This window comes from Vigna angularis, chromosome 11, assembly GCF_016808095.1.
Source record: "Vigna angularis cultivar LongXiaoDou No.4 chromosome 11, ASM1680809v1, whole genome shotgun sequence".
NCBI lineage: Eukaryota > Viridiplantae > Streptophyta > Magnoliopsida > Fabales > Fabaceae > Vigna > Vigna angularis.
Window position 1 is genome coordinate 22,424,948 of NC_068980.1, and position 72,089 is coordinate 22,497,036.

General features: G+C 29.7%; 3 protein-coding genes across 3 annotated transcripts; 1 reads left to right on the top strand and 2 right to left on the bottom strand.

Moving 5' to 3' along the window:
* Positions 1-8,931: 8,931 nt before the first annotated feature.
* LOC108333366 (uncharacterized) lies at positions 8,932-11,166 on the bottom strand. Its single transcript, XM_017568788.2, has 7 exons — positions 11,032-11,166; positions 10,768-10,854; positions 10,389-10,631; positions 10,015-10,179; positions 9,834-9,887; positions 9,591-9,737; positions 8,932-9,330 (listed from the first exon to the last, which is right to left on the bottom strand). The coding sequence occupies exons 1-7, from the start codon at positions 11,164-11,166 to the stop codon at positions 8,953-8,955; spliced, it is 1,209 nt and encodes a 402-aa protein (XP_017424277.1). The 3' UTR covers positions 8,932-8,952.
* A 19,811-nt stretch (positions 11,167-30,977) lies between these two features.
* On the bottom strand, positions 30,978-33,708 carry LOC108333621 (beta-hexosaminidase 2). The gene is made up of 2 exons (XM_017569091.2): positions 32,761-33,708; positions 30,978-32,112 (listed from the first exon to the last, which is right to left on the bottom strand). Exons 1-2 carry the CDS (start codon positions 33,554-33,556, stop codon positions 31,178-31,180), a joined length of 1,731 nt encoding a protein of 576 aa, XP_017424580.1. The 5' UTR covers positions 33,557-33,708; the 3' UTR covers positions 30,978-31,177.
* A 17,442-nt stretch (positions 33,709-51,150) lies between these two features.
* LOC108332486 (aspartic proteinase NANA, chloroplast) lies at positions 51,151-54,689 on the top strand. The gene is made up of 2 exons (XM_017567773.2): positions 51,151-52,212; positions 53,578-54,689. The coding sequence occupies exons 1-2, from the start codon at positions 51,476-51,478 to the stop codon at positions 54,395-54,397; spliced, it is 1,557 nt and encodes a 518-aa protein (XP_017423262.1). The 5' UTR covers positions 51,151-51,475; the 3' UTR covers positions 54,398-54,689.
* The last annotated feature ends 17,400 nt before the right edge of the window (positions 54,690-72,089 follow it).

Consider the following 72,089-nt stretch of genomic DNA (forward strand, 5'->3'; position numbering starts at 1 on the left):
TAATGCGGATGGCAAGTGGACCAGGTTAGTCCATCTCGCATAAATATAGTTTTGTTGGTTCGTTTTGTATAATGATTGATTTATAAATTTATAAATTAATTTGTATAGATAAAATCTTAAAATATATTATACAAATATTTTAATAATAATTTTATTTTAATGTTTTCATCTTTCTTGTACTTTGAGTTTCCTATTAACAATTAAATTAAAATAAACTAAAATAACATAAGATTAAGATCCACGTCAATATAAACTTTCCATTGATCTTACGTTACAAAGTTAAAGTATTTGATCATTATATTCATTGATAGTAAAGTATTTCAAGATTTGTTTCATGATAAATTTTTGACTTAGTTGTATTTCACTCGGTTGTTGATAATTTATAAGGTTTAGAAGGAAGGATATTATATTTTTTTCTTGTTCTACTTTTACTTGCAATATTTATGAGTAACACATGTATAAATTATTTATGGTATTAGGCATTTAGCTTGAAAAATATTTTTTTCCTTCTAGGTATCATTAAAATATTTTTCAATATGGTTTTAGTATGTACTTATTCATCAATAAATTAATAAATCAGTTTTCATAAGTGTTAATTCATATTTATTATCACCATAATAAGTGCAAAAAGGAGAAGATAAGGACTAAATGTTTCTAGTTGCATCAATTGTCACGTGAAAATTTATGATAGAATTAAGGTTGGAGGTATTAACTCTTAAGTAAAAATATTATAGTTTTTTTACCTTATAGTAAGTACTCAATTCAACCATTGTTATTCGAGTAAAAGTCACACACGTTTGATTTTTGTTGGGACAATTGTTAAGCGAAAATTGTTGTGGATTGAATTTGTTGTTCAAGTAGAAAAACTCTAGTGTTTTAGTTGTTACACTAACTAGAAAGAGTTTCATCTTAATTATTAGTTATAACTTTTAGCCAAGTGGTAAGCTTTTAATCCATCATTAGAAAAACGATCTTATTGTTAATGATGATTACATTTTTACTTACGTTTAGAACATTTAATGTTAACTTTTTTGGAGTATATTTGATAATAAAGTCATTATTTTAAATTGGAATTTACCTAATTGGTATTGTCTAAGTTTCAACAGTTGTAAAAAATTTTAAGCCTTGATAGACACTAGACAACCTAACTAGACAAGTTTTAATAAAGAGTTTGATATGTTGAATTTCATTAGACTAATGGTTGTCTATGTGCTAAATTTTTTATTATACATGACTCTTTGTGTCAATGCACACATACTCTTTGAATGTTCTAACATGTGTTTTGCGCCACTATGAAATAGGTGAAGTCTCATTAGAGTGTTTAGGTTGTTGAGGTGCAATAGTCGTCTAGTGGGCCTATAAGCACACCAACAAAGATTTGATTTGTCAATTTGAATTGAACGATTTTATTTAGGAAGTGCATGCAATCCAAACACAAAAGTAATAGATTATTCTATAATTGTGATATGAGATATTGTTTGATGTATTCCCTTATGTTTAAAAGAAGCAATAACGTTATGAAGATATTCTCAAAATTTTCCTTATATAGTGTCTTATGCTAGAAGGATGTAGATACATAATTGATATTGCAGTATCTCACCCTTCTCTACTTGAGATTAAATGATTATTAGAGTGTTAGGATAACCTCCAACATTTGGACTCCCACATCAATGCTTATACTACTGAAACACCACCATAGAATCTCTCCACAAGATTCATGGAATTATGCCAAACATATATACCATGCACATGACCAATAACCAACTCATCATCATTAAAGTATCATACATGAATAAGGGATATAGATGTTTACCATCATATTATTAGTCAATGAAGTATCAAAATCAAATATATATTCTCATAGAAAACATTATAAAACCAATTCAAGAAAAACTGAGAATTAAAGATCACATAAACACACACTGGCGCTTAGTGGTAAAAATTGGCACTAAGCGCTATACCAGAAACTTGCACATTTTCAAATTGTGATCTGATTGAATTGATGACCTATTTAGATGACCAAATTGGTAACCCTGACTCAGTACTTAGTCCTAAAACACATTTCAATGTCAAAGTGAATGCCAATTTTCCCCACTAACTAGAGACTCTCTGCTAACTAAAGACTCAGTTCATCAACTCAATTCCAACTTTCCATCAATTTCAAACAGCACATCAACATACTTAATAACCAAATTTAAGCTTCAAATTTAACTAAGTAACACTTTGATTTCATTCATTACAAATAATCAATCAACAAGAATACTTTCAACAATAATACTTTTAACAAGTAGTCACAATAAAACGTCCCTATAATAGACTAATTGTAGACCAAATCAAGTGTGTCAAACAACACACCATCGTCAGACTAAAAAAAGGTTTTAACAATGATTCAATCAACTAATTCAGTAATTCCACTCAATCATACACCATCCAATATACATACACAATTCAAATCATATTAAAACTTGAAGATAATGGTATTTATCTTCCTTTATCTGACAAATGACCAAAACACTCTAGAAAGCTTAAAATAGATCCAAACACACAAAAAACTTTATCTGTTCCTATGAACAACAGAAACACGATCATGGTACACCATTAGAACCACTGATTAGTAAGGACTCAAAGGACACATGCAAGTTGAGTGAGGCCTGCATGTAACAAATATAAGACAAGATCAAAGAAAAGGGGTTGAAACTTAACTTACTTAAGCGAAGAAATTGATCGATCCAAATTGAAGACCTCGCCGCAGTGATCAATCATACGGTCTCAATTGTTCAATCATATGAATAGAGGACAAGAACTTCTAGTGAGACAGTGTGTTTTAAAATTATGAAACTCGTTCATAACAAAACTATTTACATTAAAACCTTTTAATATAAAAATAATCAAGTCTCATCAATTTTAAATCGCTACCACTTCTAAAATGTCAATTTCTAGGTCTTTACAAATGAAGTTTGTGCCTTATAAATAAGTTATAAAATTAAGGACTAAAGAAAAGTTAATATAAGTTTGTTAGATTATATAAAAAACTAAAATATTTTAGTAATTTAAAATGGTGACATGTATGAACACTTATACACAGGAGATTTCTTTACATATGTTGTTTTAGAAATTTTTTTCTTTTGTAAAGGTCATACGTAATTGTGATGTCAACTCATGTCTCCTTATTTTCTTGATGTAAATTTACATTAGACCGTCGATAACCCTGACGTATATTTACATTGAAGGTTCACTTTTATGTAAATTTGCATCAATTGAAACACACAAATATTTATGTCTAACTTGTGTGCGATTAGACATAAATTTACGTTTAACAGAGCATTAATAGACATATTTTTGTGTTTTTTTAAAATTGAAATTAGTTTTGGTACGAAATCATAACCTATACATAAATTATCTAGAATAGAAAATACATTTCAAATAAAACATTTTCAGTACATAATAAGCATTTCCAAAGTAAAAAAAATACTAAGAAAGGTAATCCCACTTAAAACCAAAAACTAATCAAAATCTAAGCCACATGCTGAATTAGATAACTTGACCATTGTGTTATATTTAGTCATTCTTTGATATTAGAGCCGTCAAAATGGGTTGAAACCCGTGAGCCAACCCGGCTCACCACGGGTTTGAGCCGGGTTGGGTTGAAAAAAATGTCAAATTTTTTATGCGAGCCAATTTTAACCCGGCTCACTAAGAACCCGGCTCACATGGGTTGAACCCGTGGTGGGTCGGGTTGGCTCACCAACCCACCTATTTTTCTTTTAATTAAATCAAATTAATTAAATTAATTATTTAAATTCTATTTTTTTATTAAAATTAAATTAATTAAATTAATTATTCAAAATGTATAACTTTTACTTAGTAATATATAGTCTTTTCACAAGTTCTCCTCTGCAAATAAAACCCTAAGTTCCCTTACCCTTACGCTCCCTTCACTCGACGCAACCTTTCCCCTTAGTGCAGCAAAAAATTCGTCGTAGCAGAGCTGTGCAGCAGACTCTCTCCTTCCCCTTCGTGAAACCCTTGCTGTCCTCTCAAATATCTCAGGTAAGAAAAGGTTTATATTTTTATAGCTTTCAAATTTCGTTTGCTCATGTTTTTGTCATAATAAAGTGTAATGTGAGGGGTGCTTTATTTTGAGAGTGAACCGTGCATTGATTCCAGGAGCTTAGTGCTTGAGATATTTTGATTTTGGAGCAATGATAACCCTACGGTCATAGCAGTCTAGTCCTAAGTCTAGAAGGTCACGATTTCATTTTTTATTTGGTTTCATTCTTTGAATGAAATATCCTCCCTGCCATTTGTTACGTAAGACCCCTCCATCATGCATAAAAATGAAACAATAAAACCCTTTTTCCCCCACACATCCAATCAACTACCAAAGAATTGGTCCCACATGAATATTTCTTTTCCTTTTCTCATTCCAAACCCGCAGACCCCTAAACTAAGGGTTTTTAAACCCTTTTGTTTCTTTACCTATTTGATCATTGAATTTAATGTGGAATAAATTGTTGTTTAAAAATATTGTGTGTATCTTTTGTTGTGATCATTATATTAATAATATTGTATAATTATTACAGAACAAAATGAAATCTGAAACAATAAATGATGAAAGTGTTCATGATCATTTGAAAGATGGTTCGCCACCTAACATAGAAGACATTGAGAATGAGGATAAAGATTTTGATAGAGAAAGTAAGAGACCTAGGTTAAGTACTTCAAAAGTTTGGGATCATTTTACGAAAATTGGTATTGAAGATGGTAAAGAAAAGGCAAAATGCAATGCATGTGGAACAGAGTATGTTGCTGGTGGTATGAAAATAGGGACCTCAACACTATTGCGTCATTTGTCAAAGTGTTCGGTCCTAAAGAAATTAAAAGACAATGACATAGGGAAAATGATAATTAATCATGCTGGGAAATTAAGATATAGAGAAATTGACCAAAAAGTTGTAGATGACCTTATTTCAATGGCTATTATTCAACATGGACTTCCATATAATTTTGTTGAATATAAATGGATTAAAGAATTACTTCTATATCTAAATCTAGAAGTAAGAGTTCCAAGTAGGAATACAGCTGTGTCTAATATTTCAAAGAAATTTCATGAACACAAAGAGAGGGTTAAACTTGCGATGTGTAAATCTCTTAGTAGAATTTTTTTGACATCTGATTGTTGGACTTCTATAAATCAAGAAGGGTTTATTTGTTTGACTGCTCATTTTGTTGATGCTAGTAGGAGGTTGAATAGTAAGATTATTGCCTTTTGTAAAATGGAACCTCCACATACAGGTCATGATTTGGCACAAAAAATATTTGCTCTCTTGCTTGATTGGGAAATAGATAGGAAGATTTTTTCTATTACACTCGACAATGCTAGTGCCAATGAGGTGTTGCAAAAAAATTTGAGTGAGCAATTGAAATTGCAAAATAGTTTCATATGTAATGGTGATTACTTTCATATAAGGTGTAGTGCACATGTCTTGAATATTATTGTGCAAGAGGGATTAAAGGTGGCTTCTGATGCTTTGGAAAAGATTAGAGAGAGCATAAAATATGTGAGAGGATCAGAGGCAAGAAAAATTGCATTTAAAGAATGTGTTATTCAAGTGAGGGGTATTGATACCAAAGTAGGTTTGAAAATGGATGTTCCTACTAGATGGAATTCTACCTATCTTATGCTTGAGAGTGCAATTCGATATCGACGCGCCTTTGGAAGTTTGGCTATCCGTGATAGAAATTATTTTCATTGTCCGTCAAATGATGAGTGGAAAAAGGCTGAAAAAATGTGTGAGTTCTTGAAGCCATTTTATGTAATGACTAATTTGATTTCAGGTTCTTCTTATCCAACTTCTAATCGTTACTTCATGCAAGTTTGGAAAATTGAATGTTTGTTACAAGAAAATGTAAAAAGTGATGATATGACGATTAAAGATATGTCATTGAGTATGATGAACAAGTTTAGTAAGTATTGGGATCAATATTGTGACATTCTTGCTATTGGGGCTATTCTTGATCCACGGATGAAGTTTGAAGCCATTCGATTTTGTTATAGAAAGATTAATCCTTCTACTTGTGAAGAAAAAATTAATGTTTTAAAGGATAACATGCATAAGTTGTTTGAAGAATATGTCAAATTAAATTCAAATGAGTCAAATACTTCAAGTTCTCAAGTTGCTCCTCCAACACAACAACCTTCTTTTACTAATGATGAGCCAGTGATGGATGCATTTGATGTAAGTCTTTAATTCTTATATTTGCTTTATTTTAGTATGTATATTTTATTTATTACTTGTGACTAATGACATATTAACTTTGTTTCATGATGTCTTAGGAATATGTTGATTATTTGAGCCAACATGTTAATGACACTGGAAGGTCTGAATTAGATCTTTATTTAGATGAAGGGAATCTTGATCCAAAGTTTTTTGATAAGTTGGATGTATTAAGTTATTGGAGGGATCGTCAAGATCGTTATCCAAACTTGTCTAAGATGGCTTGTGGTGTTCTTAGCATTCCAATCACTACAGTTGCTAGTGAGTCTGCCTTTAGTCTTGGTTCTCGTGTGCTAACCATCGTTCATCCATTCTTCCAGAGAATGTTGAGGCACTTATTTTAACTCAAAACTGGTTGCATGGTTTTGAACTAACAGGTAACATTATTGTTATTCTCATATGTCTTTAATGTAGATGGAGATAAAGAAGAAGATGCTTCAAGAGAGCATAATCCTATGGATTTATTCATTCAGGACTCCAATTTAATAGATGGATAATATTACAGATTGGATAATTCAGGAATATATCATTTGTTTTATCTTGTTTTTAGACCTATCTACAAGCATGACAGTTTTATCTTGTGCTATATATTTTTGTTAACGGCTATATGTAATTACGTATGTCTCATTAAACTAAATTGGCAAAATTTTATGCTTGATAGCTTAAAATATATATAACAATATATTTCTTTTGTTTCATTTTCTTTTATATTAATTGATCCAATTATTACTGTTTCAATTTGATCATTCAAAGTAACATGTTATAAGAATCTCGGAAGAAGAGAGTGAAAAAGAAGTTAATTAAGTGAGCCAATGAGCCAACCCGTTTAACCCACCAACTCGTGGTGGGTCGGGTCGGATTCGAATTTTTTCGGCTCGCTAATAAATGAGCCGGGTTGGGTTGGCTCACTAAGTGACCAACCCGTGGTGGGTCGGGTTGGGTCGGGCCGGGTTACCCGTTTTGACAGCTCTATTTGATATAGGTGATGGATCATTGAATATTTAAAACAATGTTATTATGTAATAATGTTAAAAGTAGGATACAATTCATGCATAAATTATAAGTGTTACCTTTGTCCAATTTTCATGAATATCTGCCATGATGCTTTCATCCAATACATGATGTAGTAGCCAAATTAATCTTCTTATGACATTAAAATAGGTGAAAGAAAAATTAATATCATACAACTTTTATAGTCTCCATATACCATAAGAGAATATTATATTCACATTCACACCTTAGCCTTCACATTTTCAGAGAGAGGAACAAACAAGAATATATATATATATATATATATATATATATATATATATATATATATATATATATATATATATATATATATATATATATATATATAAAGAGGGAAACCAATGAAGAAATTTGTTTCTTGTAAATCTAAGAAACTTTCATTGCCTTTTTCTCCAAGAATTTTTTTGGTACTTTTAAGGATCAAGAGCTTAAATATACACCAACACTCTAAGTGGTACACAAGTTACTAAAACAACTAAACTATGTGAGAAAAATCATGAAGCATAGAAGTTTTGATGATGCCCAAATGAAGTCTTAAGTGCTTTCTTGGCAAGAAAACCTTAATGAAGACTTGTTTTATATGTTAAAGCATTTGTAATTAGTAGTTTATGTATAGAACTTAATATTTTGTTGATTCCTTGTAATTTATGCTTTAAAATTTTCTTTGGAATCAAAAGGCTCTGCAATAATCGATTAACTACTTAAGATAATCGATTATCACAAAGAGGTTTTCCAAAATGCTAAAAACTCTAGTTTGACCTCTAGAATAATCAATTACCAGAGAATGATAATCGATTATCCATAATCGATTATGACTTGCAATAATCGATTATCACGACTAGCGGTTGGAGTTTTTGAGTATGTTTTTTTACCATTGTGCATTCATTAAATGCATAATCGATTACCTTAATAGGATAATCAATTATCATGCGAGAAAAGGCTAACAACGAATTTTTGGATGTGTCCTTGAGTGAGGTCTTTATAAAGATGTTTTAGACTCTCATTCTAACACACAATTGTACGTTTTAAACTAAGTAAAGTGTGACCTAGGGTTTTTGTAACTCTTGTGCTTTGACTTTGATAACTTGGTGTTGGCAAAAGCGAGAACTTTTAATATGAGTGTGATTGACTTTTGTTGTTTTTGTTGAGTGAAGTCTTTCATCCTTTGTGAAGATTCAAAGGAAGTGTTCAATTCTTCATGAAGCATTCAGAGGAGGTGTTCATCCCTTGTGGTCTTCAGGGGAAGTGAGTATCATATCTTAGGGTAATAAGAGAGGTGTTTCTAAACTCTTAAACTTATTTTTCTGTGTGATTGTAACATTTTATTGGTTTTGTGATAGTGGAACATTAATCTCTATTTGCGATTAGCAATTGGATGTAAGGTCCTAGTTATCTGAACCACGAGTATAAAATCATATGTGCAATTTTCTCTTTCCTTACTCTATTTTAATTGTTTAATTTATCCACTAAGTAAGATAAAATTGAGAGAAAAATATAAAAGACACACATTTGTGAAAGAAAACCAATTTATCTCCTCTTTGTTTACGCTAACCATTATGCTTCATCACTGTGACAAACTAAACAAAAGAACACCTACACATCTTTTTTTTTTTTTTCAATTTTCTTTGTTTAACATGAATTATCAAGGGCAATTGGGGTTTCTACCAGGACCACCATAATAGAAGTAGTTACCCCAATCTCTAGCACTTCTCGTATGAACATTGTAGCAGCTATCTTTGTCACTGTGAGTGCCAAGGTCTTGTGGATCTATAAGCTTGTTGTTACCATCAACAATCTGAATGTTCTTGAAGTAACTAGCCTTGCCAAAACCTTCCTCAGGGAAATGGCCACTTCCCATTTGAGTTGTGGTGTGTTGGCCATCAGATTCAGAGTTCACAACCTCTCCCCCCCACTCAATCATTGAGGCACTGTCAGAAAGGTGCGAGAATAGAGAAGCTGGCCAGTATCCCATAACATGATCACTTCCATACTTCATCCACCAGTTACCATCTTTGGGGTCCTACATACACATTGGTTTTCCATAATAGACAACATCAGATGACTTTCTTCCATGTTACTAAATTCATGGACCCCTAAAACAATGTAACATTCAGATATAATGAAATGTGTGTCAGAGATTCACTCAATTTATAATTAACAAGTGTGGTCTGCACAAAACAATGGTAGAATGTCCAATTTATACCTAAGTGCTGGCCATATTTTTACGACAGAATGTCCAATATCAAGAGATAATATATAAAAAAGGACATAAAAATGTACCTTCCAGACCAGGATGCTGATATAATATTGGGAAGAGTTATACTTGGAAAGAGGGGAGATGCTTGCTCCTAGAGCTATATCTCTGTTAATTTGAATAAAGCCAGAGCAACGGAGATTATAACAACCAGTAGCTTTATATGCATCTCTCTGTCATGGTAGTCGAACAATTGAAACAGGTGAATAAGAAACACAAAAGTAATTAGAGGAAAGGACAAAATTTGAGTGCTTGAATAGATAACTCACTGTCCAATAAGTGAAGAGTCTAGTGTTGTTGTCTCCATACAATTCACGGCTGACCTGATTACCAGAACAGAAAAAGAAAATTGGAAATTAGAAGGAAGGTGATAAATCTAATCTTTATGAGGATGCGGAATTTGAAATTTGCAGACAGAAGATGACAATGGAGAAAAAAATTTAATAATACCTGCCAACCTGCTTCAATGCTGTTGAGATCTTTATCAAAAGAGCCAGCCAGAATCCACATTTGAGACAGGCTAAATTCATGGGATTGTTGCACTTTTGGTTTCCAAACGTTTATGGTTGCCTTGGCTCCATAATACTTATCCCCCTCCACATAAGCTATGGCATGCTAAATGCTCCAAAAAATCAAAGGAATAAAGAAAAATACACAAAATTAGGAGAAATCAATAAATAAGTAATCAGCTTTTATCCTTGGCTCCCATACTATTTTGTTTTTCCTTTTGCATGAAAAGAAGACCTAATATGGTACGTAGTTTACAACTTCTTCTATCTTCTTTTACTGCATTACAAGTATCATGCATGGTAGAGCAGCAGTACCTCGTGGCCACTGTCTGGAAGAGGTTTTGCTGGTTTTGGCTGAGGGAAGCTCCTTTCCTTCTTCTTTCCAAATTGTTGAATAGAGCTTGCCCGTAGTATGTCATTCTTTGATGTCCTTCTCACAGGAATTGTTCCTTGAGGGCACCTTCCATTTTGATGCCACAGCTGAGTAATAGGCTTCGAATTTGAAGAGACTTTGCTCTCCCCAAAAGGGTGTCCTTCAGGATGGAAATTTGGTTTCATCTGCATCAACAACCCGTTATTGTTTGAAATTCAAGTTTGAACCAAAAGAAAGAGAAAGAAAAATGGAGCTAACCAGGGAAAGAATTTTGAATTATAGAATGAAAAGGCACTAGATAAGAAAAGTAAAATTCTTCACCTGAATCTTGTGATTTTTGAGGTTAGGGTGATCCAAAGCTAGCTGGTGAGAGACATGGACGCAGTCAATAATATCTCCATCAGGACTCTGCTTTCACAACAACAGAAATGCAAATTAAAAAGAACTATGCTCATGGATGAGCACAAAAAGCAAATGAACGAAACCAAAGCAATGAGTGAAAAGTGCAAGAGGTAGAAGAGAAATAAAAGTCATAGCAGAATTAAGAAAGAAAAGAAAACTAGCTCTTTCTTTCTCTCTCTATACCTTGATGGACCTTACGGGAGGCCTATTCAATTTCTTCAATTGCTTCTGAACCTCAAGCTTCTGATTTGAATCAGCAAAAGCCGAAGGCACCACTACCACCAACATGTAAAGAAACAACAACACAACCTTCTCCATTGCAGCAACCTTCCTAACCAAATATTCAACTCAATGAGAAATATTATATATTTACAATCAATATCTATATATCTATATATATAGAATTCTTTTTTTTTATTTTGTTTTTCGAATTTATCATTTAAATTAAAGTATTCTAAATTAAAATAATTATTTTATCAATTTACTGTTTATTTAAGTTTAACCATCTTTTAAACTTAATAATATTTTAATTATAAAACTATTTATAAAATAAATAAAAATTATTTATAATAAAATTATAAAAAACTATTTGTATTTAATTTTATAATTATAATTGTAACATAATTTTATTATTTTTTATTATCATATAAAAATAAATACATTGAACATGTTTTTACTTGTTAAACTGAACTAAAGATATTAGTGTTTATTACAAAGAAATTTTTTGTTAATTAACTAATTTGTTTAAATTTTATTAATCAAAATAATTTTAATTATAAGAAAACATTTATTTTAAATCTTATTTCTATGTATGAGATTTCTTTCGTCATTAATTAGTGATAATGTATTACTCTTTTTAATTTTAGTGCTAATTAATTCATTCATTCTTTTATTTTATATTTGATTGATAAAAATAATTTTAATTAAAGGAAAACATTTATCTCAAATTTTATTTCTATTATTATAGTATAAGACTTTTTTCACCATAAATAATTAATATTTTGTTACTCTCTTTATTTGTTTTGCTAATTAATTGTAATTACTGAATTTCGGTAGTTATTATAGAAAAACATTTAACCCAAATTTTTGGTTTTATTGTATAATATTTTCTCACCATTAATTTATTGATAATTTATTATTATTTTTAATTTTTATGTTAACTAATTTATTAATTTATTTAAATTTTATTTTAGTTATGAGAAAAAAGTTATTTCAAATTTTATTTCTATTATAATATAAGATTTTTTTTCATCATTAACTAGTGATAATTTATACTCTTTTAATTTTTGTGCTAATTAATTAATTCCTTCTTTTAGATTTTATTGATAAAAATAATTTTAATTATAGGAAAAAATTTATCATAAATTTTATTTCAAAAGATATTTTTCATCATTAATTATTGATATTTATTATTCTTTTTATTTTTATGTTAATTAATTAATTCATTTATATTTATTGGCAAAAATAATTTTAATTATAGAAAAATAATTATCTCATATTTTATTTTTATTATAGTATAACATTTTTTTTTCAATATTAATTATTGATATTTTTTTACTCTTTTAATTGTTGTGTAAATTAATTGGACTTACCGAATTTTTGTGTTAGTTATAGGAAAACATTTATTTCAAATTTCTTGTTTTATAGTATAATATTTTCTCATCATTAATTATTGATATTTAATTACTTTTTAAATTTTTGTGTTAATTAACTAATTAATTTTTTATTGATAAAAATATTTTTAATTATAAGAAAACATTTATTCCAATATTTTTTTAACAACATAACATTTTTATCATCAATAAATGATTTATTATTGAATTATTTAAAAATTAATAAATTTCATAAAAAAAATTAGACCTCATATGCTAGCCAAATTAAAACTCTAGTGATTTCTTTTTCACCTAACCTTAGATTGTTTCCACTTTCACTTGTGTGCCGCCCTCATATTACAAAATGCAGCTTTTCTTCACAGAACGCAGCTTCTCCTTCTTCATGGACTTCGCTTCCTCCAACGCAACATCTCACTTCTACCATTGGTCACGCCGGTGCCTTACATCTACCGTCTTTCTCTTGCCCTAATTGATTATCTCGTCGTGGATGTTGATTATAGTGGGCTATGAAATAAGAGCACCAATTATACCCTTACATACATGGTTACCTGATACCCATGGAGAGGCGCATTACAGCACTTGTATGCTTTTAGCCGGAATATTATTAAAAATGGGAGCATATGGGTTGGTTCGAATTAATATGGAATTATTATCTCGCGCTGATTCTATATTTTGTCCATGGTTAATGCTATTAGGTTCCATTCAAATAATCTATGCAGCTTCAACATCTCTTGGTCAACGCAATATAAAAAAAAGAATAGCTTATTTCTCGGTATCTCATATGGGTTTCTTAATTTTAGGAATTGGTTCTATAAGCGAGACAGGGCTGAATGGGGCTATTTTACCGTAGGGATGGAGCCTTCTATGATGACGATAAGATTCACTGTGTTGTATTGGGTGAAATTGGTATTGTTGTTTTTATGCCTGAGGTTATTGGTTGTTGTTGCTCTCGTCTAGATTGGACTCTATTAAGGTTTGTTCTTTTTTCTCCTACTCACTGATATCGGATTTAGGATTGTTATTCTCTTGGTTTGATTTTGATAATGAAATAGTTGCATTTTTTTATATTGTCTATGACGTGAAACATAGAGTAAAATGTTATCATTCTAATGTGTTTCAGTATGGATGTGAAACCGAGATACGAACCTAACAAATCTCAACTGCTCCTTCCTGTGATGCTGTTATTGTGGTGTCTCTCTTCCTGTGTTATGCTCTCTGAGGGGAAAATGGGCTGGGTACCTGCAAAGGCACTCCGACGCTCAAGTCAGAAAATGGATTTTCTCAATCTTTTCAGTTCAAAAGTGATCAAGAAGAAGAAGAATAATTTCTCTCTCTTAATTTCTCTTAAGGGAAAAACGTACCTTTTTTCTGGTGTGCTTTGTGTATTTAAAACAGTAAAATAAACCGTTTACCTGGAAGTCCGGATGGTTACCGAAGTTTACTATCTGGAAGTTATAACTGCTACATCGTGTCTGATACTGGGTCAGTTATTCCCGTGATTTATGGCATTGACCGATATTCGTAATTGGTAACTTCTAACCGCTACACATTATATGTCGAGCGCCTTATGTACTGATGTAACTATGCGAGCTGTCGTGCGAGCATTTTGTCACGACATCATTGTTTAGTTGTCGACCACCAAGTGGTCGACGTCAAACTCTAAATGATACGAACATAAGGAAACCCAGAAAATGGTCGATTGGATTGCGTGTCGATCGTAGCAGACTATATTACTGTTTAATTGTCGATCACCAAGTAGTCGACATCAAACTGTAAGTGATACGAACATACGAAGGCTTAGTGGACGGTCGGTTGGGTTACGTGTCGACCGTTTAGTGGACTCAGGTATCCTACGGTACATAATGGATGATAGAATGATTTAATTTGTTGTTGGCAAGGGTTATTGGATTTGGTGTTTGCCTTGGTGAAACATATATTAATTAGAAAAATAGTTAAGCAATGAGTGAAAAGTGGAAGAGGCAAAAGAGAAATAAAAGTCATAGCAAAATTAAGAAAGAAAAGAAAACTAGCTTTCTCTCTCTCTCTCTCTCTATACCTTGATTGACCTTACGGGAAAAGAGAAGGGTATTTAGGGAACTCACCACCAAAGCAAAAAGTCCTTTGTGTGGAAATGCATGGTCGTGTAAAGAGTGAGGGAGATGGAGTTTAGAGCGTTTGGTGTCTCATTCTCTATGTGGTGTTGGACGATGAGGGTGAAAACGAAAAGGGAGAGTGGCCTGGTGATGAGGTGAAGATGGTGGCAATGGAGTTGGAGATACGAAGAATGGTAGGAAATTGGAGGGTTAAAGGTTGTAGGGTTCTGTCTATGTGTTGTTGTTAGTATTTTGAGGTTGTGAAAGGAATAGTTGATGGGATAGAGAATATGTAGAGATAGTTGAATGTAGAAGTAGTAGTTGGAAGAAGTGTTGTAGTTGTCTTTAGTTGTAGTAGATGTTGGTTCATACAAATGGTAGATATTGGCTACATCTTGCATCAAATGGTAGAGTTCATGGGTATTTCTAGATCCATAGATTATTCTAGAACATACTAGCCACAACTTATGTGGAATGTTATAGATTTTTACCTATGTAGAATATTCTTGATTTTTCTTCCTATCTTAGGCTTTTCTACAATATTCTAGAACTTGTATTACATTTCAATTCTTCTATCTAAGGAGCTTCTACATTCTTCTAGAATTTGCATTACACTTTAATACTCCTCCTTAATGCAAATTCGATAACTCCAAGCATTATGCGCAATAGTTCAAATCTTGGCTTTGGTAACATATCTTCAATTTGATCTTCTTCCTCCATTGCCTTGACCATAGTTGTTTCTTTAAGGCTTCTTCATAACAGTTAGGCTCAATCATGGCCATATTGCAAGTTTCATATATCTCTACCAAAGATCTTACTCTTCTTGGACTAGATTCAGGTGAAGAATCTTGTTGTGGAGGTGGAGAAAGCGTACCTGGATTTTCTGCCTCTTCTTGAGTTTTTTCTTGAGATTGTTGCACTGGAAGTAGAATGTTGCTTTTAACAACTTTTTCTTCTTCCCAATTCCAAGAAGCATTTTCATCAACTTCAACATCTCGACTGATGATGAGCTTTTTTGTTTGTAGGTTGTAAACTCGATAGCCTTTTTACTATGTGCTATATCCCAAAAATATTCCTCGTATAGTCTTGTCTTCAAGCTTGTGCCTCTTTTGATTAGGAACATGTATGTAGCAGATAGATCCAAATACTCGTAGGTGTTTAGCTGATGGCTTTCTTCCACTCCAAGTTTCAATAGGAGTCTTGTCTTGGACTGTCTTAGTTGGACATCTGTTTAGAATGTAAACTGCAGTGTAGACTGCTTCAACCCAAAAAGTGTTAGGCATACTTTTCTCTTTCATCATTGATCTTGCCATCTCCATAACTGTGCAATTATTTCTCTCTGACACGCCATTTTGTTGTGGAGTATATGCAATTGTAAGTTGTCGCTCTATGCCTTTATCTTCACAGAATTTGTCAAACTCGCGAGATGTGTACTCCTTGCCATGATCACTTCGAAGTACTTTTATCTGTTTTCCACTTTGCTTCTCAACAAGGGCCTTGAATTTCTTGAATACTCCAAAAACTTCTAACTTTGCCTTTAAGAAATAGACCCATGTCATTCTAAAGAAGTCATCAATGAAGAGGATGAAATACCTGTTGTTATGATGTGAAGGTGTTCTCATCGGTCCGCAAACATTGGTATGAATCAAATCTAATAAGTCTTTTGCTCTCCATGCTTTGTCTGTCGAGAATGGTAATCGGTGTTGTTTTCCGAGGAGACATCCTTCACATGATTCATTATTCTCCTTCAAACATGGAAGATCTCATCATGTTTTTCTTATATAGAAGCTTTAAGGCATGTGTGTTGAAGTAGCCAAATCTCCTATGCCAAAGCCATGAGTCATCAACTTCTACCTTCATGGCAATATTAGTTCCAGGTTTGAAGCTTATAGGAAAGCTTCTATTTCTCTTCTCCATTTTTACTTGGCCAATTTCTATCATTTTACTATCATAAATCCTGTATGTATCTTTCTCAAAATGAAGAGAATATCCATTCTCCATCATTTGGCCAATACTTAAAAGATTCTCTTTAAGATTTGGAACTAGTAAAACATCCTTGATGAATTTCGTACCTTTTTTTCTCTCCACCATGACAGTTCCTTTGCCTCGAGAGTCCACTGTGGTGCCATTTCCTAGCCGAACTTTGACATTGACAGATTTATCAATGTCTTTGAAGATGCTTTGATCTTTCGCCATGTGATTGCTGCATCCACTATCAAAGTACCAACTTCCTTCTCTACTAGGAGATTCTTGATTGGCATAGAATACGAGTTTCTCCTGATTATCTTTTTCCACAAAGTTTGCTTGATGTCTATTTTTATTACGACAATACTTCTCTATGTGACCAAACTTCTTACAATACTTGCATTGAGGTTTTCCATGATGCCAACAATCTTTTTCCAAGTGACTTGTCTTTTTACATATGTCACATGGAGGATATTTTTCTTGACGAGTCATAAAGAAGCTTCTAATAAATCTTGAGAGCGGAAGAATGTATTCATTTTAACACTCCAAAAATCATAATTTTCTCCTTTGAAAATAGGTACTGGAATTGATAATGTTTGATTAGTAGTAGTCATTGTTGAGAATATATTTGGGAGTAGTAGAATGAGTTATAGTTTTGTTTGAGGTAGTTGAAAATTTTATCTATGCCCAGTAGATGACCGAAATTAGCTCTGATACCATTGTTAGTATTTTGAGGTTGTGAAAGGAATAGTTGATGGGATATAGAAAATGTAGAGATAGTTGAATGTAGAAGTAGTAGTTGGAAGAAGTGTTGTAGTTGGAAGAAGTGTTGTAGTTGTCTTTAGTTGTAGTAGATGTTGGTTCATACAAATGGTAGATATTGGCTACATCTTGCATCAAATGGTAGAGTTCATGGGTATTTATAGACCCATAGATTATTCTAGAACATACTATCTACAACTTATGTGGAATGTTCTAGATTTTTACCTAAGTAGAATATTCTTGATTTTTCTTCCTATCTTAGGCTTTTCTACAATATTCTAGAACTTGTATTACATTTCAATTCTTCTATCTAAGGAGCTTCTACATTCTTCTAGAATTTGCATTACACTTTAATAGTTGTTGTGACAGTGTGTGTGTGCTCTTATTCAGTTGTGTTAGTGATGGAGAGCATGAAAATGTACCTTCGTGCCCTTCATAATCGTTTTTTTGCAATGGATTCAGATATATTGACACTTTAATAACATTTTGACAACTAACATATGTCAAAATATAACTGGTTCATTTTAAATATTATTTTATTTGAAAAGGTTGACATGTAAGAATTAATGAATTTAGTATATGAAGATACCCCTTCCATTTTCGTTTTCATTCTTTTTTTCATTTTGTATTTTTGTTTTCAATTTCTGTGTGTGTTTTCTCTCCTTTCTCTCTCATGAAACGAGCATAAAGGATTATTTTCTCTGGCGAGGTAATTTGTAAGACTCTGGTAAAGCAATGGAAAGCTTCGGTGACAAGGTATTTCCTTTCTCTTTTGCATTTTTTGTTTCCCATTTCCTCTTTCTCCTTTCTCTTTTTCCCTTACTCCATTTTCATTTACCCTTTAGTGTTTTGGATGTACCCATTTCCATTTTGAATTCGATCGTTGGTTATTTATTTTTCATGCAGTTAATTGGTTGGTGGGTTGAATGCAAGATTGACCCCGGAACAGAGTACCGTTATTGGAAATACACCATTCATATTGGTCGGTCGTGAAGAAAAGCTCATTAGTTGGTGGTGAGGATGGGGTAGGTTGTCGCGACGACGACGTGTCGCTATGGAAGAGGAAGCCCTTTGCTTTTTCTTAGCGCGTTTTGCCATTGGGGATTTGTTAGGGTTTAAGATTTTGGAAGAGAAAATAAATTTTGAAGGGTTTAGATATGTGAGGAGAAGTGGGAGAGAGAAATAACTGTGATGACACAGAGTGTTGGAGAACAAAACAGGGTTTCATTCTATAATCGCTTACATAGCATTCGTAATCGATTACGACTACTTTTTTTTAATCCCCGAATTTGAAACATTGCCCTGTGTAAATTGTGCACATAATTCCAATAATAGTTATGATATACTTTTGAATGAAATAAAGACATCGAGACATTTGGACAAACAAACAAACAATATATTATCTTGAATTACATCTATTTTGGACAACTCGAACACAACAAAATAAACATAATCTGAAAATCATATACATAGAAGATGAAAATGATATAATCAAAATTGTGTTATGACTAATTGAATGGGCAAACATGGTAATTGGTGTAGGGAACACAACCTTTCAAATTGAAGTCAATCATCCATTGCAATAAATGGAAAATTTGACCCAAAACAAAACCAAAAACTTCTTGGGGATTGATGTTCTTATAGTTGGAGAACGCAGTTGAACTTTGTGTATAATGGTCATGAAGGCCCTAGTAATCGATTACATGTTCTTTGTAATCGATTATTAGGACATAAAAAAGGCAAGAATGGTCTTCCAGCTCACCTGACGTGTTCATTGATGCACTAAACACCTCCCATGACCATTAAACTCACTCACCCATCTAAAATAAGAAACATGAAACAATAACTTGAAAGTAAACTCATTTAGGAAGCTTAGAAAAACATTATTTTTGGAAAATTAACTGCATCTAGTACAGTGGTCTAAAAATTATGAGTTAGTAGTCATTTGAAAGCTCTTTGAGTCTAGATTCCAACAAAAAAAGAATCAACTCATTTGGAGTTCGATGGAGAAATTTAAAAGCAAAACAACCAGCAAAGGTAAAAAAAAGAGTTGGGGAGTGTTGTTCATCCAGTTGGGGAGTATAGTTGAAGTTTTTGTACAAATGGTCCTCAAGCCTCTGGTAATCAATTACAAGATCCCTGTAATGGATTACCTAGGCAGAAAATGGCCAGCAATGCTTATGGAGCTCATCTAACTTACATGAAAGCACCTAAATGACCCATTTTCTCAACAATTCAATGGCCTAATGTGTTCATTGGTACACTAAACACCACCCATAACCATTAAACTCACTCACCCATCTAAAATAAGAAACATGAAATAATAACTTGAAATTAAACTCATTTAGGTAGCTTAGAAAAACATTTCTTTTGCACCCATGACCATTAAACTCACTCACCCATCTAAAATAAGAAATATGAAACAATAACTTGAAAGGAAACTCATTTAGGAAGCTTAGAAAAATGTTGCTTTTGGGAAAATAATTGCATCTAGTACAGTGGTCTAAAAATTATGAGTTAGTATTGAACTAAAAATTATGAGTTAGTATTGGTGGTTTGTACAAAAAGGATAATGTGGTTCCTGATAAGTGCAAAAAAGTAGTTAATTTTCATATGGAATTTTAGCACTTATGTTTTGAATTGAGTACATTTGTGTCAATTTTCCTCAATCTAAGAAAGATGAAATGTAATCACATGTTTCTGAGTTGTTGAGTAAAAGGAAATCATTTGATCCCTAGTTTGTTTACATTTCAGGTGAACTAAGAGAGAAGAGCAAATCCTGCAACATTTCGCCCAAGCTAGAATGATTTCGCTTAAGCTAGACTTGTCCAGGAAGCCATTACCTTAAAAGTCATCCTCGCTTAAGCGAGAATATTTTAGCTTAAGCGAGAATGATTATCTTCTCCAAGAAGTTTCTTCTCGCTTAAGCGAGAATAATTTAGCTTAAGCGAGAATTCGGGCAGTTTATATACTTACGAAGCATAAAGAAAGAAAGGGGACGAAGAGCTACGGAGAAAGAAGTACCCAAAGAGTTTTTCTTCCACTTTAGTTGTAGGATCTTCTTCTTCATCTCTTAGAATGCTAATGGCTACTATGAGTGGTTGATCTCTTCTCTTGGGATTGAATGTAATCGATTCGAACTCGGATGTAATCTGGTGATATTTATATATAGCATTTCTGTTTTTATTCAACATTGGTATTTTTGTTCTGCTCTTAATGCTTGATTCTACCTGATCAATAGTTTCATGAATGTGGATTTTAGACTTGACTGGAAAGTATTTCTAAAACCCTGATCTGAGCAAGAATATTTGATATTCTGTGATGCTAGGGATAGATTTCAGTTTATCAATTGCTTATAACACTTGAATATAATGCTGGACAGTTTGTTGGATATGTGAGGAATCAATATTCAAGGAACTGATCTTATGAATTTTATATGCGAGGAATCGATATAAATGACTTTTGTGTGTTGCATCAATGTTGGTAATTTCAGTTGCTATATGTTTGTATTCATCCAGATTGCAGACGAGTGAGATAGATGAATTCAATCCCAACTTCTCATATTAATCTTCGTTAAGTTATTTGTTACTTTCACGCAACGTAGTTTTATTTATCAACATCAATCATGAATCAAATTGAACATCCTTGTATATATACTGTTTGAGATAAAAATTTATCTGTTTAATCGAAACTGTTCCTCGTGGGTTCGACACTCTTACTCAAAAATCATTATACTACAGTTGACTATTGTTACGCTTGCCAAAAGTCTAACAGTTCCCCAGTTGGGAGAACTGAGCTCCCTAGGGTTGTATGAACTATGTTTTTTAGTGATTTGTTCAGTTCTTTATTTTGGATGAGTGAGTGAAAACCATCGACCTCAATTATAATTAAGACGATGGATCAAAGAAACTTTTTTTCATGATGGATTTCAAAATCAAATTATGGTTGAAGTTGAATTAACACATTAAGTTATAATTCATTCAATCATAATCAAAGAAAATAACATAGAAAATAACATAATAGATAAGAAATCAAAAAATGTAATTCATTCATTAATAAGAAAACATTACAATATTGAAAAAGCATTACAATAATAAAAAAGTATTTCATTTGAAAACAAAGAAAGACTATACTATCAAATCTAAGAAGGTCCTTGTTGATCTAAGAAACTTCGTATATAATCCATTTGTTCCTTTAGGTGTCCAACTCGAGTGTCGATGTTGTTAAATTTGTTCCCTATGTTATCAAGTCGGTTCCCACAAACGTTCGAAGATCTCGGATGTCGTTGATAACTTGAGTCAGCATTGTAGAAGAACTCTCTTACGGAGGGGGAAACGCTCGATGAACATCACGCATTCCATGGGCATCCTCTCTTTTGTGAATCCAATTTTCATCATCATTTTTGACAACCAAATGATTGTATAACTTCAGCTTCAATCCTAAATAACCACTTAATTTAGGGTAAAAGGAGTGTTACCAATGCCAATAAAATCGCCTAAAACAACATATACAAAAAAAAAATCATCACCAATAGCCTTTACAAAGCAACATAAAACATAGTAAAACAACAAACACCTCAATACTGCAGTTCTACAACAACCCAATTTTCAACATAAAAAATAGTCAAACAACAACTCAATCATCAACAATACCAATAACACAAAGAGAAAACATAGCACATGACTTTATGGTTCTAGGCACCTTAACACTAACGAATACCCCTTCTTTCACCCAAAAACGCCAACACGTTCGGAAAAGGAAAGGAATCACCTTTACTCCTTGGTCAAGAACGCGAGAGGGGAGAATGTGAATGCGTTGATCAAGAAACGGTGTAGGTGACGGTGGAGGTGACCTTTGATGTCACAGGGGTGAGAAGTGAAGGATAAATGACGATAAGTAGAGAGGGCAAAAATCAAAAGTTGTCAATAGGAGAAGAAGAAAGAGCAAGATAGAGAAGAGAGAAAATCGATGGAAGTTGACGGTGAAGGTTGTCGCCGGTGAGAAAGAAGGACAAAGGGATAGAGAGAGCAACCAAAGATGGTGAGAGGAAAGAGAAATGTACCCAAAGAGAAAACGAAGAGTCTGAAAAATGATTTTGGAGAAAACTACAAAAAGTTCTTTCCTTCCCAAATTGCCCTTCACGTCACCATTTCAACTTTTTAAAATTTATTTGAAGAGCACCAATCAAACGCTCATATATGGCGTTGTTAAAAAGTTGTGTCATTTAGTTGTTAAAGAAACATTTTCCTTTTACAATTGACGTATAAAACCAAAATGAAAATTTAAGTGCCACGTGGCATCCTATTAATGGTTAGGATATTAGCAAGGGTGTCTATAGCAATGTAGATGTGTAAGGATCAATAAACATTGAGCTTTAGTCTACGATAGAGAAGAAGTATAAATCCTAATTTACGAAAAAAGTCCTAATTTGTTTTCCTCCCATCCATCTCCTTGCACCCCATCTCTCGCGTCCTTCTAAACCATTTCCACCATCTTCTCCATCATCACGCATCCTCGATTCCCTCTGCATCTTCATAGCAAATGGGTTTCGAATTGTAAAAGACTTCCAGATTACAAAATAGTCATAACAATGTTTTGGATTCACTAATATGAAAAAGTATATTTTTTAAACTCATTCTGGATTAACAATTCGGAATATATGCTTGGATCCAAAAATATATTCTGCGTTGACCAATCCAAAAATTACACATGAGTTTTAGATTGATTAATCTCAAATGTATTCTCAAATCGCATGAATTTTTAATTGATGAGTTTGAAATGCACTCTTAAATTTAAGAGTATATTTTTGGATTGATCAATCCCAAAATATTTTGAATTCTAGATCGAACAATATAAGATGTATTACCGGATTCAAAAATATATTCTGGATTGTACAATCAGAAAATCACATCGAATTAGACAATCCAAAATACACTCTCAAATCTAGTATTGCATTCTAGATTAAACATTCTTGAGCGAACATTTTTGTTCTTTTTCTTTTTTACTTTTGATTTTTTTTTACGTTCGTTTTTTCTATCATACAAATTTCATCTTCATCCATTCATCACCCAAAATTTTCCTCTGCAAACTTTTCCTAATTCCATAAAACACAACATTAATTGGACTATTTCTTTAACTCTCTTTTATTTAATTAATTAATAATTAACCTTTTTAATTAATCATAACTTTTTATTGTTTTGAAGAAACTTCAAATTCACCCCTTTTATTTATTACCTTTTTTTAAATCTTTTAGAAACAAAATCTATTTACCAGAAGAAATTGGATGCTAATAATAATATTAGACATCTGGTTTGAAAAAAATAATATTTTTGGTTATCATAAAATACTTCCCAACATGGTCCTAGTATGTATCTATCCATTAATTAATCAGTTTTCATTGGTGTTAATTCATATATATTATAAGTACACTACAAAGAGAGGTGGAGGACTTGATGTCTTGATGCATTAATGTCATGTTGAAAGTTACGCTCTCAAATAAAAATATTATAGTTTTTAATCTTATAGTAGGTATTCAATCTAACAATTAACATTAAAGAAAATTCATACATTGAAATTGTTGAATTGCATTTATTATTCAAGTAGAAAGAGTGTAGTGTTTTGGTTGTTACACTAATGAAAAAGTTTCATCTTGACTATTAGTTACAATCTTCAAACCAAGTGGTTAACATTTAATCCAAAATTAGAAAAACATCTTTATTTTCCATGATGATTACATTTAGTTAAAACTAATAATTTTATTAGTTTTATTTATCACAAAAAAAAAAAAGTGTGGATATACATATGTTTTCACGAGCTATTACATAAAGAGGATTCATCATTTACCAATATACATTTGTTTTTTAATTTTATCATTTAATAACAATCATCATTTTTTAAATTAAAATAATTATCTTATCAATTTTACTTTTAAGTGACATTTTTTTAATTTTAATTATTTGTTAAAATTTAATTATTCTCTTAAACTAAAATAATTATTTATAAAAAAATTACATAAAAGAAATAATAATTATTTACAATAAAATTATAAAAATTATCTATATTTTTTAAAATTTGTAATTTTATTATTTTCTTTTATCATAAATATGTATTTTTCACTTAGTGTATATGATAAATGCATATTTATACCCTCATTTAATCTTTAATTTTGGTTCTTAATTTGTTTTTCGGGTTTAAGATATTGTTTTAATTAGGATTTTTTATAATTTGCAGCTGAAGCTAAGATGATATCATGGACATGTAAAAATAAATTAATTATAATTTCATGACACCTTAAAAATAAATTCAAAAATAAAAAATAATCAAAACTATACAAATTCAAATCAAATATTGCATGAAGAAGACAAGAAAAACATGAAAAAGTGAAGAAATTTGATTAAGCCAAAAAGAGATAAAAAAAATAATAAAAATTGAACATTGCAGTTCTCTATTATTTATACAAAAAGGGCTTTGATAAATCTTTATGATAAAAGGCAATTTAGGATAAATATATCTTTAGATATTTTATTTGATATTTTTTGTATGGTATGTAGGATAGACCAAACGGTCAACACATGCAACTGTTTGATCTACTACTTTTGTCAATGGTCAAAACAGATCAAATGTTGGGCTAGTGATTCAGTTATCAATCTTAGACCACCACTTAAGTTATTATTATTGGACCAATGGTTTGGGCAAATAAACAGTTAATAAATTAATAACACACAGTTAAAGATATTGATTAAAGATACTGATTGAAGATAGTGTTAACTGATTCAAGTTGTTTATGAGTAATAGACCAGATTTAAAGGTAAGTTTGTTTTATTGGACCAGGTTAAAGGTTCATGAAATAACTTATAAATACAAGACTAAGCGGCAAAGGTAAGTATGTTTTGGCTAAAGTCATAATACTCAATTGTGAGAGAAAGTTTCTAAAACAAATGCCTGAGAGTTGGAGTGCCTTTTGCAGATATCAATGAAAGATTAATTTTATTTTGAAAAAGTTGTGGAATCAATCTATTTTCATTATTATTATTTTTTTTTATCTTTTTTTATATTTTCAATTATATTTTTGTTTTTTCATCATTATTTTATTATTTAATCTTGGGTTAAATATGTTTTTGGTCTCTTAATTTTTAGTAAAAATTGGAATTGGTCCGTCTTCGAAATTTCAAATCAATTTAATCTTCCATCTTTAGAAATGTGCAGATGGAGTCCTTTTAACCAAACTTTGTTAAACTTATGAGACGTTTCAAACGCATTTTTTATCTAACATTGAAGCGAAAATAATTCAAATAATATAAATAACTCAAATTTTATCGTGAAATGCTTTGAAACATCAAATAAACTTAACAAAATTTGATTAAAAATACTAAATCTACGCATTTCTAAAATTTGGAGATTAAATTAGATTGATTCTATATTCCATTAATAGACCAAAAATATATTTAATCATTTAATCTTTTATTTATTTTATTTTTCTTTATTTTTTTTATCTTTATTTTGTGTGATTAAACCTTCTCTTTAATTTTTATAACAACTAATTAGTTAAAAATCAATTTTATGTTAGTTAATAGACATGTTGGTCAAATGTGTTAAATAAAATTTAATTAATTCTATAATAAACAAAATATGATTTTTTATGTGTATTTTTAATGCAGCAAATATATAAATTTATATTTTATTCTAATTTAGTTTGTCTTATAAAATAAAACTATTAATTTTTAATCTTATTTTAACTAATTTTTAATGGTAAAATTAGTTGCTTTAATAGACAAATTTTATCTAGATTGAATTCCTAAACTTTAAAGTGAGGTGCTTCAATGACACGAAACATGGGAAAAAAGTATGTATATATAAATAAATAAAAAATAAAAAAATAAGTAAGGTGTTCAGTAAGAAAATCGATAAACAAATGAAAATAAAATCCTAAACAATGGGAAGGCATCCAAATAAGGCATTCTTGAGCGATCCCCGTCGCCTCATCGGCCGGACCAGTTCCCAGCAGCTCTCTCCGCCGTCGTCCTTCGCCGTGAACCTCGGCTGCGGAGGTCGCGACTCAATCCGGTCCTGCCTCATCTTAATGTCACTTAACTCCATTTGCAAGGGAAACTTCATCCCCACCCCAAACACCTTGTTATACCGCCGCCGGCAACTCTCGCTCCTCCGGCAGCGGCTCTCCCTCCCGGACGGCGACCGAAGCCACGCCACGAAGCCATTGGTCCGACCCGAAGACTCGGACCTCAACAGAACCCGGGTCTCGCTTTCGGATCGGCGTGTTATGACTTTGCCGCAGAAAACGATGTCGTCGGGGACGTCACTGGAAACGAAAGCTGTCGCGGGGAACTCGAATTCAGAGCGTTCCATAACGGAAACAGTTATTAGTTAAACACCGATTTTCTAAGAGAATGAATCTTTTGGTTTGAAGAGTTGAGAATAACTGAAGTGTAACACAGAAACATATAAATATATAGTTGAATAAAAAAAAGAGAAAAAACAAACACACCAGTGTTTCTTCTAACGTTAGAGTTACGAGATCTGTTTCTAGAATGCGTAGATAGAGAGACCTAAAGTAATTGACGGAGTCATGGGAGTGAAAACTTTTTTTGCATATTATATATTTCTTTCACCACCTGACTTTGAGAAATTCTAGAGAACTAATTATATATATATATATATATATATATATATATATATATATATATATATATATTTAAAAAAAAAACTTGACGTTACACCTCATTTGATAACTTTGTTCCCTTTCCCCAAGGTACGTTTCTTATTAAATAGTCAACATTCAATAGAACATGTTTAAAGTAAATCAGGGTTTAATTTGTACAACTAAGATCTTAAATTTAAATTTTATATAAAATAGTAATTAACGGAAAGAGAACACTCATTTCATCTCTCTAGATAATTCCATTCAAGCATTTGTTTTTACAGATAATCTATTTTTATTAATGATTGTAAAACATCTCTCGTCATTTTAATTTTAGCATGTTTGGTTGGGATTATTTTTATACGAATAATAGTCAATTTAAAAAAAATTAGGTTAATTTGATTGTTTTCTAGAAATTAAATATGCCTCTTTAGTTTTAAGAAAATTAAAAGAAAAAGGGGAACCCAGCAAGCTAATGTTTAAACTCTTAAGAGTAGAGATAATGTTATAATAATATGATGGATTTGTACTTAATTAAGAGCACAGATAAAATTGTAATTTAATGTATATCCTTGAGGACCTTGGCATTCTTAAATGATCCATTGATAAATGTTGTTTTTTCTTAATATTTTTTGGGTTTAGGGTTACTAGAAGTTTTGACTAAAAGCTTTTTGTTAATGTTTTTGTTTCCATTTAGTATTGAGTGGGTAGAGATTTGGTGGATATCATCATTTGGTGTGAAAGGTTATTGTATTGTATTGTTCTTGACAGAGCAATGAGGGAAATTAAGTGGGCATTGTGTGGATGTTTGATTGACTTGAACCTCAAGATCTTGTGTTTGTGTTTGTGTGTGTGAAGAATGAGAAGCTGTAATATGATCCGTGATATGATCTGCTTCATGATGGATTTTGTAGATTTCTAGTGTCATAGGTGACGAAAACGCGGGTTTGGTTCAGCTATTCTAGAATATTTCCTTTTAATTTTCTCAGACTTATAAAACATTAAAATTTGTAACATGAAAGGTCAACGTGATGATAGTAGAGCTTGATAGGGTAATATATTATAATCATTCATTAAATAAAGACATTACATTCATTTATTCATATTTACATAACAATTATTAGACAAAAAAATAAATAAATGTGAGAAGAGACGTGTTATATTTAGATAATTTACTTTATTGCTTACTTTTTTTATAAAACTAGTACAGTAATTTCTTAAAATAAAAAAAAACCTTTAACTTGTGCATTCATAATATTATTTTTTAGTATTGTTAATTATTGTAATTAATGTAATTGTCAATTATAAATATTATTATTATTAACTTATTTATTTGCAAGGTTTTAATGTTAGTTATAATAAAAGGATCACTAATTGTTATATATACACTATTATTATCATATTAATATATTATTTTTTACTTTCAATATATTTTTTTACTTTCAATACATTTCTATTTGGCATTAGAACACTTAAGTCTTAAAATATTAATGCAGAGAAAAGTTTTAGCACAAGTTATTTTGATACTGTATTTTATTTTAAACATTTCACTAGCTCTCAAAAATGTTGAGAGATACATGAATTGCAAAGAACACCCTTAGTAGGTGGAAGAATACATATGGAACTCATTGTTGATACAAAGGAATTTATCAGACTATCAAACAAATGTGCTACTGTCTAAAGAAATAGGACTTTAAAAAAGGTGGTGTACTGCACACTGGTGGATCAATCACCACACATTAGCATGTCATTCGTATAGTACAAATCTTCATTCATTTCTTAACAATTAGGATATAACATTATGTACTTTGAAATTGATATATATATTATATAATTTTACAGACAGTAGAGCTTGGACGGACTGTCCACATTGATGAGGTGTTTACACAAACTCATCTTCGAAAGGACATTAGCGCATATGTTGATGAGAGGCCTCGCAAGACTATTATAAGTTAACCTTTTAACAATATTCAATCTTGTATTATTTATTTTCTTTCACAGTTTTAACTTTATGTTATTGACGTTTTATATATTATTTAACAAGAAGATTTATCCTTACACTCTCATAGGCTAGATCTGAGGTGGAATATACTCGTGATGTTGCATCAAGAGTAGATGGTGATGATGATGACATCATTGGGACTTGGTGTTCGGTTGATTTCGTCGGTGGAAAGAAGAAAGGACGACTATATGGGGTAGGAAAACTTGCTGTCAATTATAGTATTGGAAGAGACATACTGAAACACCAACCATCTGCACCCAACACTTATGACAAAACCAATGTCATCCTTAGACAGAAACTAGAAGCTCATGACCAGGCTTATGATGCACTTTTACACAAATTTGAAAATCTTGAAAATATGATCATGACATTGTTGCCTCAGCAAGGATAGAATCAGTCCACTCCATCATCCTCCCAACAATAATGCCCACCAATACAGCCCACCCTAGTGTAGCCATTTGTCCAGCAACAACCGCCTCTGCAAGAAGAAGAACAAGATGATTCCAATGATTATAATGACTATTAGGAGATGATAAACGTTTTAAAACTTAGTTGTTTATTTTAAAAACATTTCTGTATGATTTTTTATTTTAAAAATTAATTGTTTTATCTAAGGCTTGAATGGTACAATCAAACAATAATTATTTCTATCAATATTTATTTCATGTTTCATGATTTGATTTCATTGTCTGAACTAAGAATTCTAAATGCATTGAGTGCTTTATTGGTAGGTCTATTATGATGAACTTGTTTATTGTTTTTTTTGTTGAACTTGTTTGTTGTTGTTTGGTTGAACTTGTTTGTTATTGTTGTTGTTTTGTTAAATTTATTTGTTGTTGGTTATTGTTGTTTGTTGTTGACGTTCATAGTTTTTGCTTTATAAAATACCAAAAACTGAAATTTGTTGTTTTTCTGGTCTCGTAGAGTTGTAAAAAGAATCACAATTAATTAAAAAAACAAAAAAAATTAATTAACGTCGTATATTAACAAAATTCGACGTCGTATATTGTTAAAATTCGACCTTAATTTAATATTGAATTTTTTAAATTCGACGTTAATTTAACGTCTCCTAATATGACGTCATTTGTGAATTGGCCGTTAAAAATTCAAAATATTCGACGTTGTACGTGATTTTTGTAATAATGATTATTTACCATTATCAACAGATTTCATCTATCGGTAATTATAGTTTTTTTTAGTTGTATGAAAAGGTTCTTTTATGAGTCCAATTGAGTGAAATGATCAATTTATGGATTGTATGAGAGCACCCGTATGATCTTCCTTGTTATACTGAAATTGAAAATTACAAATATTATTCCCAGCTTGTGGTTGACATGATCATGCTTTGTGATTAAAGGAAGAAGATTTGGAAACTCCTAGAAATGTCTCAAGAAGGATAGGGGAAGGATCATATACTGTAAAAGTGACTCTAGAGATGTAAGAGGTGAAGAAAATAATCGACCCCGGTAGGTTAACTGTTGGCTACTATTTTTTAGTTACATATTGATTTTTTCTATGACTATTTCTAATTAGCAGTGATCAAGGTAAAATCTTGAAAAGTGCTGGATGGGACGTTAGTATTGGTGGATCACAAGGTACTGGAACCCTTCGTAATGTTTCTCGACCACCTCAGTTTAGAGAGAAGAAAGCTGAAGCTTCACATAATCAGGTAACCCAAAGAATCCAGAGAGTGGTTATCAAAGGGATCTGCTAATAAAAGGGCACAGTGAGTCACTTGAAAGTTCCTCACCATGATGAGCATCTGGACAATCACACTGAAGATGTAAATGACTCTTTCTTTTCATATTGATGTTTCAGTGCTATAAATTGTGATCAAGGTTAGTGTACTATATTTTTATGGTTCAGTTTGTGTTAAAGTGTTGGTGCTTCTAAGAAAACTGGTGCATGAAATCAATAAAGAATATTTTGTTTAATAAATAAGTTATTAAATAATTAATAGTTAAATAAATTATTACGAAACATATTCGAATCAAGAAACCAGCTCTAGGCAGATCAATTGAAATCAAGAACTGAATAAATATATGTAAAAATTTAATATTCCTTCACAACTACAATCACTCATCATACAACAATAAGTTTTTCAAAGAGTCATACACAGCTATATGACATATTTTGACATAGTATCGTTTTTGCTAGAAGAAAAAGAAAAGGTTTGCTTGAATATCTTCTTTTTATTGTTTTCCTTCCATTTCATGACACAGAAAGAATGCAACTGGGCTTAATGAACTGTGTTGCACATACCAGGGTTCCTAACACACCAAAGGGGCTGAATTGGTTCAGCCCCTATTCCTCTACTTACCATTCTGCTTCTCCATTCATTCAGTCTATCTGTGGCCTCTGCATATCTTTTCACACCCTTTTCATCCTTATTTCCTGACCACAATGACTCAGCAAATGCACAAGTTCTTGGCCAAATTCTTGCATCCAAAACAGTAGAATCAGATTGTTCAGACCACAGTGCTACTTCTCCACCCAAAACCAATTTTGCTTCTTCCTCATTCAACCCATATGCTATATCATAATTGTATATGGTTTGCCATGTCTTAAAAGGTCCACACCAAGAGCCACCGTTGTCTTTGTCGTCCCCATTTTGATTATCATAGGCACTGTTGTTTCCTACAAAGTCACCATGGCCACAATCCAGGTAATAGAAGTCTGATGATGACACAATGGTGCGGTATCCCAAAGAAACTATCCTCTTAGTGTTGTTGTGTCCATTGCTCCATGTCTGCAAAATCACATGCTCCTTGGGAAGAATTGTGGATGAAACATGGACTGTTTCATCCAGTAAAACATCTTCCCAATAGACAACGGTGCGGTTGAGGGACAAAATGAAAGGGAGAGTGTTGTTGATAAACTTCTCAAGAACTTGGTTGAGAGTTCCACCGTCTGATAGATATTTCTGAATTGTGGGATCAGTTTTCCAGCAACCTGGTATAATCTCATCAGCACCTGAGTGGTAAAATGTTTCTGGGAACAATGTGGTCGTGTCACGTATTACATTCTTTAGCACTTGGTAAGTCTTGGGGTTTAGAGGGTTCAAATGACCTGTTCCTGGTTCTGCAGCAAGGACACCGCCGCTAGCTGGCGACCAGAACATGTTGGCACAAGTTACAATCTCAGGGTAGGCTAAAGCCCAAGATCCTGTGTGCCCTGCAAAGCAGTTCATTCATACCAATCAGTGACCATAATTCTCATATCTCGTGAAAGAGGAAAACAGAAAGTATAGTATCACTACAAATTCTCAAAAAGCTTCTCTTCTAATCTACCTACAGATTTTGGATACTAAAGTAGTTTACTGATATAAGTTATAAATTAAAATTACCGATCCAAATCCGTAAAAAATATATATAGAAAATCATAAATTACGTACGTATGTAATTATAAGTAGGTACAAATTTTAATGTTTTAAAACATACAAAAGCCTAATTGATTTATAAATTTGCCACATGATTACAAGACTTCTTTCTGTCAAAATTATTATAACCCTTTAAGTATGTGGTGTAACAAGGTTCTCATGAATAAAAAATCTATTAAATTTTAATGTATTGAAATTGAACACGTAGTAGACTATCTTAGAATATATGTTATACAACTTTACCAGGAGATTTTGATTAATTAATTGATCGTAATTCCGTGAGTGTCAAAACATACAGAAAGAAACAGACACAAGAATCAAAGACATGTAATCATTAATTTATTGTTCTTGAGCTGAAATTTTTCAATGCAAGGTAGGCTCCAAATAAAAAGACAAAATAAGCAACCAAAATACAGTTCAAAAGTAAAAGAAATTGAACTAACCAGGTGCATCAATCTCAGGCAGAACACGAACCCCATGATCGAGACCAAACTCCACGATCGTTTTAACATCCTCTGGTGTGTACACCATGTGAGAAGCATAAGCACCCTTTTCAGCCAAAGAAGACTCAGAAGGAAGCACAAGTGGAAAAGATTGTGAGTCCGTGAGATGCCAGTGGAAGACGTTGAGCTTGTTCATGCTCATGGCTTCCACTGTCCTCAACAAGTCCTTCACGGGGTAGTAGTTCCTCGACGTGTCCAACGTAATCCCACGGTGGGCATAGAGTGGGGAATCCCACACACGCACTCCCACTGCAACACACGAGGGACGACCCCATGCAAGCTGGGAGAAAGTTTCAAGTCCTCGTATGGCGCCCCACGTAGTCTTGGCAGTGAGGATGGCTGAAGAAGGGAAAATGGAGAGGGTGTAGGACTCGTCGACACCATGGACGAGTCCTGCATCAGGGTCATGAACGACGAGGGTGAGAAACTCTAATGGTGGAATGTTTTTGGAGATGTTGACCTCCGGGGGGACAAGTGGGTGGTGATGTTCGGATATTACGAGGTTTCGGTAGCGGGTGATGGCGGCGGACAGGTGTTTGTTGTGGTGAGGAGTGGGGGTGGTGATGGTGAAGTTGGAAGCAATGAGGGTGGCTTGATGTGGTGGGGCCCACGTGAGGTTTCTGGGCTTGGGCCACAAGTTGAGGATTGTGGTTGAGTGTGCATTGTTCAGTGTGAAACAGGAGCATGAGAAGAGGAAGAGAAGTGATAAAAGGAGTGTTGTTTCTGATTTTTTCATGGTGATACGATTGTGTGTTGGAATGTTTGGTAATGATTATATATATACGAGGAATTTGTGTTTTGAAAATGGATGGAAGTGGTTTAAGAGTCAGCAGTTTGATTCATTGGAAACTTAGTTCTTTGTTTGTCTGCTGTTTGTCTGGTTGTTGATTGGACTATGTGTTGACGCTTGCTTTGTTTCATTGCATATTGATTTAGAAGTAATCAATTGTTTAGAGCAATGGACTGCACTGATAAATTATTCATAAGCTGTTAATAAAATTTTATGATTAATTGTGAATAAAGTTTATAAATGGGTGTTAAGCTCTTTAAATTATTATAAAAAAATAAATTTGTTTTGGAATTTTAGTATATTATGCATGAATATATATATATATATATATATATATATATATATATATATATATATATATATATATATATATATATATATATAAAGAAATAATTTTTGGGTTTGGATGAAAGTGGAGGAATAATTTTTCAAAACTTCCTTTACTTATACGACAGATAAACCTCAAAGAATTAGAACATTTAAGACTCTTCTGACTACTTGAAATAAGTCCAAGAAAACAACACTAGAATATTGCAAGAAAGGGAAATTTGTAGGTGGAAAACGTTCGAGTAAAAGGCAAATGACATCGTTTAACGAAAGAGTTGTAGGCCTTCTATGTTTAACTAAAGATTACTTTTGTTTCAGTCTAACTAACCATTTGAATCATTAGAAAAAAAATGATTTTTTTGGTACAGAAAATAGTTGCCGGCCACCCTCTGTGTTCGGGTTTCAACTGAAAATAGGACATTCATTAATACTTGCCGGCAATTATGTGTTCCATTTTCCTATTTCTAGATGATCACTGATGTTTGATAATTAATTAAGATTAAAAAGACACTCTGAAACGTTCACTTATGCCTTTTCTTTTTAATTATAAAATATCATCTTATTTTCAGCCTAGTTATTTCAGTTTTTAAAGACTTACATAATAAGAAAATAATAAATAAAAAGGTGTTTACTACAAAAATAATAAACTTGTATTAATTATTTTTGTATTAGCTATTTAAATTATTATATTTAACTAATTTTTTTATAAATTATTTTTTAATATGTAAATACATAATAATCCAATATATGTGTGTGTCCATGTCCTACATTTTTGGAGTTTACAAGCATCCACTATGTGTCTGCATTACATCTTAAATGATAACGGTCTATGTTTTGGGAAAATATTAAAATTAGTTTTTTTGAAAAGGGTAATTTTGTTGTGAGGAAGTAAGAAAGTTTAAAAAACTCCAAAAGGCTAATATGTCATTTTGTGCTTTTGAAGGATAGATAGATATCACAATTTCTTGTGTAGGAAGAAAGAGGCATGGAGGCACTGTGTATATTAAGTATTATTTATCAATGCAATTTATTTTATGATTTTTCTTCCTCCACTTCCAACGTTTTTTTCTTTCACCAAGTAATATGCAAAATAACCAACATATTTTTAAACTTAAATGTTTTGAAATAGAAATTAAAAGAAAAAAACAATGCATGGAAGCTTGATTTTCTTTTTTTGTTGTAATATAAGGAAATGGTGCTTAAAACAAAGAATGTGGATTTTAAAAAATGGTTCAAATTTTAATGTTGTAAACATATTTTTATGCTCTTAGAAATATCAGCATCTCTTTTGTCATGCTCCATTAAACTCCATCGATGCCAAAGTAGCAGTTTATTTGAATCACTCTTAGCTTTTACTACTTGCACCCCATAACTTTTAATATGACCATTCTACCTTTCATCATGGTGACTTTTAGACTTGTTTCAAAATCCTTTTAGAACAAATTTTCTTAACATGATTTCCATAACAGGAGTTTTGGAATATATATGATATACTTTCTGAAATGAAACTTTTCAAAACATATAACATGTTTTTTGGAATAGGATTCGAGGAATAAAATTCTCAAAACAAACTTTCCAGAACATACGAGATGCTTTCCAAAACAAATTGTTCACCACACCAAAGTTTTACTCTCTCTCTCTCTCTCTCCCCTTATTCTTCTTTTTCTTTTAAAATAGTACAATAGAAAATGAAGGTGTAGTGAAGAAGAAGACACAGTAAGTAGCAGCAATGCTTATAGTGGCGGCAGCAGCGTGGTGTAGTAATGGAAGGTATTTTAGTCCTTTCCCTTGTTAATATAAGCGTGCAAATAGTAACCATGGGAGTACAGGAAGAAAACATTCCACTGTATTGATTGTGAACTAATTTCGTTTGGGCTTTAATTTCACCACTCCCATATTTCGAAAATTTTGAAATATTCAAATTAGTAGTGTTCCTTTCCGCATTCACCCTCTCTCCAACACTACTCTAATTTATTTAATTTTCTCTAAAATTCATCTTGTCTTTTTTATATATTTTTTTCAGCTTTTAACCTATCCTAAAAAAACTAGTTATGTATTATAATTAAATTTTATACAATATGAAAAATTAGTGCGAGTGTACAATAAAAAATTTAAAAATTTATTATTTTAAGATTTTAGATTAAAATTGATCTTGAATTCATTTTGGTTTTTGTCCAAACAAATATAATATATGAGAAAAATTATAAGTGTGAGAAAGTGTATTGTACTGTATGGTCACACGACCATGTAAATAAGACTGAACAGAAAAGGTCACTAGGAGGGGACGACCGACCATGGAGATTGGGATCCATCACCATGCACCATGAAATCTAAATAAATAGCATGTTGACTCAAATAAGAGGAAAGACTGAATGGTCGTCTTCAGCAGTAAACATCTCTAAACACCACTTTAAAGTAGGATTACTCGTAAACCTTACTTAGTAGGTAATGAGCCATGGTTGGGTCGTGATTAGGTTTTCATTAATTTCAGACCCATCTTGAAACCTATAAATAAAGGTCAAAGGTAAGAAAATAGATTATTGCATGGGTGTTTCACCCGGCACCTCCAAGGGTTTCACCTTGCACCTCCAATTTTCATAAATGTCCTCATAATTAATGAGGTTGATTAGGATTAAATATTCTTTATTGAATTAAGTATTTGACAAATTGAGGGAAGAATTGAATGAGCGTGAAGTTCCCTCGTCCCTGCACCCCTTTCATTTCTTCACTGTCTTCTTCTCCAGTTTCATTTTCTGTGGTTCTTGAGAGAGATTTTTCTTTAAAAAGTGTTTGAGACATGTGATAGAGGTGCTAGTGTGTTGTTGGTCGTCGTTGGAGTTGAGAAAGTGATTTTTTTTAAGCTTTTCGCGTCGAACAGGTATATGAATTCGTTATAAAACTTCCAACTCTTAATCGGATATCAAAATCCGATTCCTTTTATCGGATATCAAAATCCGATATTTCACTTATGGGATTCCTATACCCGATTTTGTTGAATTTGAATATAACATCCGATAGTGTTTTTTTTTATTTGAATACATAGTTTAAAATTTGAATTGTAGTTTTATATATACTTTAGAACATTTATAAAAGTAATAAAATCTATGGATGCGTGGATTTTTTAAATTGGTTTTCAAATTTGTAATTCAATATTTATTAAATTTTAATAATTTATTAAGTATTTGAATTTATAAATGTTTTTAATTGATTTGATAGTATTAGTTTTTAATCTTTATCTATAAAATTATAGACATGACTTTTCAAATTTTTAATTTAATATTTATTAAATTTTAAAAGCTTTCAAATAAATTATGGCTTTCGAAATTTTTAGTTTAATATTTAAGAAAGTTTAATGATTTATTAAGTCTCTCAAATTATAAAAAATTTTAATTGATTTTTTAAATGATTTATTAAGTTTCATTTTTTTTTTTACATTCATAATTCATTAATATATTATTACAAATAAAAAACTTTTAAATTCTATAAAATTAAAAAAATATATTAAATATTTACAAACTAAATTATTTAATTCAAAATAGATATAATTAATTTAAATATTTAATTAATAAAAATAAAACAAATCAATTTAAAATAAAAAAGAAAAACTTATTAAACAAATAAAACATAAAATAATTCAAAACAACACTATCTAATCAAAATATAAATAATTAATTAATTAAAATAAATATATAAAGATAGCAAAGAAGAAGAAAGGATGTAATAAGATCCTAGAGAGAAAGAGTTTTCAAGAAAGAGAAAATTGTTAAAAAAATCTAGTCAAAAGATTCTTTTTGTTTTATTAAAAATTAATAATATTTTAATTGGGGACATGATTAAGTCTTTGGAGGTGCAGAGTGAAACATTCTTACTATATTTATTACAAATTTAAGATTTAGTGACCTCTAATCGAATCAATCACTGATTTGAGTGTCAAAGTGATTTTGACAAATACATCCAGACGATTTGAAAGACGCGTAAAAAAGAATTTTGGACTAGAATATATAAAAGTATCTAAGCTAATTTGAAAAAAAAAGTGTGAATAGGTGTTTTATAAAGATACTCTACCCTATACCGAAACATGTATAATGTAAGGTTATAAAATAATAGCATATGTGAAGTGATTGTTGATGGTTGAAAATCTCAAAACTGATCAATTTATCGATTTTGAAGAAAGATGAGAAGAAATAAAGAAAATATTGAAACTACATATGCATGAAGGCCCGTTGCAATATTATTCTGATCCCTGTAGAAAGTATACGAAGATGAAGAATGTTTTTGAAATTTGAAATTTTGATTGGTCTATGCAGTCCATTCTTCATGGATTATTGAGCATGCACGCACCCATGTTTTCCTCCCAATAACATTTTATTTATATATAAGCCCACATTCATACCCTCTCTTTTTCAGCTCCAATCCATAAAATATAAACATTCTTCTTCCTTAAACAATAAAATAGATTAGTATTATATTTCCAAAATTTTATATCAACTTAAAATATAACCAAATTATAATAAAGTAATACGTATAAATTTTATTTTACAAAACTGATTTTGAGATTGACTTAAATTTAAGACAGTATAATAATCTATTTTAGTACGATTATTGAATGTGTTGTGTCATTAGCTATGAAATTTTTCTTGTTCTCACACTTAATATCTTCAACCTAAAAGAATATGTTAAAAATCCTCATTTACAAATATCATCATATACTAATAGAATATTATGTATGTAATAATGGTTATTTAATATTTAGTAGTCAAACCAATAATAATTGATTTATATTTGATATAATTTGGTGTTTTAATTATTTTTCCTTTGGCTCACTTAAATACACTTCATGTTTATTTTAGATAATCATGATACGTAAAATATTCATTCCAAATGATAAAATAAATTTGGTTGATGACCTTTAATAATTGATATTATTTTTCATCTATAAGATCTGCATAAGTAATCTTGTTTGGAGAATTTAAGTCCAGTTTTACTTCAATAAACGTTTCTTAAACTATGCAACCTTGATCATAATTGTGTACTTTTGTTCTAGATTTGCAAGTTTCGGAATGCATTATCCAATCCGAAAGCTCTTCCTTTTTTGATATAATTTTATAAGGGTGAAAGGGTAAGTTTAAAATTTAGGGGGGTGCAGAAAGAAAAACTAGTGCTGCAAGAAATGTCCTTTCTTCATGGCCCATGGACTGCTTAAGAAGCTACACGAATAAACTAAAATTTCAATACGAAAATGCAACCACACGCATATGCAAATGAATGGATTAATTTAATTTATGAACCTACTAAACATTTTCATATTTTATTGAATTTTTCTTACAAATGTTTCGTAAAATTTATAAAATCCACTAAAAATTTTATACGAAACTAATCTTTTCAAAATTTCTCTGAAGAATTTATAGAAAAATCTTGTAAAGTATGAAAAGAAATCTAGTAGTGGAAGTTTGAATATACAAACAATTAAAATATATCACAACAATGCATTTAACCTAAAATCTAAAAAAAAAATTACGAATCACTTTTACTTACATATTACCCACTTTTGTTTATTTTTAATCAATGCCAATGTGAATTGTAATTTATATTTAACTCCAACACTTACTTTTTTAATAAATGCAATAATAAAATGGTTATTCATACATGTTACGGAAATGTAAATATATCTTATTATGTATTTTTCAATAAAAAGAACTTTATATTTTTATATTTTATCCAATGTTTACTGACTTGCATCAGAAAAAAACTAAAAAACATATAGATTTACTACCACTTTTAATGTTTATATTTATAGTAATTATACAATGTTTTCTCTTAATTTATTTTTAACTTAATATGATCACTATTTTTTTGTTAAAAAAAAAGGACTCAACGTGGTTATACTCATAGTGTTAATCTCCATCTTACGCAATATTTATATTGACTTACACATATCAACAAAATTTGCACATAATATTTATGGCTTACACGTATCACACAAAATTAGCACAAAGAACGATGTTAGTTTTAAAAGTGAAACTAATTAACTTCTACATAGTCATCATCCTCCATTTTTAAACAAAAAAATCGTATTAAATTTTTATAAGAAATATAAGAATCACATTAAATTAAAAATAAATTATAAAAAATATTGAATAATTACTATAAATATAGATATTAAATAAAAAAACTATATCAACAACAATAGTAATTACATTTTGGTGAAACAAAAGGAGATGATTATTTTACCAAAAAAAAAACATATATGAAGTAGCTTTTGCTGTTTTTTTTTATAACATTAGATAGTATTGATTGGTTGAAGATAGATATGGCATTTAATATTGGTTTGAGTGGTGAAAATTATTATGATTGTGATATTCTTTTAATGATGATATTGAGAATGAACGTGTCTGTGAATGATCAGAGAAAGCAGAAACATCATCATAGACTCAGATTGATTATAAGGAATATAGATTCTCCAATTATTTGAAGCTGCAACGTGCAAACTACAGAGATCTAGATCATGCACCTAGATTTCTCTCAGCCTTTATAATGTTTCTTTTTGTTACTACAACAACTTTTGCTAATTCTTTAAATTATCATAAACATATTTTTATGCATAATACAAATAACTTAAATACTCAATCCGTCAATCCAATGAGTATTTAAATTGTATCATCAGTACTACTTTAATGTCTAATGATTCAATTGTGTTACAGATAGATTATAGTCAGACTGGTACTAATAAAATAATAATAATAATAATTAAATACTCCTTTGTTTTAAAATAAATACAACTTTGGTTGAGAAAACTTAAATTTAAATTGGATAATATTTTAAAATTTTTATTCTTAATTGCTTCACCCTTTTTAAAAGAGAAGTAGTTTTATATTTGAATTTGTCTCCAAATTAATTGGTGTCTCTGTTTCGAAAAAGAAGTAACACTTTCATCGTAATAATAAGGTTTTCCTAATAGATTATCTCAAAAGGCTACCTATTTATTATTATTCTTAATTTATGCGAAAAGTAAATTAAATTACAATTAGTATGGATTGAGATAGTAATATATAAAATGATATTTTCTAACAACAATTCATGAAAAATAATAAAAAACACATAGAAAAGACTAAAAATAAAATAAGTTATTATTAATTACACTTGAATATAGGAAATCAAATTATAATGGTTGGATGAGAGTTTTAACAATATACATCATCAACCTTCATTATTTCTATTCAGAATAAAACATAAGAAATATTTTAAGTTCATTTTTACTTTTAGTAAAGAAATTAATGTTATACTAAATTTTGTAATGATGGTAAGGATCTAAAAAGTAAAGAAATGAAGAAATTATAATATGGAAGTGGCATCTTCAAAACCCTAATAATATAATGAGCCATTTGCATACCATGTTCCCTACTCCAACAAGTTTTTGTTGTTTCAGAGTGATATTAATTAACCGCGTTGTGTGGTGAATTAGACGAAAGTTGTCTTCCACAAACTCCTTTTTACCTTGTTGCATGAACACACATATAATTGCACATAATCACTAAAACCTAATCAGACAATTCCATGGAAAATGGATGTCCCATATGTGTTTGGCAGTGACAGCTCAAGTTAGGTCCCACTGTTCCATTTTCTACTCAAGTGTTTCACAAAAGTCAAGTAAACAACATGCTATAAGGTAGTTAGTGTAAAACTGTCAGATATTTTTGAGGTAGCTGTCTTTATTGTTGTTTTTAGTTTATTTATTTTCTTCTTATCAACATCATCATCTTTTGAGACATTCTCGTTTAACTCTGAAAGTTTAATAATTTTGTCACTTTGAAGCTTAATAATTTTTTTTATGGTTTCTGTTGATGATTTTTTTTTTTTTTTATCCAGAGATCTTCCTTCACTGTTACTTTTTAGTTTCAGCAGTCTCCGTCTTGGTAAGCAGAATATTTGCCAAAATACTCTACACTCAAATTAGATGGTATCCGATTCCAGTACTAAATGTGTGGAATAATATCGGTGTACTTTACCTCTGGATTTTACTGCATTTATATTATATTGTAGATATTTTACCTGTAGATCCTACATGGGTCCAAGTTGCTCCCGTTAGAAATAATAATAATAATAATAATAATAGTAATAATAGTAATAATAATAATAAAAAATTTAAACTAAGAAAAGATTAGAAAGAATTTGAATTAAAATACACACAATGTTATCTATAGAGAGAAAATGTTCAGAGCAAGATATAACAAATGTGTTTTTCTTTTAAGACAGAATAATATGTTATATCAATCAAGTTGAACAAAAAATATTTGAATCTCATCGATGTTTTAAAAGATAATATAAATTAGAAGATTAAAAACTTTTTTATATGAGCTGTTGTATTTGTTGTGTATTTTAATATAGGTTGTATTTATAGGTAGCACAAAGTAAATAGTTGTATATTTTTGTATTTTAATATAGTAAAATAAGGAAAACAAAAAGGCGTGAGAAATCATATTTGTAGTGTTTCACTGCGAGTGAGACTCCTTTGTAGCTAGGCGACGAAAACAACGAGGTTTTGAAGTCCATTGTTCTCATTTTTACTCCATTTTACTCCATTGAAGCTTGTGATGGTTGTTTTCCAAATGATTCATTATAACCGATTAGTTTTAGTGTTAAGGTTAGTTTTCAATTGTGTCACTGTGCGCGATCCTCCATTGAAGCAAGACGATGACGAGCACTTGAGGTATATTGCATTTCATTTTACTCTCATTGATGCTTGTTTTCTCCAAATGATTCATTTTACCATATTGGTTTTCACATTAAGGTTGATCTTCTTCAACCTTACATTGTTCTTTCTCTCTTATATTGAATGTACGATAACATTAGTTATCCCTTGTTGATTGTAGGTGTATATCCTTGTATTGTATTCATGTCAGACCTCCTTTGTTATTGGTCTTTTTTCCTTCCATGGTGGTTTTTGTGCTTTTAGAATGTTTAGTATTAAATATTTAGTTTTATCTTGTTTTAATATGAATATTTAATTTTATCTTAGTAGGTGCATTTTAATGTATATTATGACCTATTAGGTGTTGATTATTCAAAAGTTTTATTCTATACTCAGACCCAACCATTTTTATCTATTTTATCCGCTGTTATTTCTTCACTATTATCCATATTCATAGAAAATTGACCAGTGATTAAGTTTTCATTCAATTTCTCAGTTGCGATTTCAACCTTGATAATATCACGAGAAGTTGAACTATAAAATCATTTTGAGCTTCTACCATGTCATCATCATTATAATCAATAATAGGTTGTCTCATGTCACAAATAATGAAATATTCATGGACTTAACTAAATAACAAATTTAATCTATAAATTTGGACACGACATTTGAATTCGTTCATATCATAAACTTTGATACATTATGATACTTCAAACTTTAAAAATGAATGGATATAGTCTTTTTAACTTAACTAAATTAATTTTATTGGGTTTGTTAAATAGTGTTCCGGTGTAACATTTGAGCTGGAACATGTCAAAATGGTGTAAACAAATCAAATGTCATCCTGAAACACGTTTGACACGTCAAAAACATTTAATGAAGTGAGATTAGGAGGACTATATGTATTCATTTTTAAAGTTTGAGAACCAAACTGTATCAAATTTTTGGGACAATAATGAATTCAAATTTCATATCAAAATTTAAGAACTAAAAACATATTTAACCCTAACAAATATAAACATAATAATGCAATAATTTTGCCCTTAAAATAGGTTTGACTAAATGCTTTGGCTTTATTTGAGATGTTTTTAATGTTTCCACTAATTAAACTATTGTATTGCATATGGACACTTTAGCAACATTGCGAACTTTGTCTATCATTATCCACATTTAGTTTAATTATAAAGAAACACTTCTTCAACTATTTTTATTGTTCTTACAAAGCCGAAGAGGTACACAAACTTCTTCAGCCTTCACTCTCCAAGGTACTTATCTTCCTATTTTTTGATACTAATCCTCCGTAAGGTGAATAGGTATTATGTCTATAAAAAAACATTCCAACACTCAAGTCGATCTTAAACCTCAATAAAGAGTCAAAGTATAATTAATGCAAAATGTAAAAAAGTTATCTTGATCATTGTGGTATTTATAGTATAATTTAATACTCGTAGACTCTTACCTAAATGGATATGGACTTAGGCCAGTAGTCCATTTACCTTTTAAGTCAGTGTTTAACCATATTCTACTACGTTTTAGAGTAGACGATATATCATTAGCTTTGATAGGTCGACATGTACTTGAACAAGTCCCTTAATAGTCAATGAATACGTGGGTGCATACGGTTAAGACGTGTTATATACTATGTGGTCTTAAAACAAAATCAATATTAATAAGGTGAAAAGGTATTAAATTACAACTATAATAATCACTAAATAAATAGTATAATTTTTTATTATTTTTAAGAGTAGTTTGACACATCAATATCACTGTTATCTTTTTTTATGAATGCACCGGTATAAAAAGAAGTTTCACCAAAATACGGAAAAGAATTACATGGATGATCAATACAAACCTTTCTAGTTGCAAAACATTTCAGCGTTACATGCTTGACAAAAGCACCACAAAAGTCCAAGAAAAACATTTAAAAATAATGTTTGCCCTTAGTTTACGCCTCCCACGTTCTGTAATCTGCTCGTCAACTTTGATTAAATTAATTTAAAGAATAGCAGAAACAGTGTTTCAGATATATATCATGTTTTATTCATATTTAGATGTAAAGCTTTTGTGCTAACCAGGAGTAGACTTCCTCTGCAGACATTTTAAACACCTGAAAATCAGCATATAATATAAATTATTATGAAAATTGTAATGCACGTTATTACAGTTATTAAAGTAAAAGGTTTTTCATTTGATTAAAAGGGTCAATACAACGCGCTTGTTATTTTTCAACCATTCATTTTCAGCCAACTGGCCATCATCACAAAAGTCAAATCTCACACCTTTTATATACCTTATGCTTCTACTGTTTTCTTCTCCTTAAACTTTTTTTCTTTAGAAATAATATATTCAATATTTGCCACCAAATAAAGTAATATATCATTCAATATTCACAGCTGTTTTTTCAATTACTTTTATTTTTATTTGCAAGGTCACAATATCTTGAAGTTAGAAACCAAGTATAATCTGCAGTCACCGAACGTGATTTTTGTTAGCTAAACGTTATTTTGTTGTTTTATAAATTGATCTAACTTTTGCCGGTTAAACACTGTTTTAATATTGTGTGAATGGGTTCTAGATCTATAGATTTACATAGACTATGTTTACTTCAAAAGCGACGGTTATTCAAATAGGTTCATTATTTTCTTTTGTCCCAATATTTATATTAGTTATTTAATGTTTTTTCTTAATTTCTTTTAAACTTGATATAGTTCCAATACTTATTAAAAGGAGTTAATGTGATTCATTTCATTAAAAAAAAGAAGAGAAAAACACTGAATAAAAAGAGTAGATTAACATAAACGGGTGTGTGATTTTAGAAAAATAGATGGAGAACTTCTTCTTCTTGGAGAGGGAAGAAGTAGGAGAGGAAACAAAAATAAAGAAGAAACACATGGATGAAGAAGAAGGAAGATGACTTAAGATGTTAAATCATTACTTTTTAAGGACACGGACTCTGATTTAATTAAATGAACCACCTTAATTTCTTTTAATAAATATTGAAACCACATTTAATCTAAAAAAATTTAATTGAACAATTACTAAAAATACTTGATTCTTTTAAGATTTTTTACTTGTAATTTAAAACTATTATTTGTAGTGATAGTTTTTATTTATTATTTTTACATATTACTTAAAAATGCTCACATAAATTATATTGAATAAAGATTATTTCTTTTGAGAATTACACATCTATAAAGAAAACTGTCATTGAAGAAAAAGAAAGAAAAAGTTGAGATTTGAGGAACGATAAAATATATTTTAACTAATCAAAGATGTTAGATTTTAAGCAGTTGGCTAATTTAAAGAGAGAAAAACATTATGGAGTGTTTAAATATTGAGGCACAAATTAATTAATATTACATAATATAACATAATATGTTTACATTTAAACTTAGTTTTATAAATAAAAAATATTATGTTGTAAACATTTTTCGTTTTAGGCGTTTTAAAATAAAACTAAGTTGCCATTTGCAATGTAATTATTTTACCCACCACATAATCCTTTGAATTAAATACGATTTTACTATTAGATAATTATTTTTCTAGTCCTTAAAAAAATTGGAAACTAATCCTTAAAAAATACCATTTTGGTTGGTAATTAAGAAATTGCAAAATTTATCCCTCCGTACAAAATAATGTTGACTTTTTTATGTTCATTTATTGGTAGTGTATAAGAGTGTTAGTTTCTAAGATAAAAAAACATAGAGATACTATAAATAGATAAATGAAGAAAAAATAAAATCAAATAATATTTTATGTCTAACTCTCCATAATAAATAAATAAATAAATATATATATATATATATATATATATATAAGTTATAATATATAAGTAAATTCAATGTTAAATCGAGCTTAAAATCTAGTTTAAATAAGAAATGCAATTTATTATTGATAATTTTTACCTTACTTCCTCTTTATATCTTTCTACAAAAATTTCTCTTTTTCTACAAAAATTTTTTTCTCTTACAAAATTTGGTCACATCCGGCTGTTAAGAATCAATTTTAACTAATCATATTTTTAAAGTGAGTAAATTTCTATTTACTCTTAATATGTTTTATTTTTCCTTTTTTTGAACTTGCCATTGTGGATTAATTTATATAAGTGATTCTTTCAACTTAGTTAATTACATGTTGAAAATTTTGTTATACTTAAATGTTTTGCTTTAAACTAGTAAATTTTGAATTATTTTATTGTTAGATTGAATATAAGGTTAATTTTTAACTTATTTTCACTCAAAGCAAAAATATTGAGGATAAGGCTTAAATTTTTGTTCAATTTTTATTTGAGTTAATATCTTCCGTTTCAGCTAAATAGGATTCCATATGAGAAAACTAAATAAATCCTTATGAATTAATGATATCAATCAAGCTTGAAATGCTTAAAAGCATAGAATGCCAAACTAAGCTAATGTTACTTGACCTTAATAGAAAAGAAAAGACTCCAAAAGATTTAATTGCGTATTTACTCATTATCTTAAACTTAGTACTATCTATAATTTTCTTATTTTTAAAATTAATGTGCATGACTTTAATACACTCATTTAGACTAACAATGTTAAGTTATTTGAGAACATGTTTCCTTTGATAATAATGTAATTATCCGGGTTAATTAAAGTTCTAGTCAATCTGTTTAAACCTACATTAAACCTATATAAGATATTTTAGGAGATAAAATGAAAAGGAAAGAAAAATCTTTTGAGGTGATTTTATTACTTTTGTACTTCATAATGAAAGTAATTCAAAAGTGGTTAATTTTTCATAGAACAAGTTATTAATAATACAAATTATTTAATAAGCACTACAAGAATAAATGGATTTACTCACAATCAAAATTTGTTGGTAATCATTAAAATATGTTGATAAATTAAAATTATCGACAACTTACCAATGATCAAACAATTGTCCATAAAATCTTCGTTGATAAAAGGAAAATATGTTAGTAGTTATCGATGATAAAAAAATTTATTGATAATTATTCATTGACCAAAATTCATTAGTAGTAATAAGTTAGTAAACAAATGTTAGTAATTATTAGTGAATTTTGTCTCTCGGTAAAACTCCACTAATAAATATCACAATTTGATCATCTTCTTCTCGCTCATCTTCTTCTTCCTTCTTTTCTTCTTTCATTTCTTCTTCTTCCACTCTGAGTGTTTGTGTTCGTTACCTACAACGCATCTTCCTCCTCGTCTTCCTTCTCTTCCTTCACCTCTTTTTCATCTTCCTCCTTCTCCATTGGTATGTCCTCTTCCATTTTCTCCCCCATCCTTCTCCTTTTTCTTCTTCTTCTCTTCTTTTTTTCACCAATTTTTAATTAATTTATAAAATATATTTCATTAGATTTACTAGGAAAATTAACAACCATTTTACTTATAATTAGACCAAAAGAATAATTTACAAAATAGAAAAGAAAATACAAATACCAACGAAATTTTAAAATATTGAATTACTGGAAAATTAACCAATGAATTTTCAAAAAATACAATTACAACAAATTCATCAACAAACTTTAAAAAAATCCATTATCGATGGAATTTTTTTTTTAATAAAAGACATCTATTATCGATTTATCAAAGGATTTTACCACAACATAATCAAACATCAAAGCGAGAATTTTGACGTCTATTTTATTGACGAAAATATTTATTAGTAATAAACATTATAAACTATCAATAGATCTTTCTCACAAATTTTACTGACATATTCATTTTTTATAGATATTTTCATCAATAATAAAAATTATAATTTATCAAGAGATTAGTAATGAAATTTTTCATCGGTAATTAAAATCTATAATTTGTCAATAAATTTTGCTTTACTTCCAATTTTTCTTTTGTCAGTATAATTATTGCTAATTTAGTATTTTGTAGAGAAGGAAGAATGATTGGTAGACTTTAATGGAATTGTCTAAATTGGGTGTAAGTGAATATTTAAGAAAAGTATAACCCAAATGGATGAATGGATAAACATAAGGTAGATTAGGTAGCTAAAGGGTTTAAACTATAAAAATTCTTGAAATTGATGAAATTTTATTGAAAGAAATAAATTTGTTGATAAATTTGAATTATCGACAAATTTTACTGATGAATTTTGAAATTTTAATTACTAATCAATTATACTAACGAATTATTTACTGACACATTTTTTCATCGATAAAAAGAGCGACAAATTTCTCACCCAAACATCTACTTTATAGCTCATTATATCTTCATCCTTAATTCAAAGTTTATCGAGAAATTTTCAAACACCCCCAACCATTACCAATAAACACCCCATTTTTCATCCTTCATCCTCCATCTTTCAAACACCTACTCACACAAACCGAAAATTTTATCACTGCCCCACCATTTTTAGAAGCAACAACTGGAAAATTCAGATTTCAGATAATGGAAGAAAGAAGTGTGATTGTGGCTGATATACATAATTGCACTAACGACTTGGAGGAGGACAAAACAAAAATAGAAATGAAAATAGATATGAAAATGAGACAAATACATTCATTTTTATTTTGATTGTTATATTCAATTTAAAATATTAATTATTATCTATATTACAAGACGAATTTATTTATCATCCTTTTTCTATAATATGATTTATTAAAAAAAAATTACATGTTTATTCTTAAGGAAATTTAATAAGTTATAAAATGTGTTAATTCTTTTCAATAATCTTTTAAATTCCTTGACTGGTTTTATTTTAGTTACACATGATTAATTTGCTTCTTTTCCCTACATATACTTAACCTTAAAAGCTTTCCAAACACAGAAATAACTCTTCTCACCGTTCTCTTGAATTCTATTTTTTTATTTTGTTAGTTTTGTTGTCTCACTTAACTTAGAAATTGGTGATATATATCACATGAAACTTTTGTAGCAATTTGCGGTCAATAGTTATTAAATTTATTAATAAATTAAATAAGTAATATATTTTTACTTGTTAAATTTATTGATAGTTTTAAGTTTAAATATATTTTTAGTACGTTAATTTATTTTTTGTATTAAATAATCTTTTAATAAATTACATCAAAATTTGTGATAAGAATAAATTTTAATTTTACATATAAATTAAGTGACTGAAAATATATTTAATTTTTAATTTCACTAACAATTAATAAATCTAACTAAAAGAAATAGCATATAGTATTAGTTACATATTTTCAAATTCGAAGAAATTTATTTGTTATTTTTTCTTAAAAGATTACATACATTCATTCAAACAATCACGAGAGGGGCTAGTAACTCTTAGGCATAATGGCGAATTACGATTGTTTGAGAGCCAGGTGCTGGAGTGATTCTTACAAAACATAAGGAGAACAAAATCCACAATAATTTTTTATATTGTGACATTCAATTTGATAGATAGAGTTACAAATGAAAAATCAAAATTAGAACTAGAAATTGAAGTAGATTCACTATAATTGGTTCAATTAAATCCCATAGTTTTAATATTATAATTTATTATTATTAGATAAATTAGACCCATTTCAAACATAATAACTTATTGCCACACACAGGCTATTGAATTTTAAAATGTTGAATTATGATTTTCCAAGATCGCTCAAACTTTTATGTAAGGTTATAATTGACAATCTAAAACTATTTTGAAATTTGAAGTCTACCACCCTAAAACAAAAGAATGCTCATTTTTTCACTTGAATTTCCTCAACAAAATCATGCCTTTTTTAATACTCTAAAAAAGGCAAATTAACCCAAACCCTCTCAAATTTTGTGGGCAAGACCAACAAACTAATAAAAAATGGCGTCAGAAAAAGGGAAAACCAAAAACCTCTTAACATAAAATAATATGAAGGGTGGTGGTGGTCGCAACTGAACCAGCATCCAAAATAGTTAGCACTGCAAAAACTGTACACTAATTATGGAAGCCAACCAAGACAATACCCCAAAAACAAATTAGCAAAAAACGACGTTGATGTTGAAAGCATGAGAGAGAAAGAGCCACCCACGATACAAAACAAACTAATACCATCACAAACTAAATCACAAAACATTCATAATCATTATAATAATAATAATAATAATAATAATAATAATATAATATGATCAAAATAGAAAAAGTAATTTATGCCCTTTACATTGTTAACACATACAATCATTGATATAAAATTACACAACTGTTTTTTATTGATTCACAATTGTTTCCGCTAATTTTGTATAAATATTAAACTCCAAAACAATTTGATTTTTGAAATATTCAAATATTTATTTTAGAAAGTGTGTTTTCTTAAATATTTAACTCGATAACTAGTTTTTAATTGTTATCATCAAGTCATATATTGAAGCACCAAATTATCGATTTACCCTTATTATGAAGTTAGGTTTTTTCTTCCACAAACAAACATATCCTACTGTCATATGTTACAGTTTAGCATGTATATTATCTGTCATTGTTTAAAAAAAACAAAGTTTGAAAGAAAAAGCTTAGAACTTTGAAAAACCTACAAAATGTAAAAATGATATATGTATGTACGTATATGTATATATAGGCAAAAGGGTGTGAAAAATCTTACGAAAACAAAGGTCCTACAACCTTGAAAATCCAGTGTGGTATATGATATATGTCTTGGTTGCTGGTGTCCCCCACCTCCATCCATCCTAGTAAAATGGACCCATCACCACCAAAACCAGCTCAATTTCATTCTCCCTCACATTTCTAGCCCCTTTATTCTCCCCCTCTCATTCATTCATTCATTCATTCCTTCTCAACCCCATTTTCATCAACCACCCATTCTTCAAACCCAAAAAAAACACACACATTGCTATTTTATCACAGTCATCTTTATATCATTATCTTCGTTATCATCATCAACACATCACATTACACAATTGATGGGGAGGATGATGCAATGGAACAAAACCAACAACTCCGACAACATGTTTAAGGTTTCGATTCTCTTCACCTTCACCCTCGCCCTCCTCCTCTTTTCTCTCCCCGCCGCTGTGCACGGCGCCAGACTCGAGCTGGTGCACCGGAACCATGACCGCTTCACCGGCGGCAAGTTGGATCGGGTAGAGGCCTTCAAAGGGTTCGTCCAGAGGGACAACCATCGACGACTGCAGATCAACCAAAGGCTGGGGTATGACGACGACTACGACACGCGGAGGAGGGCCGCGGAAACAGACTCGGACACGTCCGAAGCGGAAATGCCGTTGCTCACCGGGCGAGACCTCGGCATCGGAGAGTACTTCGTGCAGGTTAAGGTGGGCACGCCGGGGCAGAAACTCTGGCTGGCCGCCGACACCGGCAGCGAGTTCACGTGGTTCAACTGCTACTCGCGGGAGAAGGCCGATGTCCCACGCCAGAGTCCGAAGAAGAAGCGTCTGCGTCGCCCGAGGAGCCACCACCACCACCACCACCACAGAGGGTCGAAAAACCACACCAGAACGAAGAAGAAGGCCAGGAATAAGAACAAGAACGATCCCTGCATTGGTGTGTACTGTCCCGACAAGTCTCGAACGTTTCACGCTGTGACGTGTGCTTCCAGAAAGTGTAAGGTTGACCTCAGCGACCTTTTCTCCTTGACCTATTGCCCCAATCCATCTGATCCTTGCCTATACGATATCGGGTTCGTCAAATTCTTCCTTCTCTTGTTTCTTTTTCATCACCATGCAAAATCTCATTTTAACATTTTCTTATCAGATTTAGACTTTTATTATAACAATATGCATTGCTGTTTGATGAGTTTTCTTGTCGGGGAGACATTTTTTAACTTTCACTGCAAACCAGCAGTGCAATGATGTTATATGTTCGTATAAGTTTTCTTCTTCTTTGATTTGGTGGGAGTGAAAAAGTTTTTTTTTCTTTTTGTTTTGTTTCTTGATATTGGAGTATTGGTGGAAATCAATTAATGGGGTTGTTGTGGAAAGAGGGGAGGAATGGGGCAACTGTTTTTTTTTCCTCTTTTAATTTTTTCTTTTCTAGAAAAGAAAAAGGAGATGAGAACGAGGATGAGGCTCTGTGTTATTTTCATTCTGGAAAGGAGTTGGTAATGAACAGGATAAGATGAAAGTGGCTTGTTTTTTAGGATGGTGGATTAAAGTTAGAATCATTGTAAAAAGAAACGTTTTATGTTTGACTGTGATTTGAATAAGATTGTTTTTTTTTTTAAATATCTGTTGGAAGAAAAAAAATTGAATTGGAGGGTTGGGAGAAATTAATAGCTGTCTGTTTTGGACCTCAATTTCGGTTTGTGTCTCTGTGCGAGTGAGATGGGTAATTAAAGCGGTTGGAAGAGTATGTCCTTTTGAAAGACTGGTTTCATTAGAAAATATTTGGAATGTTTCTCTTCTGAAAGAGATTCAAGTTTCATTTTTTCTAATGTTATTATTAAGTATGGCATGATTCAAGGCACAATTCCATCTTTATGATTTGTCAATTGAGCCTTGTAGGTTGTTTGGTTTAAGGTTCAAATGGTAGTACTTGTTTCACAAGACAATTTTATGATTTTGGTTTTTGCTTTGGGGTATTTAAAGTTTTGACATATCATTATCCTATTAAGGAACAGTTATAAGAAGAGAACATTACAGGTCCAACAAAGCATTTAAAGTTGTGAAAGGAGTGAGTGTACATTTATAACAAGCCTTCTGTTTATGGGCATCATAACCAAAGATCTAAATGTGCCACACTTGTTTTCTTTCTTTAAGAAAGGAAAAATCTTGGGGGTTACTAATTAACAAAAAGGTAGCCTTCGTAAACAGACACAAGCACAAAAAGTGGCATGCACCTGTTGGTGAGCCAGCAAGCATTGTTTCCAGTATCCAACCATTGTTATAAATGAGAATTAATGCTAGTAGGTGAGAATCACATGACCCACATTTCTGTATCCAAGGCTTCACAGTGTCTGTCTGCTATCACAGCATCACCACCCCATCTGCATAGCTTTTGCACTACACTGTTTGATTTTAGACATTTCTGATGTTATAATTGACAGGTATGCTGATGGATCATCTGCAAAGGGGTTCTTTGGCACTGACAGTATCATACTAGGCAGTTCAAATGGGAAGGAAGAAAAACTGAATAATCTGACAGTTGGGTGCACACAAGAAATGCTAGATGGGATAAACTTCAACGAGGAAACTGGTGGCATATTGGGACTGGGCTATTTCAAGGACTCATTCATTGATAAAGCAAGTAGCAAATATGGTTCCCAATTCTCCTACTGTCTTGTTGACCATTTAAGCCACAGAGACGTCCCTAGTGTTCTAACTCTTGGAGGTCACAAAGCCAAATTGCTGGCCGAAATGCAAAAAACCGAACTCATTCTGTTTCCTCCATTCTATGGTGTGAGTGTGGTTGGCATCTCACTTGGGAACCAAATGCTGAATATAACACCTGAGGTTTGGAATTTCAATGCTCAAGGAGGCACCATAGTTGACACCGGCACAACCCTGACTGCACTACTCACCCCAGCCTATGATCCAGTTTTTGAGGGTCTGACGAAGCCCCTAAGCACAGTGAAGAGGTTAGCTGCAGAAGATTTTGGAGCTTTAGAATTTTGCTTTGAAAGTGATGGGTTTGATGATAAAATAGTGCCAAGATTAGCATTCCACTTTGCTGGGGGAGCAAAGTTTGAGCCACCAGTTAAGAGCTACATCATTGATGTGGCACCCCAAGTGAAGTGCATTGGAATTGTGCCAATACTGGGTGTAGCTGGTGTAAATGTCATTGGCAATATCATGCAGCAAGACCATCTCTGGGATTTTGACTTTGGAAAACACACAGTAGGCTTTGCTCCTTCTGCCTGCTCCTAGTTCTATTCCTTTCTTTCCTCCAAAACATATATCTATGCAACTACTAATCCCTTCCGTCTGCACCTTTCTGCCTTTGTCAATGTGATTATTTCCATCTCTTTCTTTCCCCATTGGCTCTTCCCAACAGAAACAACTCACATTAGATGTTTGTCTTGTTCCAATTGGATTTTCATTCTTTTCATTTTCTATTTTTTCACCTTTGTAAAAAATATTACGTGTAAAGATGTATCATACATCTAATTCAACTTCTTATGATTAATCATACGTGGCTCCGCCACAGATTTCCCATTTAGATTCAAATTTCTTGCATCACTGCAATCATTTCTTCAGATCCTGATCATAATATTACTTATGCCTATTCTCTTCTCCTTCTTATATTGCTTTAATAAATTACACAACTGTTGTAAAACAATGAAATAATTATTAAGGTTAATTATTCGACGTGAGAGATGAAATTGGAACAACACTCTATACGAGAAATGAATAAAGAAGAAGATTGCGGCTAGAACGGTGAATTAGTTTTCTGATATAAACCATGTCTTTGAAAGATAGAGAGATGTCACAATCAAATCAAATGCAAATTTATGGTTTCAATTAAAATAATAAAGATAGCCAGCGTCTACATCATATATTATATGTCGTGACAAAGTGTATGTTTTTTTCTTTTTGTTGTGTTGTGTAATTTGAAATAATGCAAGTGCACGATTTTGATATATTGTTAATTATTAAATTTTTTTTAATAATAAATGATAATTGATGATTAGCTAATGAGGTAATTCGGAAGGAAAGCAAACTATATATCTATGTTGGGTCTATCGAGGAGAAGGTATCTGTGGGTTACACAAACACCAATAACATCTGAGCCAACTATATAAGGGATTGACACCACTCTTTATACAAAACCTTAAGACAATGATTAAAGGGTCTTTCATCTTTATATATTGTTTTACTTTCTTATTTTTATCTAAGGTGGGACTTGGACTCACACTTTATTATTATCTAAGGTGGGACTTGGACTCACACTTTATTATGTAAATAATCAAAAGTAATAAAATGACTTGAAAAGAAATGGAGATAAATTAAAGATAAGAAAAAATGCATAAAATAAAAATACACTGTAAGTGTATTTTCATTATCCATTACTATATATAGGTGATACATAAGTTTATAATGTCTGAATAATATGTTTTTTAAACTCAGCAATGTGATATTATAAAATAACATCCATGTTATCAACTTAATATTTCACAGAAAAATTAAACTGTGAGGACTCAATTAAACAATATAAATTTATTGGGTATTTAATAAATTATAAAAATTTATTAAAAAACTTAATTAAAAATTTTCAAATTTACTAGAGATTTTAAACATAATTAAGCCAAAATTATTTATTATCTTCTTCAATTATTTTATAGTTTATAGATAACAATAACGAATGTTTAAATAAACCTTGCCTTGAAGACTTTTGTAGGTGGAAAAAAAACTTAACTTCTCGAAAAGTTAAAATTAAGTTATGAAAAAGTTATAGGGTAGAATTTCTCTTATATAACTTACTTAAATTTTTACTTTTTAATTTATGTACAAATTTCAATTTATGTTTTGATTTTTCACTTTTCAGTTTATGTACAAACTAATTTCAATTTATGAAAAGGTTCACTTTCTCTTTCTCTTATTAAAGTCCTCATATACAAGTTTATCAACGATGCAAATAAAATTTGTGTGAACACAATAATCAAACACATCAATAAAGGCACATATTGAAAACTCAATCAAGTGCACAATCGATTGTGACATAAGAATGTTCTCGAGTGGTAGCTACATGAAGCAAGTGTATCCAAAATTTCCACTGAATCATTGACGTGTAGCGTGTACACCTATATTAAGGGATTATCGATGATAATTAAATGATCAGGCAACAAAAAAACGAAATAAATCACTTAAATAAAGTGAAGACGTTTTCAATTAACACGTACCATTCATTTTACATCATATATGTGACAACTTAGTAACTATACATATTTAGATGTATACTTATATTGTTTGCATTATCCAATGCTTGAAAAATATCTATGGCTTGTTCAATCAATTGTGAATAAGACAAATTGTTTAGTTAATCAACAGTTTGGAGTTTGTGATATACATAATCTTTCTTTAGCTTTTTCTCTTTCTTTTCTTTATTGTATGTATTAAGAACAAACGAAACCTAATTATTACGTGCAATTTTTGCATTATGTGGAATAATGGCACTTGGATACCTAATAAAATAAATAAGAACTCATTTCTAAAGAATTATTGATGTTGATGGAAATTATGTTTTTTTTTTATGTAATTTGTAATTCGTAGGGTGAATTTTACAGAACAGAAGTTTCACTTATTTGGTAGTATATCACCCCCGCGATGATGGAGAAATTTTTTTCTTTCCAGGAGCTTGATATAATAAATAAGAGCTTTCCAAAATAAACTTCAATCAAATAAAACATTTTTTTAGTGATAGCCTCATTAATGGATAAAAATTAATTAGAACTTTACTTATTACTCTATCATTTTTATTTGTCGGTTTCTTTTTCAAATTTACACTTAACCATATTAACACAATACAAGGGGACTATAATTAAAAATAAGTTTAGCATTAATATAAATATGATAGACGCGTTAATATTTTCTTTTTTTTTTTTTTTTGTTAGTGTGATGGGAAGGGATCCTATTGCTAAGGCTTGAGAGAAGCAAGAAGGGTAATTGCTTTATTGGTAAGTTGGGTACAAAAGTTATAAATTGATTCCAAATATTAAAATTACTAGTATTTGTATTAATTGTTATGTTGAGTTATTTTGAACATGTAACGATATGTTTAAACTATTGATTTTTTTCAATAAACTCACACACAATTAAGGTAGTTATATATACAACTTATTAAGAGTAAAAATCGAAATTTACAAGTTTTTGAATTTAAAATAAATATATATGTATATATATAATATTTCTTTTTAATAAGATATATACTTCTAGAAAATGCACCAACATTATAATAAAAAAAATTAAATATGTAATATATTTTTTTTCTCTCTTCTTTTAATAAAATTTCATATACCTATTAATTCTTCTTACTGCTTTGCCTTTGTTCTCTTACCTTACACAGTTATTTGAAAAATGAAAATATATATAATTAAAATATATTTTTTTATATAATATTTCCTACAATAAATTTATTGTCGGTATATATTGTTAATTTGTGATTGAGTTATCTATATAAATGTAAGTATATTAATAGACGTTTTAGATATGAGATCGATGTCAATTATTTAAGTTATGTTCATCGGTACTAAAATTAATGTATTTTTATTTATGACCGTTTATGATTAAACAGTCACACGGTATAATAAATTTGGATGAAAATAATTATAGGTTATATTTAAATAAGATAATTATAAAGTAAAATAAAAAATTACTAGTTATTTATCAAAAATCTACATTTTACTATAAAATAAGTAAACAATTTATTTAAAAAAAAAACAACACCACCATTTAAAATGAAACTTGCAGTACACACTCTTACGAATTTTAAAACAGTGAGTCAAATTTTAGAGTGGAAAACCCTAAAATTTCACGAGTCAAAAAGTATAAACTGAATCCATCACTATAAAAATAGAAAAACCTTATACAGTAACTAAACCAAAGTTTTCTTTTTCTTGACTTATTCTTATTACCATTTTGATCACGAAACGTAGCTTTTGGATACCGAAAGTCTCCAAAATCAAAAGTTTCCATGGCAAGTTCGGAGTTCATGGTTCACCAAAAATTCAAACTTTTCATCTGTGATGTTACACCACATCTTCCAAACTTGTTCCTCAAGCGTATCACCAAATGGCAATTTTTTTTATACTATTATAGGAAGTGTTATAAAAATAATTACTTATTTTAAAAATAGATACTATTTGTTTATTAAAATAAAAAGAAAATAATTTATTTTTAAAAAGTTTAATTATTTTTTTAGTCCTCAAGTTCCCAAATTTAAAAGAAAATATACTGACAAAATGTTGTTTCACTTTATAAACAGTAATGCGAATTTAAAAATAATTTTAAATCTTATATCTTAAACCCTAAATTCTAAATTTAAAATCATAAGCTATAAACCCTAAAAATATCTCATCTATTTAGCTTCTCAAATATTAGGAACTTCACCATACATTTTACTTTTTCAATTTTGAGATTCATTTTTTGTTTTCTAAAATTTGAAAATCACTTATCCTAAAATTTAAGAAATAAAAATATAAATAATTTGTTTTGTTGAAGATCCCACATTCTAAAAAAAAAACAAATTTAATAATATATATAAATACAAATTCCATCTCATAAATCAGATTTAATTAGGATTGATATATACTTCTTAAAAATTAAAAGAAAAATGCATAAAGAAATATACTCATTTTATTAAAAAAAACATCTTTTCAAAAGAACCACAAAATCCAATATACAACATGTCCATGTGCAAATTGGAAAGAGCTGAACTTGCTATTTACATGGTTTCAACAACCGTTGGTAATAATGAATCTTCTACGTTCATGCATCTTCTACCATAAGTTAAATTGGTGGAAAAACGAGTCACGAACTTGAAAAAAATTCTTAGAGGAAGTGTGTTTGAATTGGCTGCTGCATCTATTTATCAGTAGACAAAGAAAAATATTTTTATACAACCTTTGAAAACAATTAATAATGTAAAATACTATTATTTATCTGACATAAGAAATGATAATCAAAGGTAGTAGTTCAAAAAAGACAAACTGGCATCTACCATGAGTGCGTAGCTTCATCAATTATTAATGAAGATAATGTAACTTCACTAAACACTCAAAATTATCAACATTATTGTATAGAAATAAAATAAAAAAAATGTATGGAAGATTATCAATGATTGAGGTTTGTGTGTTTTACATCAATCAAGGCGCATAACCCGGTCATGGCCATGTATTATCTATCTACCCACTTTTCCTACTACTCTTGTATGTATCTGTTTTTTTTTCTTCTGCCATTTTTTAATGCATTTGAAATGTGTTATAAAGTGGGAAGTTTTCAAGAACAAATATAAGAGTCTCATTGTTTCTCTTAAGAGAATAAGAATGAAGATGTCAGCACTTTCTCAACTCCATGTGCACGGACTGCAACCCTTCGTCATCATAATCAAAGCTGAATATATATATATATATATATATATATATATATATATATATATATATATATATATATATATATATATATAAAGTAATTTGTCATATGCAGAGACTCGGTAGATACTTGCAAGCTAGCAGTTTTTAGCTCGTGATCTTCTCAGAGGGATGTTAAAACACAAAGCAACTTATTGCTTCTTTCGAGGAAATTTTTATTAAACTTTAAATAATTCATGTTAATGTTGATGGGTATAAGAACAAATAATATTGGGATAACAACACTAATTTAATTCATGTTAATCCTCAATTTAAAATCAATAACAAGAAGAGTGCTTACAACTTTAATATTTTCCATTTAAAATCTTTTCAGCCCCTTAATATAATTTTCTTTTCTCTTCAATCACGTGAGAGAGTTATGTCAAAAATCATTTTAACAACTCTCATATCTTTCATGCCAAATGTCTTTAAACTATATATATCAATTCTGAAAACACTTTTCCAAACAGATGTTTTATATGTTCCATATAAGTAAATCCCAAAATAATTATTTTCTCGTATTGATCTTTCATTTTAAGTACTAGAACATATATATTTTTTATCTGAATTATCGATTAAATATTACATTACTTAGAAAAGTTAAGTTTATTTTAATGATAATATGTGAGACTTATTTAAAACAAAATAAGAATACCGATAATTTAATTCACACACTTTATAGTTTTTAAAGTTTTAACTCTTCGAAGCATTTACATTGTTAGAACACAATTAGGGTTCCCATGTTGAGAAATATGGAAAAAGGAGTGTGAATAAATGTGAGGACGTGGAGTTCAATAAAAGGCTAAAGGATTTTCAAACTTTTGGCCTTTTACATTGTCAACTTACCTAAAAAAATCAATATATTATTTGAGGACTTTTTTTTTTTTTTTTTCCTTTTGTGTGTTTAAAGATGACAAAAAAAAAATATTATTATGGTTCTGAATATGTTGTTTTTGACAAGTGAGATGATTTAAGTGGTTTTGAAGTTTTTGATGTTTATTCATGGGATTGGAATATGAGAGTTTAAATGAAAAAGAAGTATGAGAGTAAGTATTTTCTAAGAGAATACCAAATATATTTATAGAATTTTTTAAGTTTTAGGCTTATGTTGTGATATTAAATAACACTTAGATAATAATATCAACTATAATATCTTACCGTGAATAATCATGAATATCAAACTAGTAAAATTAGTTAATACGTGAATATTATTTTACTATATATATTTTAAGATGTTGCAAAATGAAAAAGTTTTATAGACTTTATGGGACTGTATTCTTTAGCACACCGTAGGTACAAGAATAAAACATGAATTTTTTTGAGTATTTTATGATCTTAATAGTTAGTTGTTTAGTTAAAATGTATTAAATTATTAATTATTAATTAATATAGAGAAAAAGAAATATTCAGAAATATATTAATTGGATTAGTAGATCACGTAACATAATCTCCAAGAATCTATTTGAAAAATGATTTCCCTATTTTTTTTTTCCTTTCTTTGCTTAGTGAATTATATATTGAAAATATTGTTTTATCTTAAATAAATAATTATGTGGCTTCTTACAAAACAATTGTTAAATGTGGAAGACACCTAAGCATGCTCGAAGATGAAACTAGAAATTTGACTACTCTTATTTTTTAGAACTTTATATGGCTCTTGAGATAGTCAAAGAACTAAAGTGATTAGCATTTACATTTTTAAGATTAAAATAAAATTTCACATTTGAAAACATTGCATAAACTAGTTTCTAATAGATAAATCAAAAGGTATGAGGCACATGAAATTAGGGTGAAGAGCACTTACAATCATACATTTAATCAGTCAAATTAAAATCCACACAGCATATCTTCATTTGTTTTATCAACGCTTCATCATTGGTATTCGTATGCTTTAAAGTTTTCAAGAAGCGTTTAGACATAACATATAACTTCATTTATCAAATAAATAAAGTATATAACATATTCAAGACATATACATGTACAACATAGTTTATTTTAATTTGATATTTAGGTCATATTATCTAGAAAGCCAACTCTAACAAAAGATATAATATTTTTAAATTATTAGACTAAGCTATTGAACTAAATATTCGGTAAACTTATTTATTAAAGTATATTATAAATGTAAAATAACAAAAGTAGACACATTTAAGCATAACTAATATCAAAGTTTAATTGATATAAAAATATATTGAGAAGTTTATAATTTACTTTTCTCAATTAACTTTAAAATATTGTAATTTTTATTTATAAATCAATTACTTTTATTTTATATTTACTTTGAATTTTTGTTTTTTCATAAATATTTTATTAATTGTCTTACGCGATATCTTAAAATAATTAAAATTAAGTTTTAAATAAATAACATAATCGAGAAAAATGTAATAATACTTCCCTCATTCAAAAGATAAAACCTTAATTTAAGAATTATAAAAAAACCATGAATAAATATAAAAAATTTAAAAATTAGGATATTTCATTTCAAAAGACGTTATTTCAAGTTTTCAAATAATTAAATATGTAATTTGGTCACTTTTCATTTATTTTAGATTTCATATTTTTATTTTTACTCAATTCAGTCTTTATTTTTATTCAATTCAGTTTTGATTTTAATTCTGATAAAAAATATTTAATGTACCTTCTTGTTTTAAATTAGTGTTGACACAATTTAAAAATGTTGTGTTAAAATTTAGGTCTATCACATGTTAAATTTTTATTTATTTTCTACATTAAAAGTAACACATGTTAAAATCAAATAGATTCTAACTTAAAAAATGACAAATTTTGATATATATATATATATATACCATACTTAAATTTTGACATATAATACTTGTAAACGGTGTTAATATCAATTTAACCGTGAATCTTTTTTCAAAAATAAAAAATCAATTGAGTCGAAAACAAATTTAATAAAGATCAAAACGAATAAAAACCTTAAGTATAAAAATTAAATCACTAATTTTTTTAAAAATTTAATCTCTAAAAATTAAAATAAAAATGATGTTAGTTCCTAAACACCAAATACAAAAAGACTAAGCCAACTTTAACTCTAAATTCCAGACCTGAACAAGAAATATTTTTTTAAAAAATATATTTTAATCTAAAAACTTTAGTATTTGTAATTATATTTTTTTCAATTTGGAAGAATAGAAAAAACATTTTTGCAAATTTGGAAGCCAAAACTCAAATTACGTTAAATTTAAAGGATTAAAATTAATTAATAATTTAAAAAAATTTAAAATTAAAGTATAGTCTGAGTGACCAAAATTCCAGTCAGTAACTCGATCGGAAATAAAAATACTCAAATTCATTACTTAGTCGTTAAAAACCATTATACACTTTAGGATCATATATATATATATATATATATATATATATATATATATATATATATATATATATATATATATATATAATTTCACAAAACTTATAATTATATCTTTATTAAACCATTTAATTGCAGGATTTGGTTAATTTCAATTTAATTTGAATAAGGTCAAAAAATATATTGAGAATCAAATGTTAGAAAGGGAGAGAGAAAAATGTACACGATTTTATGTTTAAATATATTTTTAGTCTTTAAATTTTGATATAAAATTGAAATTTGTTCATCTCTCAATTTAGTATATTTAATTTCAACTTTTCATTATAAGAAAATTTGTAATTACCAATTAAATTTTACAAACCAAAATAGTTCATCGATAAAATAAATTTTAGAATTTTTATTATCAATGGATATATTTTATCGATAATGAATCCATTAGTAAAATATGTTTGTAATTTAGAATTTTTTTTACCGATTAATATTTCAATTAGTAAAATTAGTTAGTAATTAGATGCTTTAATAATTCATTAGTATAATGGACACCGCAATTTTCGTTTTTAGACTTGACGATTTTGTAATAAAATTTATTGTTAAACTTTATTAATAAAACTCATCGTTAATTGATTTTTTTTTTAAAAAAAAAACTATTAGCTAATTCATTAGTAAAATGAGTGGCAAAAAGAGGGAGAAGGAAAATGAAACATAACTATTGAAGATGTCAGAACCAACGAAGAAGTCGAAGTCAAAGGAAGAGAAAGCGAGAGATAGAAGAAAAAAAAGAAGAAGAATAGGAAAAGAATGAAGAAGTGGAAGAAGTAAAAGAAAAAAAGAAGAGAGAAAAACTAAATTAAAATAATTACTAACAATCAATTTTTATTGGTAATTACCAACAAATTATTATTAGTAAATTTATTGTCTTTGATAATTACCGAGAACTTTTTTTTATCTATTGGTAAAATTTATTAACAAACTTTTATTAATGAATCTTTTACTGTTGTTTTTTTATAAGAAATATTGTTTTATCAACAAAATTTGATTATTACCATCAAATTTTACCTATCAATAATTTTTTTTAATGTTTGTCTTTATACAAGTCTAAAATAGAAGTTAATGCATACAATTTTTTTTTTACATACAAAACATGGTGCAAGAATGTAGAATCCATGATTTTAGATATATTACAAACACCAAGAAAATATATCCATAAGATGTTAGAATTTCTTTTGTTTCATCTCCACTCTGAAATGTTTCTGAAACATTTACAATTATATCTTGCTACGTTAAATTATAATTAGTATGAAAGACAACTTAGCATTTTGAAGATCTTACCACTTAAAGGACACAGAAAAACATTTCAAGTACACAAACACGTAAACTGTACATATTCATAAAGCCTTTTATAACAGAAAAGGAGAGCAAAATAACAATAAATATGGTTAACACTAATACAAAATATTTTCCAATAATAGTTGGAATCTTAATTAATTAATCTATTTATCCTCTATAAATTTATTTCTATTATACTTCTTAATTTAATTTTCATAAATCCAGAGAACACAAGACATAGTTGGTGCCAAAAAAAATGTTATTAATACACGCATTCACATAATTAAAGCGTACAAGCAAAGGAAAAGGGACATTCACATTTCAGCATGAAATTGACACTGCTAGATCATTTTACAATTTTGAGGGTGCAATTAGAAATTTGGGGATGCAGAAAGAAAACTTCCACAAAGGGTATAGTTAGAAAATGGCCAGAACATGTAAGATAATGGGTGTTACTTCTTGCACCCTATAATTTTCTTCCTGCACGCTATCTATTTATTTAATTTCCGCATTTGTTTTTATTTGAAAGTTACTTCCGGAAAATATAATCCGAAAATAGAGAATATATTCCAAAATTTTGTTTTCTGAAAACAAAATATGTTTCTGAAAATGTTTTTCCAAAATTCTTTTTTGGAAATTATTTTTGGGAAGTTTTTTCCGAAACTGACTTCCAGAATTCATTATCTGGATATTGACTTACCTCGTCCAGAATCTTCTTTTCAAAAAACGTTTTTTCCCTTTCAAAATCTATTTTCTGATATGCATGGCCCATGGGCCTAGGAGATTCCCAATGAGCATCTAATATAAGATTTGGGAAAAAGAAAAAAACAGGGAAAATATTAAATTATAGTTTAAAAAAAATAAAATTCTGTCGTTAGTTTTTTTTTTCCAAACGAATGAAAAGATATACAAAAATATAAATCATTTGTAATATAACTTTGGTTTAACGAATAATTTAGTGTAGTCAATTCTTAATTGAATTCTAACACATACAGAATCATTATATTATTCCATATACGTGTGAAATATTATCAATATAATTAAATTGTTCCATATATGTATAAAATATTGTCAATTTTATCTCTACGAACATTACTTATTTAAATCATGAATTTAGTTTATATATATTCTTAAAATGGCATTTATGTAGTGCATCTTAATTATATCCCTTATAAATAAAGACTAAAACATAAAAATATCAAATTAGAAATGTGTTACATCTATAAAAATAAAATTAAACACACTATTAAGATTTAATTAAGATGGTGATAGGAACTAAAGCCAAATCATTAATATTTTGCATAAGGACTGATGTTTAACAATTTTTCATATTTAATTATTAAATTAAGAATGGTTTACCAATAAGTACTAAATTGTACCTTTGAATCTTATGCAAAGATAAAGAAAGGAGAGTAAATAAAAGTTACAAAGAATATCTCGCAGTAAAAATGAAGAGTTAAATTTATTGATAAAAGATGGATTGTAACATTTTTATAAGCTTAATTACTGTATAATTATCATTTTTATCCTTTATAAATACTTTTCAAAGAGAAAAATAAAAAAAGGAAATTGATTTTTTTCGTAAGATGAACTCTTTGAACACATGGTTAAGAGTGTAATCTGTAATTTATATGTATGAAAAAAAAACGTATAAAAGAAGATAATATCTTAAATAAATTTCAATATTTGGATATATTAACTTTTTCTTTCAACTAAAAGGGATTCCAATTTCACACCAAAAATAAAAACATAATTTAAATTTATTGTGCTAAATACTTATATAAAATTTATTCTTTTGTTTTGTTACCTTCAATGATCCCATCATCACCTTTTTGCATTTTAGTGCTCATAAAGCAAGACACGTGCACTCCATATTGAGCTCTAAAATGTGCCAACTAATCGTGCTCTCTTATCTCACACCATAATAAAAATCTCTCACGTCATAATAAAAATAAAATAATTGAATGTTTTACATCAATTATAGATAAAAATATATAAGTAGTTGATTTTGTTTAAGTTTAAAATTAAATTTTTAACGCATAAACAAAACTAATCTCAGTCTGCAACATATTTTAATAAATAAAAAAAATAAAAAAAACGCAGAAAGAAAGATGAGATTGATTTCCACGGCACGCGAATTGTCCACGGAATGGCTTACAATCCTTAGCCATTAAGGCAAACACACTGACTTTGACAAAGCCAGAGACAGAGAAGAAGAACTAATAAATATGACAATAATTAATTAATTAATTAATAAATAAATAAATAAATAAATTATTCAGTTTGTTCTACCTTCTCTTTCTTTTTTCCATCTTCTAGTGGATTCCAACTCTCTCTTTGTCTTCTTCTAATTCTTCCAAATCAAATATGCAAAACACCATTTCACTAAGCAAACACCAACACGCATTCTCAATTATAAACTAAATCAAATTAGGGTTCCAGTTTCTCATTACTATTATTTTACCAAATAAACTATAACTTCCACGTTTCTTCCTCTATTATTGCTTCATATATTTTCATGCAGTACCAGAATCAGAATATGTCACTGTAATTATAAGAATTTTCCCAATATCTACCTTTTCAATGGATCTTTTTAACTTCCAAGAACATCTCCTTTACAAAGATTATATTAATGCTTATAACTTTAATACTTTATCTTATAATGAAATATACGTCTGTGACATAAAATTTACGTATTCTATGTCCTAAATAATATTATATAAACAAAACACATTTTTAAATATTAAATTTTTTAATGCTTTTGATAAAAGTACTTAAATTCTGGGTTTTATAATACTTTTGTATTGAAATAAAAACTGTAAATGATGTAATATAGGCACATAGCAAATAATTAAGATATATGTGACGGATTTTAAAAACTATTTTAAAAATACAAAAAATAGATATATAAAAATTTTAAAAATAAAAAATATATAAAATATAGTAAAATTAAGAAAAACTTTTATTAATATTATATAAAAAAAATTGAGGAGTCAAGCTCTCCCTACCCGTCTGATGTCATGAAACTTGCAACCAAGGCATGAAATGAAGTTTTAGTTTATTTTTTGTAGGAATTTTCTTGCCCGTAAGATTGTTTTTACTATCTTCGTGTCATTTTTAATTTAATGAAAAATATTTTTTAAAGCTCATATTTTATTTGGTTTTTCGTGTTTTAGAATTTAATAATTTATTATTATTGTGACCCGGTGTCTTATTTATACTTTTTAATTTTAAATTTTTTATCTCATCACATTAATGAAGAGATCTCATATATGATTCATAGTCTAAACTTGTGTCCCGGCAATGATGTTATAAAACATATTCATTCAGATGTATTTTAATTTAAGGTTCAATAAAAAAATCATTTTTATCTTAAATGCAACTCTTCTTCCAAGAATTTGAAAGAAAAATATTAAAAAGAAATTTTTTATAAATTTTTTGCATTAGAACAACAATTTATATAATATCTTAAAAAATGTCACATATTTAAAAATAAATAAATTAAGACATAAAAAAATAACTTGGCTATGAAAATGACGTAAGTTACAAGTTTAAAATAAGTGATATAAATAAATTTGAATTATTATACGTTTTATGTATTATTTAGATTAAACTTTAATTTTTTCATATTTTTAGATGAGTACTGATAACACTTTTTAAAAATTATTTTATCGAAAACTACAAAAGTACAAAAGATCAGTAAATGAAAAATGAAATATTAAATATATAATTTTTTAAATAATTTTTTGGCAATAAAAAATAAATGAGAGTATAAGATTTATTAATAGTGTTTAATTATTTGCATATAGATTAATAATGTTCGATATATAGTTCCGTTGTCTGTTAAAGTGATTCTTTCTCCTTGACTACACACAAAATAAAGAAAAATTATTAAAGTGTGATAGTTCGGTGGGCAAGAATATTTCGTTTGTCATTATATGTATATATTCTTTATTAACAAAGTTGAAGTTGGCATGGAACAATGCATTCTTTTCCGGTAGTGGCATTTTTTTTTTTGTATATTTAATGAAAGGATCATAAAATGTTTTTATGCATCATATTTTTTCAAACATGTTAATTTAAGAATAAATATAGTTTACTTTTAGTTAAGAAGTTTGGAAACTTTAAGCTCTAGGCATAGTGTTATCTTTTCTTTAGTGACATATGTTCCTATTTAATATTACCCTTATGTCTTTATATCTGTTTTTTTTTTCATTTATTGTCTTGATTCATTATATTTATTAAAAAATATTGTTTTTAATACAATGATTTTTATGTTTCACTAATAAAAGTAACTAAAGTGCTTTAGCAACGTTATTGGAATTGGCCTATTATATGAACTAAAATATTTTGTAAGTCTAGTTTAACTTATTGATAATCTAGAAAGAACATTAATCAATTCAGTTTTGATCCCTAGTATAATTAGTTACTAAAATTTCTTGTATGGTAGTTAACTTAAAATAAATTATTTTAGGAAAGCAATAGTAAAACATCCCTTATAGTCTTTATGAAAAATAATATTGTGATGTTCTCACTCTTAACAAAGTTAACAAGTTAGAAATATAATATATTTAGTTTTATCAAAATCACCTTATTAATATATTATCAACATCGGGTTTTTTATGTATCTTTTTATTTGGTTTTTTAATATTTTTTTTTAGGTTTCTATGTAGTGACATAATTAATGAATAATGAGGTGTAGATTTTGATAATGGTTCATCCTAACTTCTTAGGTTAGGTATAATTTTTTTTTGAAGAAATAGCTTAAAAGGTTTCATTATACAAAACACAATTAAAAGATCTAATTAAAAAATTGGGTACACAAATCATTTATGGTTTCTAGGACAGAAATTACTCTGGATTATCCTTTTTAATCTTTATTGAGATTAAGAACTCTCAAACAAAAGAAATACTCTCACAAAAAAATATAGTTTAAGTTTATTAAAAACAATTTCATAAGGTGAAAGATTTATAGAAGATATCTCACAACCCACCACGAATGTTGTAACATCCCAATAAATAGTAATTACCATTAATTAGAATTAATTACAATTAACAGTAAACAGTAAATAGTCTTTACAACTAACAGAGATCAAAAGCCAAACGGCTGGAATATTAGCGTTGCAATAATCAAGTCCAAAAACAGCGAACGCTAACAACGAACGGTTTACAAAATAAATAACCGAACGTCCCCAAAGACTAAACCGATAACCCAAAGACTAAAACCTAACGAGCGTACTAAGGCTCGGCTTTAACCTCCACTTCAACTAGGTTGGCGTCCTCCAAATTTTCTTCTTCCAGCATATCTTCAAGTGGCGCCTCTCCATCTGCTCACATCCACAACGGATGATCATTGCATTGACAAGACGGACGTACATAACCAATAGACAACACAAGGAATTGCAAGGGTAAGCTTAGGTAATTTAATTCATACATTTCACATACAATTTAACATCAGAAATTAACACACAAGACATACATCAATGAATCAAAATAGAATAAATTATCCAACTCTCATAAATGACGACCGTCCGGACTGTATGAATCCAAGTAACCGCAGGCGTTCGTGCACCCGGGTAATGTAGTAACTGGAACCATCCATCAGCTGCCACCCGAGGTTAACCCTATCAGCCTCAAAGTACTCAATAGGGTTAGGGTCTCCTGCCATTCCCACACATGACCTACTCCCCTCTACATGAGGACGAGCACTCACGGAATATCAGGATGATCAGCCATCAGCGATTTTACCATGGTCATAGTACACAATTCATCATATTCAAATCAGAGAGACGTTCCTCCTTGGAACGCTCGTTCAAATTCCAAAATCATAATTTCATCTCATATATGGTTCGCACATTTTATAATTCCCACAACATCACATTTTCAATCTTAGTTACACTTCTCTAAAAAGACGAACGTTAATTAACTGTATGGACGAACGCTATTTGAGATCAGGACGAACGCTATTTAAAAAAATCAGGACGAACGCTATTTAAAATCAATAATTATTCAATTAGTACGAACGTTTGATAGGAGACCTTGCGCGATTTAGAACGGACGCTCGTTATAAGGCCGAGCATTATCTCGGACGAACGCTTGGTAGAATACCGTGCGCCGTTTAAGACGAATGTTCGACATAAGGCCGAACGCTTATCAAAGACGAACGCTCGACAGAAGGTCGAACGCTATCAAAGACGAACGCTCGACATAAGGACGAGCGCTACTTATCATTTATCTTTTTGAACGAGCGTTCGGTCTAAGACCGAACGCCACTTAGGACGAACGCTCAATTAGCATTTCAAATGGGGACGCTCGTTCTAAGACAGAATCCTTTCTAAATGAAAGAATTTCACTCTAAATCAATTTTAGAGAAACCGAACGGTATATGACCGTACAATGACGAGCGTATTTTATCAAGCAGAGAACATGATATTTTCCAGATTTTTCAGTTTACAATAACTTTACAGTTTTCATACGATTCATAACTTATAATTTCTCTCCACCATAAATCTCATACATTACAAAATTCATATTATCATCCCAAACCATACAGAAACTTAATCATATTCCAAATCATACGTTTCATTCTCAGCATACAGTTCCAAACAATATTCATCATATACATCCAGTGCAACCATGCTCGTTCATGCATACTTAAACATCAAATATTTCATACATTTCAGACATCCAATATACTTCAGGCATTTCATACACATCAAACAAGTATTAAATTAAATTACTAAAGCTTCCCTTACCTGGTCTAGCAGTGCACTTCCAGTTGCTAGGGTTTCACTCGTTCTCTCACAGCTTTCTATCCAAGGAGTTACTCAACAACTTTCACTAAATCTAACATACCAAAAATCGTAAATAGATCAGACCTCTAACCCATGCATGCAACCAGAATTTGGTTCGCAGAAACAAAAGGGGAGAACGTTCAGGGACGAGAACTTACCAGTCACCAAATCCTAATGTGTTCGGTTCAAATGAAAGCTCACGACACCGTGAACGATCCTACGGTTTCTGAAATGGAAACAGAGATGGTGATGGTGAGTTATCTTAGAGAGAAGATGAAGGAGTTTTAGAGAGAAGTTGGAGAAAAGAAGAGCAAGGGTTTCGTGAGGAAGAAGGTGAATGCATGGAATGGAGTGAAGTGTTTTCAGAGAAATCATTTTCTCTTCCTCGCCGAACGGCCATGCATTCACGTACTGCCACCTGGATTCCACTACAGCCTTTAGAAGCTTCTGACGTGACAGATGGCGTCATCGCATGCAGAGGGTGAATTTCCCTTCTCACGCAGGACGAACGTCCATCCTCTGCATGCCACTTGTTTTCCACCTACGTTTTTGGAACGTTCCCTCAGTGACACATGGCAGGCGCATGCAGAGTGGTGGAAGTGAGTGGGTTTTGACGTGGCAAGGTGCAATAAATGGTGATCAGAGTGTGGATTTAAGTGCTTAAATATCTAGGGTCTCACAAATGTGCATGATCTTCTTTAAAACACATATTCATATTCATGGCCTTGGATGTTTGAAAAGGAAAGTTTTGATTTATTCTTTCAAACATTTATCTTGATCTAAGGAAACCATTCAAAAAGCATTTGTAAATATAATGGATAATTGCAATTAAACATAATTGTATAAGATTGTTTATTTCCTTATTTATCAACACATATAGTCATCATTTCAAAAAATTAATTTAAACACATATAAAGTATTTATTGATGTTAGCTTAATTTAGAAAATATTTATGATTGTAACTTAGATTGATTTGTATTAAATAACTAAACCATGTTAGATGAAGTCTACTAGAACAACATGTAAGACATAACAAAACCTGAAGG

Coding starts and splice junctions, on each gene's coding strand:
- LOC108332486 (XM_017567773.2), top strand. CDS start 51,476: ATGGGGAGGATGATGCAATGGAACAAAACCAACAACTCCGACAACATG. Junction 52,213..53,577: donor CCTTGCCTATACGATATCGG/GTTCGTCAAATT, acceptor TATAATTGACAG/GTATGCTGATGGATCATCTG.
- LOC108333621 (XM_017569091.2), bottom strand. CDS start 33,556: ATGAAAAAATCAGAAACAACACTCCTTTTATCACTTCTCTTCCTCTTC. Junction 32,113..32,760: donor GCCTGAGATTGATGCACCTG/GTTAGTTCAATT, acceptor ACTGCTTTGCAG/GGCACACAGGATCTTGGGCT.
- LOC108333366 (XM_017568788.2), bottom strand. CDS start 11,166: ATGGAGAAGGTTGTGTTGTTGTTTCTTTACATGTTGGTGGTAGTGGTG. Junction 10,855..11,031: donor CTCCCGTAAGGTCCATCAAG/GTATAGAGAGAG, acceptor TTGTGAAAGCAG/AGTCCTGATGGAGATATTAT. Junction 10,180..10,388: donor TTCCAGACAGTGGCCACGAG/GTACTGCTGCTC, acceptor TGGAGCATTTAG/CATGCCATAGCTTATGTGGA.